The following is a 67,003-nucleotide window of genomic DNA, read 5'->3' as shown; positions in this document are numbered from 1 at the left end:
ACATATATTTTTGAAATTTTGTTTTTTTTTAATATAAAAATGAAAGAAGCGCTAATTCCAACGGGCTGGCGAGGCCGAGCCCAGATATGAACGCACACATGCCGGCCGGTGCGGCGGCCTGGTGTTCTCAATTTCTGTACCTTTGGTAGTTTGGGGCAATCAAACATGAGTTAAGACGAACAACACCACACATTTTCTGCATTGAAGCCCGTACTTTGAACTTATGGGCCTTGTAGAGCCCAACTCTTCTCGGCTGCAAGCAAATGGCTACATCACGAGAAAAAGTCTCAACCCCCCAAGGCCCAAACACGCTCTCCAGTCTCTAAAAGTCTGAAGTTCTCAAGTCTGAACCCAACCCAAAGTCAAGGAAAATATTTCCCTGGAGGTGGGTTGGTTAGTCACTTAGTACCTTCGAGATTAGATATGGTGCGCAATATAATACGGTAGCACTAGCACTAACATTAACACTACTCGTTGGAGAATCCGGTCGTTTAGAAGCACCAGGATTTATCGCGGGGAGGGGGAGTGCAGGAATCAGATCAGATCTCCCCCTTTGCCCTTTGGGGTCAGCAAGATCTCCCACTTTCTGTCCAGCACAGGAAAGTAAAATTCTCAAAAGGACAAGTACAGTGATGGAACAGCGCCAATCCTCTCTTTGTTTTCACAAAAAAGAAAAAGTGTGGGAATGTGTAGTGTAGGAATACCAACCAATCCCTAGAGGGAAAACATTATATTCTAATTGTAAAAAAAAAGAGAAAATATTATATTCTGATATTCTCCCTCCCGTGTAAAGCAATCCGGCACAAATTCACACCGTACCCCCTCGGAGAAATATTCTTTTTGCAGAGGGAGAAAGAGGCCTTTGGTTTTTTCTAGAGAAATATTCTTTTTGCAGAGGGAGAAAGAGGCCTTTGGTTTTTTTTCTAGAGGTGGAACTGTTCATGACTTTGACCACTAATTAGGGGTATTAAATAAAGTCAGTTTACAAAACCAACTCTAGAATCTTTGCACTATGAACTTTGACGAATTTAATGAGATCTTTGACCACATAATTAGAGATTGATTACCGTAGCATCAGTGTAGCCAAACATCGATTAATTACCGTCACAAGATTCGTTGCGAAAAAGTTATACCTCATTCATAAAGAGCTAGTATTTCATACATACAATATACTTTCTAAAGGTCCCTAGAGAGCAAAACCAAACAGGGGCTCAGAAGAGATTCAAGGCGTAAAGGTGAGAGAGGTGCACGTGCCTAGGATCTTACTATTTCCCGTCAAAAAGAGCACGGGAAGGAGTGGCCCGGAAACACCCACGCCGCAGCAGCCTCGGCAGGAGAGGCCAAGGGGAGAAAGCAGAGGTCAGCCAAGCCTCTACAGGTCGGAGCATCTGCGCGGCGCACTGATGGGCGAGCAACTGGACATCCGGGTATGGCCACGCCCACAGTAGCGCGCGGAGCCCGGGGAGCATGAGCATCGATGGCGATGGCATCCTGGCCCAGCTCAAGCGTCTGCACGCAGCAGAGAGGAGCAGGGCCCTTGCACCGTGGCGTGGCCCACACGCACGGGTCTGTCAGCCAGCCAGTCAGGCTTGGGTGTCGCCCGCACGCCGGAACAGAACCGAACCCTCAAAAGCCTCATAAAGGCAACACGCACACACGCGCCCCCAATGATGGAGGCCACAGCCGAGGGCCCGGGGCCGGTGGCCAATGGGGGTCGCCTCGCGTCGCGTGCCGCTTACTTTAGGCCTGTTTAGTTCCCTTTATTTGTAAACGCAAAAAAATTTTGCGACGGTATCTTAATAATTTGAAGTACTAAATGAAGTCTATTTACAAAAAAATTTACACAGATGGGTTGTAAATCGCGAGACGAATCTAATGATACTAATTAATCTATTATTAAATAATAATCAGCGGATGGTTACTGTAGCATTTCTGTTGCAAATCATGGATTAAGTAGGCTCATTAGATTCGTCTCGTGATTTACAGCCTATCCATGCAAAAAATTTATAAATAGAGTTCATTTAGTACTTCAAATTAGTTAGATTCCTTCACAAAATTTTGTGTTTTTGCGTTTACAGGGTGAGAATAAACAGGGCCTTAAGATCCGGCGAACTCCCCCACCCCACCCCAACCTCCGGCGATCAGACCAGCAGCTCCCGGTGGCGATGACGACGACGATTAGTCAACCTTAAACCGGACGACGGAGGCGATTGATGCCACGATAATTAAAGGCAAGGCTAGAAACAAGGCGGCCCGGCGCTAATGATGCTGCCCCGCGACTACGCGCCAACTATCTGGGGTCGCTTTTGTCCCCTGCCGCTGTGCCAGTGCCTCTCATCGCTTTGGCCGTTTGTTTAGTCGGGGTGCCTAGGATATTTTGCGTGCTAGACCCTTTTCGGTATTAGTTGAGCGCTTTTGACTTTGTTAATTGCCCGGGTTGCAGGGGCGGCTTTTTGTTACTCGATCTATACCCGATCTTAAGAATAGTGTCATAAGAGTGTCGTGTGCATTAAATGTCATGTCACATCAGCAAATTTGCTGACATGGCAAAGTTATTTATGACGAGAGAGAATATGGAGTTCTATGTGATGAAAGACGAGTGTCATCACCATACCACTCCTTCCCCTCCCCAGCATAGTTACTAAGTTCCCAATCTTAGTAATTACATATACGATGACACTCACCACTGAGATTGGTCTAATTTCAGCTAAGCTAAGTGCTCGTGATGCGTGGGGACAATCAGTGGATTAGGTGCTCGAGTCCCTCCCTTTCTCCGCTCCCTCCTGTGCATATATATACAAATGCTTCTTCATAGGTTAAGTTCCATCCCCCTTTCGCGGATCCATGAATCATGCGATCACGAGCACCGTGTCCGTGGAGAGAGCCACCGTTAATTCTCTCTTCATCGCGAAAGGGTATACAAGACACTTGGTAGCACCTCTAAGTTGAACTGTATAATCTTTTTTAAAAAAATCTATCTTCATCTTCATCTTCTTGTTGTCAAATTAAACAAGATCTAGGCTGCTACTACGCCAGTATCTTGGCACGCTGGTGCTCGAAAAGTGAGCTACAGTATTTTCGATCGGTCCCAAACTAATACCGACCATTTTGTTTCTACGTGGCATGCGTGGTTTTTTTATGGATGCTACTGTAGACCGATCGAGGATCGTGATAGGCCAGTTACGTTCAACTTCGATCGTGCTGTAATGTTGGACTACTCACAACTGTACGTAGTTAAGCCAAGCGCGTGGGACGTTGGGTTCGCCAATTTTTGCGCCCAAGTTTGCTGCAGGGTGGTCCTGCACCGTACCGTCGGATCACGTATGAAAATGGCAGCACATTATATTGCTGGATGCAGCATAAACAAAAGCACACTGCCTATATAACTAATGTGATCGATGTTGTTGCTTTAGGGGCAACTAATCAAGGTGCGAGTTTAGTGCCCGGTTAGCATCATCTTTTTGAAAGCAGCATCATCTTTCTGAAAGCACAAGACTAGCTAGCTTCCGGCAGTCGTGCTGCCCTCCATGTAGTCATCACCAGCCACTGCACCTGCTTTTCCTTTGGTCGTCGTTGGACGACTCTTTTCTTTTCTATTTCTCCGCCCAGAAACAGGCTGGAGCTGGAGCTGGAGCTGGAGCTTATCCACACTCGACACCACGCATTGGCTGGAACATGCATGCTTCGTCTAACTAACCTACCTAGCTAACTACTTCTACCGTCTCATCGAATTAACAATTAACAGTGGGCCGGGCTATACAATTAAAGAGCATGCATGTCACTGTCACCCTGTGGGGGACTCATCGATCGCATGCAAGATAAAAAAAAAAGTGGATATGGTGGTGGTAAAAAATTAATCAACTAATTACCTCCTCCCGTTGTAATCTAGCGGTTGCAATTCCTCCAGTTGCAATCTAGCACGCGATCGCTCGTGTGTTGTTTTGCTGTCGCGGGCTTAATTTAATTTGTTTGCTTGCTGTTGGTGCTTGCACCTTGCATGCAGTCCCATCAGCTTGACGATGATACGGATGGTTCCCAATTTTTAAACATTTTTAAAATCGGTCCCTCTTGTTGTTGTTAGGAGAAACTGTGACCGGGATAAAAGAGAGATGCTCCAGTCCACTAGCGTATGCAGGGCCTTCTTTGTTAACAGTCACTGGATCGGAGAGTTCTTTTTTTTTTTTGCATAAGGATCGGGGAGGTTGTTTTCACAGAGGAAACCAGGGAGCCAGCCACGGTTTTACGCTGTGCGCCACACGAGCAAAAGTATTCCCCTTGTCCACTGCCTGAGTGCCTGTACGTGCCTTTTTAACTTTGACATGCCATGGGAAAAGAAGCTTTGGTGTCAAGTGACGTGACGTGTGGCGTCGAATGCTGTGGCCGGCGTCGGTCGTTAGTTTTCCATGCATGGTTTTTGCAGGAAAAAACATCGAGATCAGCGAAAGACGATGAAGAGGCAACGGCACCCTGGACGTGCCCGGCGAGGTCGTGTCGTGGCTGGTGCTCGTCTCTCCGCTGCTTTCGTGTTGTGTTGATTGCTTATTGCTGCCTTCCCGGTGGCATGCATGACGACACACAGCATGCTGGCCTGTTCTACACGCTATATACTGACGGCTCTTCTCTCCTCCACGGACAGATAATCGCCCGGTCGTGGCACGGGATGACGCGAAATAACAGGGATTAGACCCTGTTTGACTAAACTGCAATCCTATTTAAAGTTAGGTAGTTAAACTTTAGTCACTGGTTTCATAAGAAAACTTTAATTAGTCACTGTGCAGGAACTATACTATTTAATTTACAACATTCTAACATAATTTATTTGTAAAAATTAGGACATAAACGTGCCAAGCGTGATTACCTGGATTATTTTCACATCATTCCGTAGCAGCAAGTATATATTATTATTATATATAGATAAATAAATACATAAACAAGTTACAAGTGCCCCTGGCTATATGTAGATTAGACAGGGGCCCCACTTACAATGCATATGGCCTGGTAATGAGTACACTTAGGGTAAGGAACGATACCGCAACTACTTCAGCAGACAACTGACAGGGCGACACGTATGTACGGCCCCGCTACCGGGTCTCTGCAAGTGGCTTCAACCGCATGCCACCGAGATCAATGTCAGGCGCAAGTTGCCCGCCCAACTTGCAGCGGCGCGTGGTCATGCATTCCATAACAAAGGGAGGCCGGTAACTAACGAGATTTAATCATTCCATAACATGCCTGGACTGGAGTAGTGCCACCAGCAGAACAGAGCAAGTGACAAAACACCACTTCTGCACAGTTCACACTACTCAGCAGAAGATGCATCGTCTCTTTCCTTTCCAGCTTAAAAATAGTAGCTAGCACCATAACATGAGACTTAACAATAAGAGATGTAAAATCACAAGCACAATAATTAGCTGTATATAAAAATAAAATAACCTTTTTCTTTAAGACATATGAAAAAGAGAGAGGGAGACAGAGATTGTATGTGAAAAAGAAGGTACATGAGAAAAGATTGCATGCAGCATCAGCGCCTTGATTTGATGGAACGAGTGGTAGGATTTGGTTTCTTTTCCACGAGGTTTGGGAGATGCAGATCATGCCGCGTACGTATGTCCGAATTTCGCGTCTTCTCTTTTATTTCTCTTTGGCCCCTTTGAAAAGTACAATGGTGGGGACGGCGGGCGTGTGGTGCTCCCCACTGGGGAATTTTGTGTCGCGCTCAACGGTTGGCTTTGCCCATCAAGCCCCTTTCTTCTCCTCTTTACTCCATTTTTTTTTCTCTCTTTAGTTTAGGTCCTCTTGCTTCGCTACTTACGCTAGTACTACATGGCGGCATCCCTCGTCATAAATACAAGCGAGCTAGACGAGCTCTAGCTCGTGATTCGTCAACATTCAACAAGGGCGGAAGAAGAAACTGCCGAGTTTTATCTCTCTGTTCTTTGAAGTCATCAACTTGTGCACTCTATATAAACCTGAAACTTATACACTATAAGGAATATGCATGACAATGAGTACAACAACAGTTATAAAATGCTACTTGACAAAGCAAACTATACTCTGTTTTAAATTAAGATCATTTGAAAATGTGTCAGTCCATACGTGATACTCCAGATGTTGAAGCCCATCTGGTGTATTGTCTCCAAACAACCAAACAAAGAATTGCACGAATAAATTATTATGACATGCAAACTGCGGCATCTTTTTTGATTGATTGGTGTGGAGTGGTGTGGAGTCCAATGATTATCCAAAACTAGGCAACCTGCTATTGTACGTTTCGGTTTCGGTTTCAGTGTCGGGTACCACAATCAGGGACACCCTAACGCAATGACCAAATCGCCTTAAAAACGCAAAATTCAATCAGGCCCACGGTGCCTACCACCTTGCCAGGCTCTACAACCACAGCAAGCCTAGACCTACCGTCTTCCTCTGATCCGAAGGGAAAGAAGGATTACTCAACGGCTCCAACTCTCCTACAACACCCAAAGTCTTTTCCAGGACCCAAAGAGGCCTAGTCCTCACTCAGCCTACGGCCCACCTCCGCGGTACGGCCCATCTGAGGTCTCCCTCTAACTCACGAAGCGACCTCCGCCTCGCTCGAGGCCTCCCCGCCGAGGCCCTCGACAGCGCATCGCACCTCCGCCTCGCTCGAGGCCACCTCTCGGCTGACGGAACTAGTAACCCATCTGCTCACCTACCCGTCGGACAAGGGCATTAAATGCCAACCACTCCACCGCAGAGCGCGGGTCGGACGGCGTCAGGCCACCATGCCGCACAGCGGCTGTGACTGGGGTCCCGTCCGCCAACTCCGGTCACTGCTCCACCATCCCTAGCACTGCAGCGGCACTGTGGAAACCTGCGACGCTCTGTGCAGACGTGCCCGGCACTGCTCCTGCCACTGTGCTGCCGCGTACTTTCTCCGCTGCGGAACCCTCGATCGGCATGTGCACGACCCTCGAACGCGGTTCAGACCTTGACCGAAGCAAGACCCCCACCTGCAGGACCCTTGACGCTCTGCCACACCACGCCTGGAGGACGGTACCCTCCACAACAACCGCCACGGCGCCCACTGGAGCCACAAGGGCGCCGGCGCGATCTCCGCGAGGTCAGGACGCCGCCCAGAACAACAGTCACGCTCGGCGCCATAATCTCTAGTGCCGAACAGTGTACTTTCTATAGTAGACATCCACTGCATACCTCTAATTCGGGGAGGAGACGACGACTTTAGATCTCCCCGTACGTGTACTCCGCCCCCCTTGTGTCTATAAAATGGGGAGACAGACACCATCTTCTCCACGATCTCACCACACGACGCACAACTCACCCCGCTCTCCAGAGCACGATATTGGCACTCGCCTCAATCACTTAGCAGAGACCTGGGAGCCTCACTCCCTCTCTCGACTCACTTGTACCCCCTACTACAAGCACCCCGGTGCAAGATAATACAGCGCTCTCGCGCACCCCTGCTGGACGTACGGCTCCGCGGCCGGAACCAGGATAAACCCGCGCGTTACTGTGTTGCCTCTTGCACCAACCATCTAGGATTAGGGATCACGCAGCATCTTCACTGGTTGGTGCCGGACCGTCAGGTCAGGACACCGACATTCAGATACCTCCATTTCTTCATCTTTAATTAGGCAAGGTACTGCTAATAAATTTTATAAAAGAGTAAGGCAATATACGCTAAAACTACGAGGCTTGTGGTTGCTATTTTTTTAGATTTGCCATTCATGCATGATCCCACGAATCCGCACTTTAAGAGATGGTTATTCCTAACTTAAAGGTAAAGGTATATATTATTGTGATAAGTGCTTCACCTTTATGTGTCGGGTTGCAAGATTCAAAAAAAAAAATCTAGAGCTAATTCAATGGCAATAAATTACATCATTATTTTCATCATATAATCACCCAACAAATGCTTAGTTTTTTTATGTACCTATTTGTACACTAGTATAGCCAACACGAAATATATAATAATCACTCTAAAGCTGTAATCCCATGTCTTTTCTCTACGCATACTGATTACAGGTGTCTTGTACTCAAATCTATTGGGTTTCTTGTTCTTTCCAAAGAGCACAAAAACCATCAAAAAGCCGCTAGTGATTTTTCACCGAGCAGTCTTGTCTTGGGCACCAGGAGAATTTAGCTGTCCTTCAAGCTGCGCGGCGCCCACCACGAGCGGACTAGTTTCACTGTCGCGCTGTTGCTTCCTTTTAAGAGCTCTAGCACCGACAGATGAGGCCCACCTCTCCAAACTTTAATATGGTCCCACCTGTAAATGGCCTATCGAGAAAGGCCTTGGCACGAGTGCTGGTGCTGCGGACCTGCGGCTATTGTTGGCGATTCCATGAACGACAGCCAGATTCGAGATTCCCTTTGGGCCCACCTGCCGCGGCGGCCCCTCACGCCCGGTCCAAACTCCAGTCCCGCCCGCAGCCGTCCGATCCACCCTCTCCACAGCATCTCCGCCGCCCCCGCGCCAGCGGCCAGGATGCGCGCATCGCCTGCCCGATGCGTTTCGTAGGCCGACACTTTGCCCACGAAAATGGCAGCTGGAGTAATTAGAGCATCTCCAGCCATGGCCTCTAAATCAGGGCCCCTACATGCTCTTTAGGGGCCGGCCCTCATTCTCAAAGCACCTAAAAATCATCTCCAACTCCAGCAGTAACCCCTATTTAACAGCCCCTACTACATTATTCTTCTATTTTCTAAAGAAAAAAAAATCTAAAACAAAAATCACCACACTACCTCCTCCTTCCGCCTCCTCCCTCTACTACCACTCGACGCTCCTCCCTCTCTCACCGCCGCCACCTCCTCCCTCCGCCGCCGCCTCCTCCCTTCGCTGTCGCCGTCGGCTTCTTTCTCCTCTGCTGGCGCCGCCTCTTCCTCCCTCCTCCACCACCGCGGAGGAGCCGAGCCGCCGAGCAGCGGATCTGGCTGGGTGGAGGAGCCGAGCTGTCGAGCGGCGGATCTGGCCGGGCAGAGGAGTTGAGCATGGCCGCAGGCGGCGACGGGGATGGCCGGAAGCGGCGACAGGGGGAGGTGGTGGCTGGATGCGACGACATCGGTGGTAGCCGGAGCCAGGACGAAGGCGGTGGTGGTGGCCGCCGACGTTGGTAGAGGTGGTGGTGGCTGCCGACGCAGGAAGGAGCGGAGTCCGCCGGCGAGCAGAGAGAGTTGGGGGCGCGCGGGAGAGAAGAGAGAGGGTGGTTGGAGGTGGGCCCCACTGGATGAGGGCTGGGGGGAGAGCCCCAGGGCTGGGGGCTGTGGGTGGGGGGGGGGGATTTGGGTGTCTACCTAAAATGGGGACTGCTGTAGGAGTTTTATTGGAGTTGAATTTTTGCCCTCCAGCCCTCAAAACAGGGTAGGGGCCCTATTTAAAGGTACTGCTGGAGATGCTTTTTAACACCCAACGCCGTGCGCGGTTGCGCCGCGCCCTATAAAACAAAGGCATGGGCGCGATGAAGCCTAGCGGTAGGAGCCTAGCGGTAGGGTGTTTAAGAACAAAGACTCGAAACCAAAACCCGAAGCGAATTTTTTAGATCAAACGGGCCGTAGAAAAAGGTGGGGTTTTATTCCCAGCTGATCTATTTAGCACGCGACGGGAGCATCTCGCTCGATTCGCACCTTCTGAATCGCCCACCCCCGCGGCCGTGCAACTGGTGGCGGAGCTCGAATTCGAATTGGATTTCCGGCTGCTCCGGTGGGGCTGGAACCTCCCCGTGGGGCGAGGTGAGGAGAGGCGGCGGCGGCGGTCGCGGGAGAGCTTGTCCTCGCACGCCACCATTGGGCCGGGCGCCGGGCGGGGCGGAGCGGTGGGCGGCCGCTGGCCGCCGTTGTTGGAGGCAGCTCAGGCAGGTGAGTCGGCCGGATTCCGCGGGTGTTCGTGGGGATTTGGTTGGTTTCGTCGCGGTGGTTGCTTCGGTGGTTAGGGGCCGCTTAGTTGTGGTGAGCTGGGGGCTCTGGGGGTCTCCTGGTCGCCGCCCGCTCGCCCAGGGACTTCGATCGGATCCTCCTCGGGACTCGGAAATGCGAGGCTTCTGCAGGAGTTGAGCTTGCCGCTTGCACGCCTCCCGAGGCGGAGTCCCTCGGTGTTCGTGCTGGGTGGGTTCGTGGGATTCGGCCTTCGGGGGGCTTCTCAGCTGCTGAAAAGCTTGTTACGCTCCGTTGTGTGATTCTTGGGGGGTTCAATTTGTTCAGGTTCATCCAAATTTGAGCGCCTCTGATTCGTGGACGATTTGGGGGCGCGTTTATGGCCGGCTAGATCGGGAATTTTTCAGCTGCTCTGGGTGTGATGGCAGCTGATTCCAGCATGGGGTTTCACCAAGGGATCACCGCCTCGCTGTACAACCACCACCACATGCTGTCCTTCCAGTCCAGCAGCGACGTTGGCATCGGCGGCGACGCTGCCAGTCGTGGTATGGTCATGGCCCCGAGGAGCGTCACTGGGAGCAGTAGCAACGCCGGGCTGTTCCTCTCCCCAAATCCTGGCGTCATCGGCAACGCGTCGGGGGTTGGCCCATCAAGGAGCTCGTCGGGGGATGTGTTCCGAGGTACGGGTTCGCCCAAGTACAAGTTTGTCACTGGTTCGCCTTCGGATTGGACTGACCGTGAGCTGGACATACTGAAGGAAGGGCTTGCGAGGTAAATTCATTGCCCTTTTGCTTCCTGAATTGCATGTGCGTGTACTGTACTGGTGCGAATTGTTGTCTATGCTGATGGAAGGAACTTGGTTATGCGGTTAGCTTTCTTTTCGCACCTTTGATGTGTTCCAAGGTAGTGGAGCATCAATTATAACTCTAAAGCAATAATTATGCAATCGGACCTTTTACTTCGTCAGTTTTGAGCAAAATCAAACTCTCTATTGTGCTTTTCTTGCTATTCAGATTACTGTGGAACAGCACTTAGTTTGATCCATGACCACTTCTTAATAGCCACACTTGAGTGCTTTATGGCCAATTCTTTTTGGCATTATCAATCTGGCCACAAAACTTTAGCCTATTAATTGTCGACAAGCGCTGCCATCTGCTTGATAAATTTTATCTGAGAAACTATTCATTTCCTTTGAACATCTAATTCCTTCATTGTCATTGGCAGATATGCTCGTGAACCTAATATCATGAGGTACATTAAGATAGCAGGTATGCTGCCTAACAGGACCATCAGGGATGTTGCGTTGCGATGCTGGTGGGGTACAGTTAAGTCATTTCTTTCAAATGTTTTGATACTTTTATCATGTTTGTTTGATTCCAATGTTGGTTCTGTCCTTATTCTGCACTCCATTTCCGTAGTTTGGCCCAAAAGAAATTTACGAGGTTACATACACTTGACATTTAGTAATATAATACCCTTCCCTTGGCTCCTCTTTGCCCTTTGGAGGGGTGCTTTAGTTTTTCATTAGTTTATTTTTCTATGTGCTTCATTTCCTTGCGGCAGTTATTTAGACACTTACTACTCATGCTAACTTGCTAATCTGTCATCATATACTGTACCAAAGAATCTGGCTCGGAGGAGGAACTTATATACTGCACTTGAAGTTATACTAGGTTACCAATTAACAGGTTAGATAAAAGTACAACATATAAGGGCCTAATATTGCTTTCCCTGACTAGTAGTTTATATAATGCTCATGAATATAGTATCAAACATGTTGAGATGATGAGATCTAGTGCTGGGGATTTCTATTGGGGTTTAGCAGCACATGGAAGTAAGCCACTATGGTCTGCTGACTTGATTCAGTTATTGCAGGGTAAAGACAGAAGGAAGAAACCTGACGGATTCTATATAGGCAAAAAAATTAGAGACATGAAGGTAGATCTCAGTTTTTGTAGATCATTGAAAGCATTGTCCCTCTTGGTTGCTGAATCTTTTGACTTGCCTAGTCTTTTCTTCATTTCTTTTCCTGATGTCAATCATGTTCGTTCTGACAAAGTTTCTCAACAGCCAACCCAGGATAAAATGGTTGCATCAGTCCCAATGGCTAATTTTCAAATGGCGCATACAAACAGTGTAACCCCTTTTTCGATATCAATGCAACATCCAAATCAACAAAGTCAGGTTCCCAAAGAAGGTTAGCCTCCGTCCATCTCTTTTCTTGTTAAGCTGTTCTTAGCACCATCTTCACTTCACCTAACAAGTCTAAAGGTTTGAGTTGCTGTTTGGTGAAAATTGTCACTCAGTAATTTCATATGATTGTGAATGGAGACAACTATCAGAAATCAGCTGGCTTCATCGTTATTCTCTGTTGTTTCTTAATTTATAGTGGCATGTACATGGTTTACTTGTCATCTGTATGGAACTAAACATAAATTTCCCACTGGTTGGCTATTGGCTATTTCTCTCATATTCATACTGTGATAATTAGAAGTTGGTGATTTCTATGATTAAAAAGCAAACTTCATTTGCCTGTGTTCTTAATCCTGCTCTGCATTTCCTAGACCCAATACAAGCATGAGAATGAATTAGGACAAAACACAAGTAGCAAAGTTTCCATCCTAAACATTTTTTTTATGTAGGATTGTAGATCCCTTAACACATGTCTCTAGAACCTGTTAATGTTGAATTACATTGACAAGGTGGGAATGGTTTGCTGTACTGTTATTTCATGATGACTTATAATGCCATCTGATGTTGCTTCAAGGATCACTTTGTTCGGTTGAACAGAGCTATGAAAGGGTCACTCACATATCATATGCCAAGTAGGCAAATAATCTGCTAGACTGCTACCTTGTCCACACCCACATTCCTTTTGCTGTTGCTCTTCAGCTTCTCATTGGGCTTCAATGTAATCTTCAAGGAAGATGATGCAGTATTAAATTTTGGGGTTTATTAACGTTCGGTACATAATTATGTCATGTAGGTCTTGTTTTTATTTTCTGTCCAGATTGATTATTCTGAGGAACTCCTTGATAGTAACAGAAAAGTAGACTTTCCTCATGAACTGCATCCTTGTATCCAATGTTATTGTTATGTTCCATCAAAATACATTTCTAATTCATTCATTCTGCTGGAGTATAATATTGGTAATGTTAAAGTGGACTTTCCTTGTGTACCTGCATTTATGTATCTTATGTTGATCTTACTTCTAATAATGTTCATTTGGTTGCATTCTGAAGCAGCTGCTGTTGTTGACAGTGCAACCCAGCATCTCCTGGAGGAAAATAATCAGTTGCTCAACCAGATTGCTGCAAATATTGAAACATGCAAGGTCTGTATATATTTAGGCTTCTCATGTCTGCAGCCATTTCTACTCAGTCACAGGGTACATGGTGCTTGGAAACCTTCAAATTTAATTATGGCTGTTAGTAATGCAGCTCATACCTATTAAAAATGTGTCACTATCTTCGTTCACCATATAGTGGTATTAGTTGGATCTGGGATGAAACTCAAGAGAGAGAGAAAAATCAATCAACAAATAGCAGATGCCTTGCATATTTAATGCTTGCATGGACCTGAAATATAAGGGTAGAAGAAGTGCCTTTGGCTTCTGTTTGCACTGTCTGTGATACACTGATACTATAACCATAAATCTCCCAAAAGTTCCGTTATTTTCAAGGTTTCATTTCACCCTTAAAGGAAGTATGATTTTAGTCATATTCTTTGAAGTTGGGGTTGACATTTGTTGCATCGGAACATTAATAGCTGGGGAAATCATGTGAAATAAATCTGTCTTCCATCATACAATTGATAGGGGCAAATGTTTGGTTTGTGGGAACATGTCACTCTCATTGGCTTGATGAAGGATAACAGTAGCTTTCGTCGGTTTTTAGAAAATGGGATAATTGTGGGAACACATTGATCATATCTGTTTTCATGCCTGAGTTTCTTGCAGACAGTGGAGAACATGGATCTATTTCTCCAGACGAGTAGCAACATCAAAACGATTTTAAGCAGGTAAATCATTGTGATAAATTAACATAAGTTGAGGCCTGAGGAATTGGTAAACCTCACACTACTGATATTACTTGCATTGTCCTGTACTGTTTTGCAGAATGAGTGAAACGCCTGGTATCATGAGTCAGATGGCTTCATTGCCGTTATCTATAAATGAAGACCATCTATGCTCGCTTATTCAACTGAACAGAATGGTAAGAACACACGACCTGTAAGCAATAGGAGAGATGAATGGTGTTTGCCTAAGATGTCAACTGGGGACTCTCAACTATGTCTGACCGCCATTGTCTTGTCATGAAAGGTTGCATCATATGGCGAACCAAGCATGTCTCATCATACGAAGCAAGAGCCACGAAGCTAATGTACCATATACTGAGGGGAAAATGAGATGAAACGATGGCCGGAGCTTCCCCAATTCTTTTATGTGCTGCGAGGAAGCCTTGCAAGTTGTTATACTGACCAAGCACCAAGGACAGTCAGTGCTTTCCAGAGTGTTTTTTGCAGTGATCTGATTGTTTCCAACCAGTCTGCCTGCCTGCCCAACAATTCTTGAAGCTTTTGGAAGAAGTCTGCAGTTATGGTACGAGAGCCTCAAGGTATTTGCTGCTGTTTCTGTTGTATGCACTATCCGACATATATACCCGAGTACCAGACACTTGGTCCGGGACTCGGCAAGTGACTGTAAATATCGGGACGGCTGGAGGCGTTCCATGTTTTGTTTCTCTGATTGCTCATGAATGTATTTCTATTTTTTGTCCCCTGAAAGGGCACTGCACTGCTGATTGCTCCCAGTATGTACAATAGCCATTGTACTAGAATGGTAGGCGTAGACCGACTCCATTTTCTGACGAATTGGATACTGGAACCCACACCTGTGTTGTCCTGACGATCCTCATTCCTTTTCCACCTCAGAAATGGCTTTGTCCGAACATTTACAACAGCAGCATATGCAGGCAATTGCTACAAATTCTACCTGAATCATCGTTGTACCATCCATATACTACAAGCATTTTTTCTGTCAAGTCGGTGAGGTTGAGAAGTCAATATCAGGACTGCTTATATGTACAGCTTGGGCAAAATAGTCTATCTCATCCTCAAACTATTGCACGTGGGTCAACTTGGTCCTCAAACTTTCACGAAGTCCAAATCAGTCCCTCAACTTATACTTTCCGGACTAACTCCGTCCTTGAGCCAAGCTGGACAGCCACGTCGGCTTACCACCCCGCCACGCCATCCCTCATCTTACAGGAAATATCCTATATGCCCTTCTTTCATTTGGTTTACCACAGCCGCCGGGCGAGCCCCGCCGCGGCCGCCCGCGCCTTCCACCCGCCGGGTGAGCCCTCGCGGCGGCGCGGCAAGCTCTACCGAGCCATGCGCCAACGGCCTCACCTTCCACCCGCCGGGTGAGCCCTCGCGGCGGCGCGGCAAGCTCTACCGAGCCATGCGCCAACGGCCTCACCTTCCACCCGCCGGGTGAGCCCTCGCGGCGGCGCGGCAAGCTCTACCGAGCCATGCGCCAACGGCCTCATCACTAGCCACTGCTTGCCTCTGTCCCTTTGCCTCAAACTCCGCGAGCTCCTACCCCCTCAGCCTCCGCCAACCTCTGCGGCTCCCTAACGCCGGTGGCCTCCGCGGGACCCTGCGTCGGCAGCCTCCACGGGCCCTGTGCCGCGACATTCGCGAGCCCCTGCGCTGGTAGCCTCTGCAGCACCCTGCTCCGCCGCCTCCACCTCCTCACTGCCATGTGAGTCCTGCTGTGGCAGTGGCACCCTGCTCTTAGGGTGTGTTCTTCGAGCAGCCGTTGGAGCTGGCAACAGCAAGTGATTTTGGTATGAAACGAAGTACAGGAAGTAACCAATTTCAACGCCAATCAAACTCACAAATTTCCAGCTTGGGGGAAAAAAATCAATGCCTAACCTCCGTATCTGCATGCATGTAGTCTGATTCCTCGACGCCATGTGTTCTTCCTTCCATTCTAGCACAAATCCATTCCTCCGACGGCCACCACGAGCCATCAGAACTCTCGATTGGCACTACTGTGGAGGCGGAAGGAAACTGAGAGGAGAACAGAAAGGAAAGGCGTCTGCACGGGAGCATCCAGAAAATGAGAAGCGCCTGCCGTGGTGGACCCATAGAGCTAAAGGGCAATATTGACTTTTAACACGCGTATCAGGCTCTCCGCACTCGTCACTCTCTAAATTCACTCTCTAAAAGGAATATTCTTGTCTAGTCATCGAGATTCTCCTCTCTATATTCAGTTTTGCTGCACCCGTTCACTCTCTATATCTCCACTCTATACCAACTACCAGCACACGGGCCCACACGTCAGATAATTTTTTACCGCCGTCGGCGTCCTCTCTCCCTCCCCGCTCTCTCTCGTTCTCCTCCCCTGCTCCCCCCACCGGCACGCCGCCCCCTCTCCTACGGCCTCCCGCCGGCGCGCCGCCCCCTCTCCTACGGCCTCCCGCCGGCGCGCCGCCCCCTCTCCTACGGCCTCCCGCCGGCACACCGCCCCCTCTACTCCCTTCTCCTCCCTCCCTTCCACTCGACTCCGCGCCCCTCTCCGCGCGGCAGGAGCCCGCGCCGGCCAGATCCCACGGCGGGGCGGGGCGGCGGCCTCCGGCCTCCCCTGCGCCGCGTCCCGCGCGGCGGGGGCGGTGCTCGGCGCGGCCCCAGGCGACGCCGCGGGCGGAGCGCGCACCCGTGAGCAGGCGAGCGGGCACGAGGACCTAGCTGCAGCGGCGTGTCGCTGGCAGCCATCCCGGCGGAGGCGCACGGCCTTGTCGGCGCGCGGCCACCCGCGTCGTGTCCCAGCGCCTGGCGCTGCCCGTGTGGGGCAAGCGGCAGCTTATCGTCATGGACGACTACACCAGCTCGTTGCGAAGGTATTGGCTGGAGGAGGAGGAGGAAGACGATGATATGGATTTCTTGTTTGATGAAGATGAAGAGGAGGCCATGACATACAACCATCTGCTGCAAGCAGAGAGCTCTCGCAGGCGCCGTCGATCCGATGCGCCACCAAAGGTCATTCGGCAGAGAGACCTTCCTTCTGGTCACAGGAGGATTAAAGCTGACTACTTCGTTGCAGATCCTGTTTACAATGATAAGCAGTTTCGTCGAAGGTAAACTTGAGCATATTTCGGACACCGATGGCTCTATGTATGCAGTAGCTCATATGATAAGTGGTCTTGCAGGTTTCGGATGTGTAGGCATTTATTCAAACACATCAAAGAGGCGGTAAAAAATTATGATAACTACTTCAGAAAAAGGTGTGATGCCACTGGCAAGGTTGGACTATCGGCTCTTCAGAAGTGTGTCGCGTCTATGCGCATTCTCGCTTACGGTGTGCCGGCAGATGCCGTTGACGAGTACGTGCGTATTGGTGAGTCCACTGCGCGAGAAGCTTTGCAGCATTTCTGTCGGGCTGTTATTCAAGTTTTTGGCAAGCACTATCTCCGGGCACCCAACTCTATCGATGTAGCAAGGCTTCTTGAAGAAGGACAGAATCGTGGGTTCCCGGGGATGCTAGGGAGCATTGACTGCATGCACTGGGAGTGGAGGAACTGCCCCACAGCGTGGAAGGGTCAGTTCACGGGCCGAGGGAAACATCCGACTATGATCTTAGAGGCGGTTGCATCGCATGATCTATGGATTTGGCATGCATACTTTGGGATGCCTGGGAGTAACAATGACATTAACGTTCTTCATAGATCCCCTATATTCTCCTCTTACCTGAGGGGTCGTTCTGCCCCTGTGGAATTTGTAGTCAATGGGACGAACTATAACATGGGATATTACCTAGCCGATGGGATTTACCCAGAGTGGGCAGGGTTTGTTAAGAGTATTCGGCACCCCATGGAGCAAAAGACGCGACACTTTGCACAGCAACAGGAGAGTGCAAGAAAGGATATAGAACGTGCATTTGGTGTGCTGCAAACTCGGTTTGCAGTGATCCGAGGACCCGCATATGGTTGGCACCGTGACCAGATTAATGATATAATGATGACTTGTATTATTTTGCATAACATGATAGTTGAGGATGAACAAGAGAATGCCCATAACACTGATTTCTTGGACATCGGCCAACTAGCTGTTCCATATCCGAACAATCCAGATAGGCAGGCCTTTGTTGCAGCAAGCCATAGGCTGCATGACCGAACCATGCACTTTCAGCTACAAAGTGATCTCATAGAGCACCAGTGGTTTAGGCTGGGATCTCTTCATCAGTAGATTGTTCAGTTTTATTAGTGTGTGGTCATGTAATATTATTCAGGACTTGTTATATCATTCAGGACTTGTTATATCATTCAGGACTTGTTATATCATTCAGGACTTGTTATATTATTCATGAGTTCAGAAGAATGTTTCTTGCTAGATGCCATGGGGTGAGGCAACAGGTTTACATAGCATTGCTGGTCTGCAAAACTGTTAACCCACCGAAAGGCCTCATGTGGAGAAGTGGATATGAACTTCAAATCCTTTTGGGTTCTTCTAGGCTTCATAAAGCAGGAGAGTCCACTGGATCTTTTTTCAAGAGGACATGAGTGCACCGTGAAATACCGGAGACCAGAATGATACGATACCTGTAAGGTCATTTTATATATCTTAAATTGATCCCAGATGTTGCAGACTAACAGAACTGAAAAAAATATGCGTGCAAGTACATGGATAAGGGCTTCAGTGCTGAGCCTAGCATCAAAGCAATTGCCACCAGACCCTGAGATGTTACATCCAGTACATGGATAACATCCGGAGATGTTACATGTTAAGAAAAAGCATAGAGCTTAGAATTCTAGCTCATACAATTTTAGAAGTCATGAACAAATTATACACAAACAATATAAACTACAGGTAGTGCATGAGGCAAATCGACTATGGTTCAGTTGTCCACTCATCTAACAAATAAATAAGGTCCGACATGCAGACTCAACATACTCTCATCTAACAGTCCCGATTACAACAAATAAATAAGGTTACACGTGCAATATGCATGAAAGCTGGTTGCCTCTTGCTGGATCTTCATGGCGCCTGTGTATTACTGCGCCGAGCTTTAATCTTTGCCACAATTTCCTCCTGACGAACTTGATAATACTCCCGCTGATACGGTAGGCAGGCATTAAGATCAATCGCAAGGATCCTTTCCTCCTCTTCCTTCTCCTCCTTTAGCTTGTCCCGTTCATGGTTCTCAACCATGATGCGAGTCTTCTCTTGCTCACACTGTAACAGTGATCTATTGTGGCTTCGCATTTCCTCATAACGCTTCTCATCTATACATGCAAGCTGCTGGAAACGATCACTCTTACGGACTGATTCTTCTTGCATGAAAGAAATCCTCTGCAAGGTTAGATCTTCCATTCTCGCAGACCACTCCGAAGATGATGCTGAACCCGCATCCGAATTTGCTTTCTTCTTGGATACTTTCGACCTATCCCTGCCTGGAGGCCTCTCCTCGGCTGCACCACCTGGGTTACCGTTGTCCTCATCAAGGTTGATTGTGGCATCATTGTCACCTCCACCAGATGCTGCACCTGACTTTTCAAATGTTCTGTGCTTTGGATCCTGCCACTTGGGCTCATGCTTCATAATGTTCCAGCAGTGCATGAATGCAAAGTTGTGCTTCCATATAGAAGCAAAATTGGAGGCTGCAAGAGTAGTCTGCAACATGAAACAATTTTTGTCATATTCAGAAACATGGCTGCTACACAATTAGAGAGCTATATATCACCAACTACAATCAGTGATCAAAGTGTGCAAACTATATTCAGAGACAATGTATTAAATGAGTACCTTATCGCTATCCGACATCCCGCTAGGATTCTCTCGAATGGCATCAGCATAGACTGATGCAAACTTCCCGACTTCAGTCTTGATAGTGTCCCAGCGGCACTGTAGAGACCGTTCACTCCTTTCTGGGTTTCTTCCCCTCTTCAAGTCGTATCTATCCATAATTCTATCCCACATACGACCTTTTTTTTGTCCAGTACTTGTAATTGGGTCATTGCTTATTTCAAGCCATGATTTCACAAGGTATTCATCTTCTTTTGGGTTGAAGTTGGCCAACTTGATACGACTGACGCATTTCTTTGTGCTCTTTCGTTTTCCTGTATGCTCGGGGGAGAGCTCTGGTTCCTCCTCATCTACTTCCAAAGATGGCTCTGCGTTTTCAGCCGGAGGATACACTTGTTGCCCACTGCCACCTGGCTGCCCCATTGCAGCATAGGGTGGAACCAGCTGTCTACCTTGGGGAAACCAGGATGGAGGAGCTTGGTACATGTACATGTACGGGTTGCAGGCACCCGGGTAGGGAGGAATGTCGCCACCAGGAAAACCTCCCTGTGACCCATCATTGGATTGGTTAGGGTCCATCCTGAAATCACAGTCGAAAGACATATATCAGTGATCATTTAAATTCAATCTTGCATATTCTGGCATAATTGCACATAAGGCATATACTTGGTTCATTGTAAACATGGTGACATTTGGGTTACGTTTCCTTTGTGTTGGACCTGCAACTAAATTCCTTACACTATTCTGAACAACTATAACATAAGACTAAACATTTGGGTTGACAGTAAACAAGTTCAGTTCTGCGTCCTCTATAATTTCATATTGCAATGGAAGTACTACATCATACTGAACTAAATTGCATCCATCTTCAGTTAGTTTCAATCAGCAACTAGTGATTGAAATTGCATTGCTTTCTACTCACTGCAGATAGCAAATGCTAAACAATATGTACAAGTAACAAATTGCATTGCTTTACACTCAAATGCTGATAGTGCATATTGGCCATCGCAGGGCTACAAAGGGAGATACCTGAGTTTTCTAGGACGCCAGCTCGAGCGCCCGGTCGAGCTCTCCTCGGATGTGGCCGACCGAACTGGTGAACTCCGCCGCCGCCGCTTCCGCCCACGGCGCGACACGCTCCCCTTCCCCAGGATGGCCTTGCGGGATACGACGGGAGGCGGGCCACCCCCGCGCAGATCCGGTCTTCCCAGGACCGGATCCGGCGCGGATGCCGGCGGATCCGCCGCGGCAGGCCGCGATTTCCCGGCGGCGCCGCACTTCCTCAACCCACGACCGGCGCCGGTGCAAGGAAAGGGCGACGGCGGCGATTCACTTCACATCTGGAGCCCGCGGCCTCCTCTTCCTCGACCTCGAGCCCGCGGCGCTCCTCTTCCTCGACCTCGAGCCCGCGGCGCTCCTCTTCCTCGACCTCGAGCCCGCGGCGCTCCTCTTCCTCGACCTCGAGCCCGCGGCGGCAGCGCCTTGCGCTTGCGGAAGTCGCGGGGCCAGGCCGTCGAAGGTGGACGAGGGGGTGGGGGGGTGGGGGCGGGGGGGGGGGGGGGGGCGGCAGGAAGGGCCGCGCGTGGGCGAGGGGTTGGGGGGGGGGGGGCGGTGGCTCCGACGGTTGGGGACGACGGGCGCGAGGACGAGATACAGAGTGAACTGGAGGCGCGCTGGGAGTACAGAGCGGAGGATGCGGCGGAATCTTACCGCGCGGGATAGAGAGCCCCGCTGCGGGCTTTTTCTCTGTAAAGTCACACTGTAAATCATGTAGCGTTTGTTTTAGAGAGCCCACTGCGGGCAGCCTCAATACCCTGACATACAGCTGGATGACGTGGAACGCCGATGTGGCTGTCCAGCTCAGCTCGAGGATGAAATTGATCCCAAAAATAGAAGTTTAAGGATTAATTTAAACTTTGCGAAAGTTGGAGGACCAAATTGACCCGCAGACAAAAGTTAGAGGACGAGATCGACTATTTTGCCTATAACTTGGGAGTCGTAATTTTGACACTAAACATGATGACAGCAACATATCCCAAGCTTGAGCGACTCCCCACCAGGGTTTACCTTTTCGGCGAAATTTCGCCGAAATTTCGGTGAAAATTTCGTTTCCGCTAGTAGCCGGGAAGTGAAATTTCGGTATTTTTCGTCATTTTCCGTTTTGAAATTTAAAAATTCAAAAATATTTATAAAAAATTCGGAAAAAATATGATAAAAAACTAGGTGTTCTTCTGAGCAAATAGGACTAGAACACACTCAAATCTAAGATCATTTGCTAGGCTAAAATTGTATTTTAGTTGAAAAACAAGGTTATTTAGTCTAATGAGGTAGAATTTGAGTTGGCATGAGAGTTAACGAAGTAGGAAAGCACACCTTTCAGAATGCTTTAACAATTCTCTATACAAATTGAATCCAAAAAAAAATTCAAACACTGTCACATGAATTGATAACCAATTCAAATCATGTTTATCCTGGATTTAAAACAACTTTCAATTGGATCAACCAATGTCTCTGAAATTTTATAGGCATATCCGCAATAACAAGAATAATAAAAGTCTAGTTGAAGCCTAAGAGAGAAAATGGAAGTTGTCACATGAAATGACAAGACTTTAAATTGGTGGTTTTTGAAATAATTAAATAACTTTCAAACCATTGTTTAAATGAAAAAGTTCCTGAAACAAAAGTTGTAGATCTCGAAAAACTGAACAAAGTTGGTATTCAAAAGTTTTTCATTTGACCTCCAAAACAGTAGGAAAATCACAACTGACACCATTTTCCGGTGGAAAATCACCGGATTTCGGTCGAAATCACCGAAATTTCGGTCGGAATTCACCGAAATTTCGTTTTTTGAATTTGAATTCTCTTTCCATTCGGAATTAGCGAAATTTGGCAAAATTTCGGCCGAAATTTCGTTTCCGGCAGTTGGCGGGATTCGGTAAAAAAAACGAAAAGACAAACCCTGCTCCCCACCCAAATAGTAGAGGAGCAGAGCAGCAGGTTGTTAGTTGATGCATTGAGGAACAAAGGCCCTGTTCGGCTGCAATTAAATCCAGCCGCAGCTGGCTGATTCCGTTTGGGCCGCAGACAGACAGGACGGAAGAAGAGGACAGCACGGCAACACACGGCAATTGGATTGGCAACCCCGCGGGCTCTGTCGTTGGGCCCCGCCGGAAGAAGAGGATAGCTCGAGTTCGAGCCCGAACGGAACCAGCCAGCCGCGGCTGCGTTTAAGTGCAGCCGAAAAGAAATCAGTTTCTCTGTTCAAAAAAAAAACAAAGAAATCAGTTTTATATTGAAAATGAAAATAATGTCGAATGCCTTTCAAATACTATACACAAATAAACAAATGGGTGAAAGAAATGAACATCCCATCATCATTCAGGCCCATCTGCTGGGACAAGATGCCAGCAAGTGGGCATCGTCCTGGTACCCTAGGGGCTTAGTAAACCACGATGAAACCACCAAGAGCTACCAGTTGCTACACACCAATTATGCACGAAGTGTGGTACTCTATATGCTACATGGTAGTTACAAAAATTTGGACAACCCGACACAAATCCGATGCAATACTTCACACACGCAAATCTACAGGAAATGAAAAGTTCAACTGGCAGGTTGGTCACTGTTCGCCTTCTCCCCTGAATCCTCTGCAGAGAGTTCTTCAACAGCTGGTAGGCTGCTTGCAACAGGGCTTACAGCACCCGAGCTTGCAAGACTTGCACCAGCTTGGCCAATGATTATGTCGGATTGAGAACTAGGACTCTCCTTGCCAGAATTAGGTACCAAGTCATGGTCCTCATTTTGCCGGGAACTGTTGAGGGCATTGCAGTGAGGACAATAGTATGTGATGAACGCAAAGTCCTCTTTCCTTGCAAGACCTGGCAGAAGGAAAGAGGTTAATAGAGAACTTGTAGAAGTTGGTTGACATAAATATACAGTTTTTGTCACCTACCATTATGCATATGGCAGTTGCCACATATTAGAGCATAGCACTGCGTTGGATCCTCCCCTACAAGAAGAGCAGCCACTCGTGCAAGCCATCCCCCGTCATTACCAGCTGGACCTCTGAAGTGCTCAACAGTCCTCTGATTTGGAGTGCCGGGGCTACCTTCTTCATTACCATCATACGCATTTGAACCGTCAAATGGCTCAGGCGAATGGGTCCTTCCAGTTCCATTGTTTAAGTGAGCTGGTTTTCTTTGCCTAAGTCCGGTAGTTTGTCCAGGATTATTATTATTACTTTTACCCAGTGCGGCTAACCTGCTTGATTCATCTCCCAAAAAGACTCTCAATCCAGAATCTGCACCCAACTTCGATGCCAAAACAGTAGCTGCTGCAGCCTTTGCAGCAGGGTCAAGATCGTATCTCTGGTTAACCAACATAAAGAGTTAGTTGTATGTAGACACCGACAAGAACAACAACAAAGCCTTTAAATCCCAAGAAAAGTTGGGCTAGGCTGTATGTAGTTTGTATGCACAACAAAATAAAGAACAAAATAGTGCAGCAAATGAACCTGTATAAGTTGCTGGGTAGTGTAGTAATTTGTTCTCTCCTTCAATTCATCAATCTTAGCTTGTCTTTCAGTTCGGAGCTTTTCAAGAGTATGTTGGTCTCTATTATCAACTGCACATGAGGTAGGGCAGTACTAATAAGTCATGATTATCTGTACCAATAATACAAATTTATTCTGTGCTCATTGGTCAGATATGATGCACTAAAAAGCTTTTGGGAAACATGTAAATCGCACATTTTTAGTCCCTTGTTTTTCTTCAACTAGAAATACCAGAATGTGCAGCTCTCCTAGGATGTGCACACATGTGGGCGACACCAGAGCATGTAAACAAAGATGAGCGTATACTTACGCATTTTGGTGAGGCGTGTAATGGTTGAATAGATTAAAGCAGCTAGAGCAGGAACCAGAAACATTGGCAGCACCCGGACTGCCCTCATCTGCCAGCTGAGGTCCGGTGATCTCGTAGTCATGATAGCATATCCAACTGCAACAACCTGATCCAAAACGAAATAGCATAAAACCATATCAAAACACAATTCATGCTGATCCAAACTAGCACTCGTGAACTCATCCCAACAAAATGCAATTCCACTCAACATCAGTTCTAATAACTGCTGGCTGAACTGAAGCAATGCATGGAAGTCGTTAAGATTAAACATGAAGTCATGAACATCTGAACAAATGACAGAATAGGCGTAGTTGCGACAACACATATTGCAGAGCAATGTAAGGGACATGCGGTTCGAATGATCAAACAATCCTTGATTCAACCATAAGAAATCGTAACGATCCCTGAGAAAAGGGCGATTTGTATTCCTCTACTGCGCACAATCACGGCTAATTGAACGGCAGATACTTGCTTCAAACGAAACGAAACGAATGGAATCACCTCAAGGGCGGCGGCGAGGGCGAGGATGTTGTGCGCGGAGTTGCGGGAGGCGCGGGCGCGGCGACGGAGGCGGGCCCGCACGGCCTCCTCCTCCTTGGACAGCGCCTGCAGCAGCTTCTCGACGTCCTCGCGGCCGCCGAAGATGCCCTTCCACACCCGCGACACGAGCCCCCGCTGCCGCCGCTTCAGCGTCGACGGCGTCTCCGGCGGCATGGGCGACCGCGGGGACGCCGTGACCACCGCCGGCGCCGCGGCGGGCGCGTCGCCTTCGGCCATGCTCGGGGTCAACCGGCTCCGGAGATCGGAGTCTCGTAGGATCCGATCCGATCAAGGGTACCCTCCGATCAAACGCCTCGAGCTCGACGGGCAGATGCCCGACGGGAAAGGCCGGTGCCTGCCGGGACGCCGCGGACTCTCCGTGCGGTTCCTTGGTGCGCTCCTCGATTGCTACGCGAACGAGGAATGGAGGATTGCTTCGTGGAGGCGCGCTTTTGGGGCGGGCCGGAAAGGCGAAGGCCAAAGGCGAGGCAGGAAAGGAAGGAGACGGAAGGAAAAGGCGTGGCGCCGCGAGGTCGGTGGTACGTGTCACCCTTTTTCCAAGTTTTTTTTAACCAGACGGCGCGCGATCGTGCTGCAGTTCTTCATTGGCCAGGTAGAGATAGAGCCTTTTCGGCTGATCGCATAAATAATATAGGACTGATAGAATAAATAGTATTTTGTGAGAGTAAATAAGTCGAGACAAACTGAGACAAGTCAAGTCTAGATAAGCCGAACATCCTCATAGTCTATGGAATAATGTAGCGGCAGTTTGTTGCAAGCTTGGGATTCATATTGTGGACTTGGTGTACGGAGGATTGGACGCCTTCAGATGCAGTCGGCTATGAGGTCGCCTGCATCTGCATTCGTGTTCAATCACGGCGAAATCTGTCAACATTTTCCAGCTCCCAAGCCCTGACATGTTGAACACGGGGCACCCACAAGAAATGACCCGAACAAGATTCTAGGATTTCCTCCTCGTCTAGGCAAACAGTTCCATCCAGAAGAGTAGCACGCCTCGGTTAAGAGTCACGACCATAGGAATTTGGATCTGATTGGTTGATGCCCAAACATTTATTAGCATTTGCCTCCATGCCACGCCTTAAAGTTTTCTTTACTCCCATATGCGGACATGCCACTCTTATGAAGTTGTTGCAACATGTCACTTGCCAGGCTAAGATGTTTGGAGCCTTAGGACAAATAAAAAGAACAGTCTTGGCAGCCTTAGGACAAAGATGCTCTTAATTTATTTTTACAAAAAAAAAATTCACACAAACCAATCCAATTTTCAGCTGATTTCAGCATGTATCTCTCCCACATCCCGAATGAAGCCCCCGAAGTGAACACTGAACACAAACAACAGAATGATCGGCACTCGGCAGCTGCTTCCTTCAGGTCAACTCTGAAGCTACATAAACTAATGATGGTCGATTATAGGAAGAAAATGACTCCTGTATTATTCATTTTACAGTATCAGTAAGGTGGATCTAATAAATTTAGCGTTCACATTATATACAGCACACTCATCAACTGTGAACCAATCGAAAGAACAGACACCACTTGCCAGTTGCCACACGAAAGGAGATCCACTGGATGCCTGCCTGATTTGACATCTAATTGGAAGGATCTACTGCCAATTTGGAGTCATAAAATTGCATGACGCCAAATAGCTTCAAATAATGTGCTGCTAAAACCAGCACATTTATGGTACGGAGAATCCTTCATTTGTGGCCCAGCTTCATGAGAAGAACTGCTCAAGACTTGGAGAATTGAATATGTTGGCTGCAAGCTGTCCTCCTTCCATCGAGGAAATAAATAGTTGACATCGGATGAACCGCTGATAGCAAATGAAAACACAACATGTAGACCATGAATTTAAAGGCAACCCTGTTCCAAGGAGAAGTAAAGAACTAAAGATACAACACAAGATAACGTACCGATAGTTGAGAAACTATATCAAGGCTCGTATCAATGTGAAAATCTGCCTCCAATTGTCGCACAAATGAAGTTCTTCCAACCTCCGTGCTGCAGAAGAGCACCTGAGAAAGTAGACATTTTTTTTCACTTAGACAAATACAGGAGAGAGAAACAGATAAGTAAACAATCATTCACAGGTATCCAAATCTGGTCTAGTGGTCGGAGTGTCTAACTGTAATCAAAGGGGAACTGTTATTAACCAAAACTTGAAGTGAATATTCTCAGAGTCAAGGACGCAATGTGTGAGCCATCTTATTGTGATACACATCCAAATCCGACAATAACTCCAGCAGGAAAATATGGTTCAAGTTCTGTGATGAGGACAATAAACGAGATATTATACATTAACAAATCTAAAGCGAACTTATCACCTTCTCTTTCATCAAGCCACCTGTCCTGAAAAGTCCAGCACTCTCCAGTGCCATGAGAGCATTCTCCTAAAGTTATTGATTACTCAGTCATGATTCAGAACTATCAACGTAACCATTTCAAAGACGATACGTTGTATATCATGAAATTAATACCTCACTCTTGTCATCAAGTACAGTCTCCATCAGGTAGAGATCACAATGTCTGGATATTTCCAGAAGTAGCTCTACCACTGAAGGTCTAACTGTGGCATGTTTCTGCACCAAGAATGGATAGCAGAAAGTTTAGATGTGGTAATAGGAGAGAGATATATAGATACCCGATGAGCATTGCTAATCGCACCTGAAGCTCCTCAGGAGTTTTCTCCTCAAAAACAACACCTAGAAGTTGGCAGGTAACCTGCACGAACAATATGTATTGAGATTTTATAAATTCTTAGAATATACAATACTTTATTAAACCGAAGCACTGTCATTATTTATGAAGATTGTGTCAAATTTGATCAGAGCACTTTTCTAGTGTAGATATTCTTTTGTCTAGTCTCTTAAAGAAAATTCCTTAAACTGTTTCATCATCCGAACACAACACTATCTGCATCGTCAAGCAGATAAATTCCTCGTAATGTGCGGTTTTTTTCCTATTTAAACAACAAATAACTTTTAAATTTTAATACTACCAAGTTGCATGCACATACACTATTCCGAACACAACCCTAGGCACAAACAGGCCACTAGGTGCAATGGGAGGAAGAAGCCGCACCTTTCTGCACCCGCTCAGCCGTTTCGCCACAATTTGCCGCGTTACCAGCTGTCAAACACAATTCTTATCACAAATCGAGCCTCACGCACCCAACAGTACGACGGAGTCATCGTTCCAGCAAAGCCTACCTTGCCTGAGTCACCAGCAGGCTCGGCCGCATCTGAAACAACCGAATCGGGCGTCCCTGCAGGGGTAGCCGGGGGTCGCTTGGGAGCAGGCCTGCGGGGGCGGCCCTGCGAGGGGCGCAGGAACCTCCACGCAAACACGACGGCGATGGCAAACCCCGCGACGGCGCCGAGCGATCCAGCGCTCTGAGGAACAAAGCGGAGCGAAGCACCCACCGCACAGGGTCAGTTAGGGTTAGGGATCGGGGGCGAGGGAGCCGGCTTTACCTTATGGTTGAGGAGCAGGGCCACGATGTCGGTGACGCGGCGGTTGAGGGCGCGGGCGACGCGGCGCACCAGCGAGACGGCGTCCTGCTCCGTGGCGAGGCCCGTCATTGCGAGGGCGGGAGAGAGGAGCGGAATCCAAGTTCGATCTCCCTTGCGGAGTCCGGGGCGAGGAGGGGCGGTCAGGTGGATGTGGGGAGCTTGATTGCCTTGCCGGATTGGGAGGCCGAGGCGGTGGAGGCCGGAAAAAGGCAGGGAGTCGCCGGCCCCGGGAGGAAACCAGGGAAGGGAAGAAAGGGCAGGGTCGCAGGGAGGCGCGATGACTGACAGCAGGGGAGAGCACTTGTGCTTATCTTCTTGACCAGGGAGAAGAGGTAACCCAAGTTATCGTTTCCTCTTTGAAACCTCAAATAAATGAGTTCAAATCAAATTGAAAAGTTGAATTCCGAAACCGTTCAAACGAACTCAGTGACCGCTATTTCACTCACGAACCTCATGGAACCCAGTATTTGTTCTCTTTTTTATTCAAATATAAGATGTTTATATTTTTCTAGTATACTACATGAGTTGGGCTCTGTGTGTTTCAGTAGAGGCTGGAAAATTTTCAAGTATCCACCTTGATGTAATATTACATGAATTAAAAAAAACATTTTCGAAAAAAATGAGCAGAAACTCAATCTCTACATCCAATGAAGCTTTTCCATATTTTGTATTTAACAGCGCTCAAGCTTGAGAATCAATCAGTCGATTGTCAAAACTCGAATCAAGAGAAATGTGTGGCACTGTTCAGATTTGGAGAGACAGTCACAACTCACAAGCAGCAATATAAGAGCTCGTGAAACGAATGTGAGGGACCGAAACTGGCGACTAGAGGAGGGTGACAGTCACAACTCACCGTATTTTGAAATAGTTTGACTCTCCAAGATTGTTAAAATGACTTATAATTTGGAACGGAGGGAGTATATAACAGTGTTATACATAGGAATTTTCATATTTATCGGGTCCGACGATCCCGATGAGTACATGTAGCTTCGCCACTGGTACCTACACTACTTGTAGCATCATTGATCTATACCTGATTACACGGAACGAATCCAACAAAATCACAGAAGCACCAGCAGAGATCAAACTTTGAAAAATTGTTGCAACATGTCCAGCTGAATATTCCTTCAGTTTTAGAACTCTGAACTGAATGTGACTAGTGCAATGCGGCCGTGAGCGGTAGTCCCGTTCATGCTCTCTGTGAAGCGGTCGTTCAAAACTACAAAAGCAAGAGGATGATGAAGCCGCCGGCAGAAGCGCGCGGCGCGGGCGTCGGGCGAGGGGGACGGCGCGCCCTGGGGTGGACGGTGAATGCAATACCGTCCAACCCGTGGGGGTATCTTACGCCCGTTGGATCGGATCTGGGCGGCCGCAGTTAACCCAATCCAAGCCCCGCCTCCACCCCAGGGCGCGCCGATGCATGTTATGTTGAGTTGTTGACGCGGTCGGCGAGGCAGGGAGCGCGGAGGATGCGGACATGCGGTTGCTGGAGAGGTTCGCCGTCGCTCAGGCGCCGCCGCCCAGGCCACGGCGTGGTTCTCCTTGCCCTTGCTTGTCTGGGAATGAGATCGCATGAGCGACGAGCTCTGAAACTTTTGAATTTGAAATGACCACGCCTTTGCTCGCGGTGGCGTCGCACCCTTGATAACGAGCGGTTTACGGCGCGTGCCGCTCCATGTCGTCGCGCCTCGGCTTCTGCACCCTCGAGCCGGCGCTCGCCGCGGCGGCCGAGGCGCTGTTCCGCTCCGGCTCCCCGCCGCGCGCCGTCCTCCGGCGCGCGCGCGCGCTGCACGCGCTCCTCGTCGTCTCCTCCCTGCCCTCCGCGCCCCGCCCGGCGACCTTCCTCGCCAACCAGCTGCTTGCCCTCTACTGCCGCCACTCCGCCGTCCCCGACGCCCTCGCCCTCCTCCGCTCCACGCCGTGCCCCACCGTCGTGTCGTACAACACCGTCCTCTCCGCGCTCTCGCGCACCCCGAGGCACGCGCCGAACGCTTTCGGGCTATTCCGCGGCCTGTACGCGTCGGGTCTCCGTCCCACCGCCCCCAGCCTCTGCGCAGTCCTCCGCGCCGCCGGTGCGCTCCGCGACGGTCACGCGGGCGCCGCGGTGCACGCGCAGGCCGCGGCGCTCGGCTTCCTCGCTAGCGACATTGTTCCGACTGCGCTCCTACAGATGTATTCTGGGTGCGGGTCGCCGAGGGACGCCAACCAGGTGTTCGACGAAATGACAATGCGGGACGTGGTGGCGTGGAACTGCGTGATGCACTGCAACGTACGGTATGGCTACCTGGAGCGTGCACTGAGGAAGTTCTGTCAGATGGTAAGCTTTGGGCTGGCTCCTACAGAAAGTACGCTTTCTTCAGTGCTGAGTGGGTGCGGGCGCTCTAGGGACTCGCACCATGGGCGTGCACTCCATGGATTTGTGGTGAAATCAGAGGAGCTTGATCTTGATTTGCCACTGCAGAATGCACTGCTTGATATGTACTGCTGCTGCCGTGATCTGGACACTGCGCTGCAAGTGTTTCAGAGGATCGAGACACCAGACTTGGTGTCATGGAACACCATAATTGCTGGATTTTCTGGCGTCGGGGATGGATGGAGTGCTGTGCAGGCCTTTGTGCAGCTCAAGGCTGTGTCCTGTGAACAGCTTGCTCCTGATGAGTATACACTTGCAGCTGTGGTGTCTGCTGCCGCTGCATTACCAGCAATGTGTAGTGGCAAGCCGCTTCATGCTGACATAATCAAAACTGGGTTGGAGAGCAGTGTCTTTGTTGCGAATACACTAATCAATATGTATTTCACAAATGAGGAGCCAGGTTCTGCTCAGATTTTGTTTGATTCCATTATGGTGAAAGATGTAATCATGTGGACTGAAATGGTTGCCGGCCATTCAGCACTAGGTGAAGGAGAATTGGCCCTGAAGTATTTTATTAGGATGCTGGAGGAAGGGCACAAGGTTGATAACTTCTCACTTAGCAGTGCTTTGAACTCCTCAGCAGATCTTGCAGGCCTTAAGCAAGGGGAAATGCTCCACGCCCAAGTGGTAAAATGTGGTTATGAAAAAAATATCTGTGTCTCTGGAAGCCTTGTAGACATGTATGCAAAAAACGGTGCTCTTGGAGATGCCTATTCAGTTTTCTGTACCATACATAAGGCAGATTTGAAGTGCTGGAATTCTATGATAGGAGGATATGGCAATCATGGGGATTATGAAATGGCATTCAAACTATTTGGTGACATGATTCACGGTGGGCTGCTGCCTGACCATGTAACCTACATCTCTCTCCTTTCTGCTTGTAGCCATTGTGGACTGGTTGAGAAAGGAAAACTTTATTGGTCCTGGATGATCACTGATGGCATTGTGCCAGGGTTCAAACACTACACTAGCATGGTGAGTTTGTTGAGTAGGGCAGGTTTATTGGAGGAAGCAGTTGATTTAATTAACAAAGCCCCTTCTGCCAAGAGATATCCTGAGCTATGGAGAATTCTACTGAGCTCTTGTGTGACATTTAAAGATTTGTCCATTGGTGTTCATGCTGCTGACCAGGCATTAGAGCAGGATCCAGATGATATCTCAACACATATACTGCTTTCAAACCTCTATGCCTCTATAGGGAAATGGGACGATGTGTCTGCAATTAGGAGAAGGATCAGAGGGCTGTTGATTGAAAAGGAGCCTGGGCTTAGCTGGATTGAGATTAAGAAAACGGTCCATGTGTTCTCTGCAGACGATGAATGCCATACTCATATAGATGATTGTCGTGATGAGTTGCTTAGAATAAAGGGAAACATGGGATTGTTGGATAGTTGTGAAAATGAATTAGTGTCAAATGGCTAAGTTGCCATGAACTGATTTCAGTTAAACAGGAGTTGTCATGCTTTCCCTCATGACACTAAGAAAGATGATGTGTATAATTAAACATTTGAGTGTAACAAATAATGAAAAGTTGCATATCAGCACTTGATCGGCTACCCAACAATTGTTCAGGTATGCTTACAGACAAGCAAGTTTGATCGGCTACCCAACAATTCGTCTACTGCATCAATGTGAACTTTTGCTTCTGTTTCTGCTTCTTTGTCAGCAGAATTTCTACATAGCTTTTCTTATACTGGCTAAACTAAATGCTCTATTCTACTTGTTGAGTTATGTTTTAACAAGCAATTCTTGAGTTTACAGGTTCAAAATTTTTCTGGCTTAACACTTTCCTCTGTCAAAGACATTAACTAAATACATACTGAATATACAGGGCAAAGCATCCCAGATTTATCCTGAAAGGTTTGGTCTTAAACGAGGATTCATGTAACTTCGGAAGAGGCACCAAAGCAGCTTGTCCCATGCCAAACCTTCGTATGATGTAAGGTGCCTGAAATCTGAACCACCCTTCCTTGGTATATAGTACATCTGATCCCAAATAAAATGTCCTTTTGGGATTGTCCTAGGTCCGCCTAGTCGTCGCCGGCCAGCACCTCCACGGCGCAGCCGACCAGACCAGGCTGGCCACCTCCGGCCGCGTCGCCTTGGCGCCGCCGGCACACCCACCGCGCCGGCCCCCCACGCTCCGCCGCAGCAGAGCAGACGAAGGAGCCCGGCCGCACCTCCTCCCGGAGTCAGTCGACGCCGTCGCGGACCGCGCCTCCCCCACGGATCCACCACCGCGGCCACCGGATCCGGCCATGAAGGCCCCGGATCCGGCCTCGCCGGAGCCGCCGGCGCCGTCACCGCCCGCCCGGCGGCGAGCCCCCAGCACCCCTTGCGGCCGCGGCCGCCAGGTGAAGAGGAGGAGAAGAGCTGCCCCGCCGCCGCCCTCCTCGCGGGCCGCACGGACTTCCGGTAGCCGGCTCCGGCGGCGGCGCGGCGAGGTGGGATGGGGAAGGGGCTGGCAGCGGCGGGAGGCTGCGTCCGCCCGAGTCGCCGCCCTACGCGGGGGCAGGGTCAATAATCCCGACCGGTCCGGTCAAACCGCCGCCCTCCGGTAGCGGTTTACCGGACCGGTTTGACCGGAAACCGGTGGAAACCGGTTGAATTCAAATCCAAATTCAAAATCGCATGTGTAATCGGTTTGGACCGGTATACCGGTCGGTTTGAATTCAAATACAAATTCAAAACCGCATGTGCAACCGGTTTGGACCGGTATACCGGCCGGTTTGACCGGTTTACCAAGTGAGTCTTAATGGGCCGTCCCATTTTTTTCCTTTTCTTTTTTGGTTTAACTTCAAATGCCCGAAAAGTATATTAAACGAACGAATTTTTGAGAAAATTTGACACCATTATATTCGTCGCACCTTGAAGTATTTTTAGGATTTTTTTGGGATTTTTTCATTTTTTTGAATTCAAATTTGAATTTTGAATTTGGGCCGGTTTGATACCGGCCCAAACCGAAACAGGGCCGGACCGGTTCCCACCGGTTTGGTTAACCCTGCGCGGGGGCCGTCCGGTGTCCCAAAAGCAATATAGATTGACAACAGGAATTTGATGTTAATAGATTGATGATGAAAAACTGTTCCTGTATCCTCAAATGCAAATATACAATTCTTTCAATTTATGGTGATATCATTCTATTGATATTGCTAGTCAAAGTGTGATATTGGAGACCGTATAGATATTTCTAGTAATATTTATGTTTGGTTTATCAGTTCAATTTAAGACATCACACAATCGCAAACTTTTAATTTAATAAGTTCCTATAATCTAAACTTGTTGATCTATGTAATGCTCTTTTAATACTATATTTTTTTTCCTGCTCACCTCAGACCAAGTAAGATATGAATTGTAACAAATCTGAGTATATAATGATCCGCCCTTACTCTCAGGACATTATAGATATCCACAGTTTGCTTATGCTCATTTTATCCCAAGGAATCATACTTCCATTAGAAAAAACGAACAGAACTGTACTATGTTTAATGTCCTATACATATATGTTTTTTTTTGCTGTTGAATTACACTGCCAAATTTTTCCTCAAAACTGAGTGCAAGTGCACCAATTGAAGATTCCCTGAATCTCTGATTCTTAAGCTCCAAACTCAGTTCCAAGAGGAGCTATTTTTTTCTGCTTTCCCTATTTTCCCAATTAATGTTGCCTTTGTCACACCACTTCTCAAGCTCTCATCATGTCTTCATTTTATCAGGTTTTGTGGATATATTTTTTAAATGAACTATGCAGAAAGCCTGTCGATTATATTAAAAAAAAACAGGCATTTTATCAGATTTTGTGGGCATGGTCCAGATGAAATGGCTGGGTTAGTCTAGTCTGCTTGTTGCTTGTTTCTTTGCTACATGGCACTGGAAGTCTGGAACCTATTTTGGGAGCCACGCATGTGAGACCGACAATCACACATTTACACTGCCCTCAGTATTTCTTGGGGCATTATGAAGTTGATGTTCCTGAGCGGAGTCTTCTACCTTCAATCATCAGTAGAAAATGCTTCTTGAGGAATTCAATAATAGCAATTTGAAGAAGGATGGTCGGACGTCCTGGTCCTTCTGGTTAGGGTCTACATTGTACTGCTCAAGTGTGTTTGGCTTTGAACCGGCTACACAAGTTGTGATCTGTGTGCAGCGTCACGCGCCGACAGAATAGCTGGATTTTGGCACCAGGATGTTGTAGATACCAAGCGTGAATCCAGACCAGTGACCAGATCGGAAACGAGCGCGGACACTAAACGAGATGGCAGAGCGAAGATACCAGTCTGGCTAATTTTAGAATCCAGGAAACAACACGCATATGCTTCCTCCAAAGTCCAGAACCAAAGGTTGGCATGGCTACTAGCAATATTTTTTTTTGGATCGGCAATATTATTGAACGAGTCAACGACACTTTATGTAGGTCTTCCGTCAATTCCAATGCTCAGTTTTTATTTTGAGAGGATTCCGATGTTCAGTTTACAGTGGGTTTGATTGCCCACAGACCTACGAGTCAGTGGATAAGAGCAGCGCAACAAGTTCATCTACAGAGAGAAATTTCAGTATTTGACACCTAATTCACGAGTCTTACAGAATTTAACACCTAATTCGCATTGCTTACAGAATTTGACAATATATCTCCTTCCCGGCAAACCGTTTTGGCGAACTTTCCAGGAACCACCGCTTCAGCCTTCAACTAACGTGTCAAAAAAAAAAGAATGAGGTCACCGGTAAAGGTCAACTATGGCTGGCAGCCTGGCACTAAGATGATGCAACAACTCCTCTTGGCCGACAGCACCTCACCGGAGATGGGATCATGGGAGGTTGCTACTGTTTCCTCCGCTTCTTGATCGCCTTCGTACTGCTCCACTTCCACGGCGCCGCCAGTCAGTCCCTGAACCAGACTTGCCACCCCGCCGACCTGCAGGCGCTCCTTGACTTCTCCAATGGCTTGGACAGCAAGGCCGCCGGGCTCGTCGGGTGGGGTCCCGGCGACGCCGCCTGCTGTTCCTGGACCGGCGTCGCCTGCGATTTTGGGAGGGTGGTCGGCCTGGATCTCTCCAACAAGAGCCTCCGCGGCGACCTCTCCTCCTCGGTCGCCTCCCTCGACGGCCTCGTCACGCTCAACCTCTCCTGGAACTCGCTCCGCGGCGCGGCGCCGGCGGTGCTCGGCCGGCTGGCGAGGCTGCGCGTGCTCGACCTCAGCATGAACGGGCTCTCCGGCCCATTTCCGGCGAGCGACAGCGGCTTCTCGGCGATCGAGGTGGTCAACATCTCCTCCAACAGCTTCGACGGGCCGCACCCAGCGTTCCCGGGCGCGGCGAACCTGACGGTTCTTGATATCTCCGGCAACAGCTTCTCCGGCGGCATCAACTCGTCCACGCTCTGCCTTGCGCCGGTTGAGGTCCTGCGGTTCACGATGAATGGCTTCTCCGGCAAGGTCCCTAGCGGCCTGAGCCGATGCAAGGCGCTCGCGGAGCTCTCTCTAGGCGGCAATGACTTATTTGGGAACATCCCTAGCGACCTGTATACGTTGCCCAAGTTGAGGAGGCTGAACTTACAGGAAAACCAGCTCACCGGCAACCTCCACAATGACCTTGGTAACCTATCTCAGCTTGTGCAGCTTGACTTGTCCTATAACATGTTCACAGGCTTCATTCCTGATGTGTTCGGAAGTATGAGGTGGCTTGAATCCGTAAACTTGGCCTCCAATAGGTTCGATGGTGAATTACCTGCTTCCCTGTCAAGTTGTCGAATGCTGAGGGTAATCAGCTTAAGGAACAACTATCTGTCTGGTGAAATTGCTATCAATTTCAAATTGCTGCATAAACTGAACACTTTTGATACTGGAACCAACAATCTGAGCGGTCCTATACCTTCTGGCATCGCCGTGTGCACCGAGTTGAGGACGTTGAACCTTGGAAGGAACAAGCTTATGGGGGAGATACCGGAGAGCTTCAAGGATTTGAGATCTCTGTCGTACCTCTCCCTGACAGGAAATGACTTCATGAACCTGTCATCGGCATTGCAAGTGTTGCAACACCTGCCCAACCTGACCAATTTAGTTGTCACCAGGAATTTCCGTGGTGGTGAGACAATGCCAGTGGATGGAATCAATGGGTTCAAGAGCATGCAGGTGCTTGTCCTGGCAAACTGTTTACTCACTGGCATAATTCCGCCATGGCTGCAGGGCTTAGAAAGTCTCAATGTCCTGGACATTTCATGGAACAAGTTAAACGGGAACATCCCGCCATGGCTAGGGAAGCTGAACAATCTCTTCTACGTCGACCTGTCAAACAATTCGTTCACTGGGGAGCTTCCTATGAGCTTCACACAGATGAGGAGTTTGATTTCAAGTAATGGCTCGAGTGGGCAGTCACCAACAGAGGACCTGCCATTATTCATCAAGAAGAATTCAACTGGCAGAGGTTTGCAGTACAACCAAGTCAGCAGCTTTCCACCTTCTCTTATACTCTCAAACAACTTGCTTGTTGGTCCAATCTGGTCAAGCTTTGGTCATCTTGTGAAGCTTCATGTGCTGGACTTGAGCTGGAACATCTTCTCAGGACCAATTCCTGATGAATTGTCAAATATGTCGAGCTTGGAAATGCTGAATTTGGGCCACAACAATCTCAATGGGACAATACCCTCATCTCTAACGAAGCTGAATTTTCTCTCCAAGTTTGATGTGTCATACAACAATTTGACTGGACATATCCCTACTGGTGGGCAATTCTCCACATTCACAAATGAGGATTTTGAAGGCAACTCTGCACTCTGCCTTCTTCGGAGTTCTTCATGCTCCGAAAAGGCTTATTTTTCGGAGGAAATTCATGACACGGACATTGCAATGCATATTACATACACCATTGTTGGAGCAGGATTTGTTTTTGGGCTTCTGGTGGTCTCGACTACTCTGTTGTTTGCAAAGGCTTGGAGGGCTGCGTATTTTCTGATGATTGATAGGTTCTTTAGTACGCTGTATGTTTTGACAATGGTGAACGTGAACAGACTCAGAAGGACATGGGAGAATGAAGTTCATCCTTAAAGAACTTCCGGTGCTGGTTTTCACAGGTTCTAGCTTGGTGCTACTGTATAGATGTTTAACTGTACCATATAGTATTACAGTTGTCTATTGGAATGTTTGATCGTAGTAGCGTCATGAATGGATTTATCATTTTATGGCATCATATTCAAGTTGAAGAGTCCTCGAACGGGTCGATGGATGTACGCATTTCCTCGCTCAGGTCCTTGCTACCACTGATCTACGAATATGTTTCTTGCCATATGGAAATGGTGTTTACATATTTGTGTTACAAATACTATATAATTTTATATTTTTTGTTAGCGCTCTTTTTACGGTGCACAGTACTATCATATACTACAGCGTGAAAAGCATAATAATCAGTCAAAATTTAATTTGGATACTCAATTTGAAAAATATGAAGTTTCCTTTAAGTTATATTAGTCACTTAAGTGCTTGGGCTGCCAAAAACAACACAGTTTTGGGATGTGCTCCCTTCATTCCAAATTGTAGGTCGTTTTGCGAAAGGGCATGTAGACTAGTGGTTACAAGAGTTTCAGTAGCATCTCAGGTCCTGGGTTCTATCCCCTGTGGGAGCAAATTTTTTAGGATTTAACGGCATTGTGCTTTCAGTGGTAGGCGACGTTCCCATCGACAGCAAGACATCTGTGGTGACTTCGTCAATCTCGAGTATTTATTCGCTCAATCTTCAAAGATGCTCATAGGGGTAGGATTTGCGTGCGTACGTTCATATGGGTGAGTGTGCGTGTATTATGAGGGTCTGAGTTGTACTGTGTAATCTTAAAAAATATTATAGATCGTTTTGACAAATCTAGATACATAGTTTTTTCTATGTATATATACATAGTATATATCTATATATATATTAAAAATCATGTATTTAGATTTGCGAATATAAAAAAGGATCACACACATTCCATTATATATCTAGATACAAAGTGTTTGGAATGACTGGCATGTGCAGATTTGTCTTGAACTCTTGATGCATATTCTCTCCATATCGTAGTTTTATTACACACAGAAAGATCTTTGAAAGCTACGTTCCTGCAAAGACCGTTTGCTGTCCTGTACGGACAACGGCGCTTGTGATCGCCCAACAGGCTAAAGCTTCACCAACTTGCCGAGCAGCTCTGCCATACAGGCTTAATTAACTACGGGCAGGGCAGAGCGGCCCAGCTGTGGTTAACGCTAATTTATAGATTAGCCTTGTACTTGAGCTCAGCTTCAGTGTGATGTGTGATCAGAGGGACGCAACAGGCAGCAAACCAGACAAGGAACGCAGTTAAGCAGGAGAACATGCAGTGGGCAGAGAGCTTGGACCAATGCTGCTGCATTTCGCCATCGCTAACCAGGAATGCGTCCCGTCCACGTCCAGGGCGCAGCCGGGCGGCGCCTCCGCCGGAATTTTCGGGCTCACATGGTCGAAGAGCATACTTGACTGACCGCGACGACACCGATACGTACGCTGTACTTGTGAGCAAGCGTCCATGCGTGGCGCCAGTCTGATGAACATGAACTGCAGTCTTCAGAGGCAGCCAAAACGGCGGCAGGCAACCCGTGAGTGGGAGAGTACTGCTGCTCCATGATGATTCAATCAGATTTCAGACACAAATGGATTAGATCCCGGTTGAATCCAAGTACTAATAGGTTAAAATGCTAAATTTAAGTACCAATGTATCCAAATAGAAGTGCTAACAGGATAGATTAAAAGTTGGATAGGATTTAAAAATTTTAGCAAAAATATGAATACTAAGGTCAGTCTTGATGGTGAGTATCATCGCATAGTTACCAAGACTCTAAACTAAGTAACCAAGCCGGAGAAGTATTATAACTCTTACATCCAATGACCCCCTTCTCTCTTTTGCCATACCAGCAAATTTAATTCTCATAACACATCTATAGAGATTGACTTAACAAATGTTAAAGTTTAGCACTCAACTTCCCCTCCCACAAAGTCTTAGGTCCCACTTGACTGGCAGGTCCGCTTTGTGACAGTTTCAATTTGCACTGAACCATCATCGTTTTGGATCTGAATCGTCCCAATTCGAACAAAAAGCCAAGAGTACACCAATGCTGTTGTGATCTCTGTTCGGCGTCACGCGCTGACAGAGCAGATGGATTTCGACACGTTGGACGAAGGCCGCAGGATGCCACACATACCAAGCGTGCATCCAGACCAGAAGTTGTGATCTGAACATAGCTGCAGCTACCAAGCAAACCCCAACTGCCCCTCGATCGCAACACGGGCCGTGTGTAGCGAAATGGCTTCGCATGCCATATTTCAATATAATGTTTCGGTGATTGATATAGACAACACAATACTTGGACTAATATGATTGTTAAAATAATCATTCTCAGTCTTTTAGGTTCAAGTGATGACAAAGAGAAGATAGACGTAGCTAGGCCCAAAGGACCGCACCTACGGTGGTTCCGCTAACCGATTAGCGGACGGGGGTCGAGGGGGAACCGCCCCTCGCGGGTCTCAAGGCAGCGCCCTGAAACCTCTTCGGTCCAAAAGACAAGAATTGAAGAGACCGTGAAGAAATCCAAGTCAAAGAAATCAAGACAGGGATACTTTAGCATCACCGGTTGAACCGACGCTGAGAAAATCACATACGTCGGTGCATTGATTTGGAGCACACCAGGAATTTTGGTTACACCGGTTGAACCGACGTTAGTGAAGTTGAATACGTCGGTGCAATGGACCCAGAAGCTGAGGCAAGGTCTATACACCGAATGAATCGACGATTGGGTCTTGGTGAACATCGGTGCAGTTGTCCAGAGAGTTGTTTTCAGAGTTCACAGGACAACTACACTCACCAGTTAAACCGACACAACATCGGTTAATTGCCCGTACATATAACAGCTAGTTTTTGAGGCAGTTTAGTATCACCGGTTGAACCGACGATGGCTATTGGAGGTGCGTCGGATTAACCGGTGTTAAATATTTTTCTGGCAGCTTTTCTCCAACGGTTATATATGCTTGTGCTGCCTATATATACCCCCAAGGCCGGGTCTTTTGAGGTCGTTGGAGACTCTGAAAGTTCTATTGAAGATCAACATCAACTCCATCCACCATATTGAGCTTAGTGCCACATTAAGCTTAGAATAGCTTAGTGCAAGTGTGAGCTTAAAAAGCTTAGTGCTTGGGAGGACTTGATCTTGCGAGATCAACCTTGAGCAAAGTCTTGCTGCAGCAAGCAATCGTGTACTCGTCGTGTGACCCTCCGACTTTGTGTGGAGAGGCAACGACACTTTATGCGGGGAAGGAGACCCCTCTTGGTGAGAAACTCCAATAGTGAAGACGGTGTCATTGGTGACGCTTTGAGAGAGACGGTGGCGGTGGCCTTGTCTTGGTGACTTGGCGCCACTTAGCCTTTGCTTGCCGGAAGCCTTAGTGGCGAACGCAAGACGGTGATCAAGCGAAGAGACTTGGCATCACACTTGTTCGTGTTGGACAAGTGGCCGTGGACGTAGGGAGGGACTTGGTGTCCTAACCGAACCACGTTAAATCGTGTGTCTTGGTGTCTTCACGGGAGTTTGCATATTCTCTCCCTTACCTCTTTACTTACCGCATTACGTTTCCACGGTAAGTAAAGAGGTAAGGGAGAGAATATGCAAACTCCCGTGAAGACACCAAGACACACGATTTAACGTGGTTCGGTTAAGACACCAAGTCCCTCCCTACGTCCACGGCTACTTGTCCAACACGAACAAGTGTGATGCCAAGTCTCTTCGCTTGATCACCGTCTTGCGTTCACCACCAAGGCTCCCGGCAAGCAAAGGCTAAGTGACCCCAAGTCACCAAGACAAGGCCACCGCCACCGTCTCTCTCGAAGCGTCACCAACGGTACCGTCTTCAATATTGGAGCTTCTCACCAAGAGGGGTCTCCTTCCCCGCACAAAGTGTCGTTGCCTCTCCACACCAAGTCGGAGGGTCACACGACGAGTACACAAGATGCTTGCCGCAGCAAAACTTTCTCTCAAGCTAGTTCTCTCAAGAACTAAGACTAATCAAACACTAAGCATTCTCACAAGTGTGGTCAAGCCTATATGATGTACAATGAAGCTCTAAGATGATTGAAGATAATCTTTAACTCTTTTATGCTTCCATAGTCTCCAGCAACCTCAAATAATCCGGCCTTGGGGGTATATATAGGCCACACACCCCAAAAGAGCCGTTGGGAGAGGCTGACAAAATTCCTTATCGCCGGTTAAACCGACGCTCCAGTTTTGTCAACACCGGTTCAACCGGTGAGTGTACTTTCCCTTCTTCTAGCCGTTACAGTCTTCCAACGGCTACTTGATCAATCGACCGACACTCTTGAAATCACCGTTGGTTTAACCGGTGAGTGCAAGCTCAGAAACCCCCAAAAAATGGAGTCTCTGGACAACTACACCGACGCTCAATTTTGAGCATCATCGGTTTAACCGGTGCTAAACCCTAGCCTCAGCTTCTGGGTCCATTGCACCGACGCCTTCATTTTTCCCGTCGTCGGTTCAACCGGTGCCTTCTGCTGACTTGGTCTCCACTGAGCCCATTGCACCGGTGAGTGTAATTTGCCTCATATCGGTTTAACCGGTGAGTACAATTTACCTCTGTCTTGGTCCTTTCGACTTGATTTCTTCGGGGTTTTGTATCTTTTCATCCCTTGGACCTATAAGGCTGATAATGATCATCTTAACACATATATTAGTCCAAGTGTTGTGTGTGTCATCAAACACCAAAATATTATATTAAAATATGGCATGAGAGGCCATTTTCGTTACACACCCCCTCCCCCTCTAGGGTCGGACACCCGGTGATCCTTACACCGTGTTTGGATGTTTTCATGAATTTTTTTTACAAAAAGACAAATGCATGCATGGAGTACTAAACGAAGTTTATTTGCGAAACCTTTTCACGGATGTGTGTAATTTTTTGAGACGAATCTAATGAGCCAAGTTCCACCATAATTGGCTACAGTGATACTACAGTAACCGCGTCTAGCCATCCTCTAATCGTACGGTTAAATGCCACAATATCTACAGTAACTGCTACAGTGCCATAGTTGCGGAGGTAGTTTTGTAATTAGACCTCATTTAGTACCCTTAATTATTGGTTAAAAAGCCAAAAAGTTTTCATGAAATTTTTTTCACAGCTTACCAAACACGGCCACAGATTTTAGAATCCAGGAAACAACACGCATGCTTCCAAACCCCCATGGTTGGCACGGCTAACCACTACACATGTGCGTACATGTGAGGCGTCGGCGTTGCTTCATGATCCTCGTTCCCAAATTCATCCTCGGAGTCGGAGCTGGAGCCCTGCCATGATATCCAAATAGCTACATGCCAAAGGTTGCCGTTCGATGGGAGGAGGAGGAGGAGACGGCCGGCCGGGCGCCGCCGCGGTGGTTGGCATGGCACCGCCGGCCGGCCGGCGGCTCGTCACTCACTTGATGGGCGGTGCGCGTAGCTAGGGCGGCTGGATCGGGCGGGTTGGTGGGGCGCAGCGCTGGGCATCCCGTGCTCCCGTGAGGCCGTGATTGAACGCGAGATCCGGCCGCGGCGCCTTTCACGCCAGCTCTGTCGCGTTGCCTCTCCATCCGAACGTCGGTCACGTCGTCGGTCGGCGGCGATCCCCGCCCGCGTCGGCGGCCGCGCGGCACGACACGAGGCCTGGCCTGCAGAGATGTTCCTCCGGCGCCGGGCGTGGGCGTTGCTACTTGCTACAGCCTACAGCCTGCTGCGGCATGGCAACACAGCGGCCGGTCGTCCGGTAGCGGGCGGGCCCGGGAGTCTCCTCGTCGAGGACGCGCACGCAGCCAAAACAGCCACGCTCCCGGCCGTCCAGTAACCGCCGCCTCGGTCGCCGCGCCCGGGCTGGGGCTTCTAGCCCCACCTGGCAGGCCCTCCCAGACCACCACCACCACCGCTAGGGGTAGCTGCACCCGGTGCATGAACCGGCGAGCCCTCTCCGGCTCTGCTTCCGCGGCGCCGTTTGGGCTCCAGGTCCATGGACCGGGTCTGCGCGGGCGTGGCCTGCGAGCGGGACCGGGGCGAGAGCGCAGCGCCTCGTGAGCTAGCCCAAACCGCCTTCTCGTGTGCTCCCCTTCCTCCTCCCCACTCCGCTTCTTCCACCTCCCGACTCCTCAGTCCCCCGCCCCTCTGTCTGCCTCTGTTCGCTCCTCTCCGATCCGTCGATAAAATTGCGCCATTGGACCGACGGGAGGTAGAACCCACGCTCAGCCCCTTCCCCACCCGCCCTCGACGCCGGGCACGCCTCCACCTTCCTGACTCAGGCATACACCACAGCTCTGCCTCTTCCAGTCTTCCTACTTCCCTCGTCGTCCCCCTGGACTTCGCGTGCAGCGAACATCCATCCGGACTCGGGTTGACTTGTTCCTTCGCTGCGTTGCTGGTAAGAAAGCCACTGCTTTCTTTGATGGGTTGCTCGTCTTGTTCTGCGTGATCTTTTCTTTGCTTACAGCCCTCGAAATTACAAAAAAATTCTTTCTCGTAAGTGTACTGCAGTCCATCCGGTTTGCTGCAGATTTTATTTCTGCATACCGGCTTAGCAATTTATTTTCCTTCTTTTCTGCATTTCCAGTAAGAAAGGGCTGCTAGTTAACTTCTGGGTCTACGTCTTCAGGTTTGGAAAAATAAGAAGACTGCTGCCAGCCGAGAAGAGGAGAAAACTCACGGTTCATATCTACTTCGAGAGTTTGAGGGAGCCCGGTGGGAGAAAAGGGACTGGACAGGTACCTTTAAGATCTGACCCATTTCTTGTCTCCGCTTTTCAAAATTCTCATTGGTTGCAATGACCCAAGAAACGACTAGCCAAAAGCAAAAGAACAAACTTGCGCAGCTTTTGTTCTAGCATCCATACCTGCAGTTTACTTGAGAGCATGTGTCCAATACAGAGTGTTATGTTCACACTTGTTAATTCTGCAATTCACTTGTGACATTTTGCTCGTCACATTGCGTAAATGGGATCATAAATAGACGGTTGTAAAAGCTGCAGTTTTTTTTTCAAAAAAAAAAACTCTAGCTGCTGGTTGTTTGTGCAGGATAAGACCAAATCAGGTCCATCCTTTGATTTCTCGCTTCATTTTTCGGTTGTAGTGGGTGCATTGCTTTCTTCATTATTCTCCGTTTGGTAAACTTATTATGAAGGACGTGGCCCACATAGACATAGGGGAATTTGTTATGCTTATTGGAAGGACGAGCATTTTGGTACTGGCCACAATTTTCTAGAAAAGGAGGCCCTAATAAGGGCTAATTATTTGGTCTATCACGTGGCTGCTAGATGTGAAATCACTATGAAAAATCATGATATCCATTGTACCACTGGTCTGGTACCTCGATTAAATGTATGCCTTCTGTTTAGTGCGCTATGAGATGGTGCAATAATTTACTAACCGCACAAGCTGGTGATGGCCATGCCCTATCGCTAAGGGAAGAAGATAATTGTACTTCTCACTGAATTGATCAGATTGTGTTGCAGGTCCAGATCACAAGCATGGACAAAACTGCCAGTGTTGTATTGGATATTGAGGGCCTGCCTCAATCACCTGATAAATGCTGCTCTGGAAGTCCAAAAATGACTGTATGTCCTCGTACTCACAAATAAATTTCAAGAGATGATAGTTATTTGAGTTTCTTAAGCCTCATTTTCCTTTACCTGCAGAGAGCCCTGTCGCGTAAGGGTTCAAATCGCATGGAGAGGAGGGGTGGTAACGAGCAGGAGCAAGAGGATATGGCAAAAAAACTTATCATCAAAGGTAACAAGGAGGCAATGTTTCTTACTTTTTACTGCTTGAGCCTTATTGATACCTATGGAAACCACTTATGTTGTTTAACCATGCATTGGTGCATTAGCTAGTCATATGTGCCTTCAGATCCAGTAGGCTCATGTGTGGATCAGAGATTTCTATAAAAATAAAAAACAAACTGTTGACATTTACTGCTGATGTTGGTTTTTTTTCACAAAAAAATGTTGTACTAGATAAGATCAACCCTATATTTTACAGTACATTTTTTAATATATTTATCTTATTACGTCGAATTGATACCTACCAATTTTTTCCTATGGCTTTACACCAAGCTAGTATAATGTTGTCATGGTTTTCCTAAGCTAAAACAAGCTGGACTTCTATCTTATCGCTATAGTTTTGTTTGCTTTTTTTCTCCTACTGTACTGCAGACAGTACTTAGCAGCCATAACTACTGGTATTTATGTTTTTGTTGAATCTGATTCTCTGCAGTTGTGCCATCTCAACTGGAGCAGCCCCTGGTTCAGAACAAGCCTCTGGTTGCTCCGCACTGTACTCCCTGCACACCTATTCTTATCGATTCGGGTGAAGGAAGGAACAAAAGATTTAACCGGTTCACAGCTATCAACCCTCGGAAAATTCTTCTCTTCTTTGCAACGCTGTAAGTATCGAGTTCTTGTCTTCTTTGCAATGTTATAACTGGCTTTTCTTTTGTAATGTCAACCTGTTCTGTCGGCTGGATCTTCTTCCTTGTTTGTTCTGAGATTAGTTGCATGCCACAATAGTCTCTTTCATGGAATGAATAAATTTATAAATGGGTTTAATATACACAGAGAAAATGCTGAACATCATGTCTGATATCTGGCTCCCACTTGTCCATGCTCTGACATTGTTTCTGTACCGATCAATTGCACTGGACAAATGCGGTGTGTTTTCTCATCATTAGTTATTATTATAGCTCGTAACCACCACAACATTTTGTGTATGACTTATTTTTCACATTTGCTTTCCTGACCACCTGGGCTCTAGGTAGAATGCATATGGTCCGGCATAAAAAGCTAAATGTACCGAGAGATTGTCTGTCTATATATCGGCATCTTTGTTACGTTTTCTTTGGGGGTGGGAAATGTTCATCTCACAGCAACATTGTAGCTGTACTAGTGAATATTAATGGAATTGAAGAAGGCTACGGAAGGACATTTACCTTCATGACCAGTCTCAGGTGGCTGCCTTCAGACGTCTGACTGGACATGGTTTCTCCTGTCGTAAACAGGTCGAGCTTGGGGACGACGATACTGATATACTTCACGCTGGGGATCAACAGCAAAGCGGAGGCGTAGTCGTTAGCAGATACCGTTTACTTTGGCGGCAGGAGTACATTCCAAGCTTTGAGTTTGCTTATGTTTTGTTTGGGGAGAGGACCACATGTTGACAGCAGCAACGAGATGCAGATGCATTGCTTATGTTTTGTTTGGGGAGAGGACCACATGTTGACAGCAGCAACGAGATGCAGATGCAACCAGCCAGGTTCTTATCTATGAGTAAGAGACGGTGCTCAACCCTTGGGGGGTGTTCGTTGTACCTCCAGCAGCCCCTTGCCTCCCAAATTTGCTTCTTCTTCTTCATCTGTATGTATAGAGATTGGTTTTGTTGTGGCCTGTGAGTCTATGGAGATAGAGGAGCCATTGGTGTTTGGTGATGCAGTGGGTGTGCTGTGCTGCGCGTGGTTGCAGTGAGCAGGGGCATGGTGATCTTTCTTCTGGTCAGTGATCCCCTTTTCCTGCCGGTGCCCAGCGCCCCCAGCTGTAAAAGGTTAGAGGAAATTATTGCGCGTTGTGGAGTCTGCGTTGGCGATCCTTGAATGGCCCGGCGCCTCGCGTCCAGCTCGGCCTCTGCTTCATTGCGCTGCAACGGCCGCCGCCTGCTCCCCACCCCATTTACGCCACGACGTGCAGCTGCAGAGGCAGAGCCGTTGCCCTGCCGCAGGCTCGTCCAAGAATAGCTCGGCAAAGTGCCCGCCTTGTCTCTGAGATTTGGCTGTCCAAGTTGAACTGCACCATGGCAATTAGCGAACATTTATTTATTTGGTCACTGTGCGCCAGCGGTTAGCAAAGATGCAATCAGTCGAGCAGCAGCATACGAGCCTAGTAACCAGCCGAACCGTCCAGCAGGCAGCAGCAAGCAGCGATCAGCATTCTTTTTTTTTTTCAAGCCAGCAGCGATCAGCATTCAGCAACAACATGGTCGTCTTCGTCTCCGGCCCATTACCAAGCTCCAGTACTACCATGCGCACGCAGCCCATCATCATCCTCGGAGCTCCCGTTTTCTTCTCAGCCCAACGCACGCGCAGCGCGGGCCTAAGATGACGTACGGCCCATCCGCATCCCAGGCCCAACCGGAGCGGACCCAGTAACCCTAGCGGCGCGCGGCGCGAGGCGGTGCAGTCACGCGCAACGGCAGGCAGAGGCACGCCTTCCTCCCCCGGCCGTCGGCGAGGTCCCGCTTCCGCCGCAAGAAACGGGAGTTGCCTTTGCCCTTGCCCTCGCTGTAAGTTTGCCCCTCTAGCCGAGACGCTCGTCCCTATCCAACTTTGGCTGTGTTTAATTGGAAAAAAAAATGCGAAAACTATTTGCGAAAAATATTGTATTACTTTTCGTTTGTACGTGATAAATATTGTCTTACCATAAACTAACTAGGCTCAAAAAAATTCGTCACTTTTCGTTTGTATGTGGTAAATATTGTCTTACCATAGACTAACTAGGCTCAAAAGATTCGTCTCGCAACATACATCGAACCTATGAAATTATTTTTTTTATTTATCTATATTAAAACTATGCTCTATGCATGGGTCATTTGATATATTTAATGTTTCGATATAATTTCGATGTGATGGAAAGGTTGGAAAAATTGGGGTAACTAAACACAGCCCTTGTAGTTGTAGACCCCACCGCTTTCCCATCCCATCCTCCGGTCGACCCCTCCCCACCGCCGCAGCCACACCGCCTCACCGGAGCCTTGCCTGCCGCCGCCGCCCACTCCCGGTCTCATCGCGGCACCCCCAGTCCCGACGCGGCCGTAGAAGCAGTGGGGGCGTGAGAGAGGAGCCACCGCTGGTTTCCTTTCGGTGCAACCCTCGTGACCTCCTCCCGCTTCTACCTCGCCCCGGCCGATCGCAATGGGGATCTAGAGAGACCCCAAACTCCCTTCGTAGGCACCTCTTCCACGATCCCTTCTTCTCCCATGCGTTTTGCGACTGTCTTCTTTTACCTCGTGAAATATTTTGTTTGATGCTACTGTATAGGCAATTCGGTGTAGATGTTTCGATTGAACTTGATTCCTTACGAGGATTTGTTGCTCTGAGAGTTCTGTTTCGATTAGCTTTACTGGATGCTTGTATGATTCTCGATTCTGTTCTGAAGGTAGTTCCTAATTTTTTTCCCCCTTCAGACTTGTAGATGGAGGAATTTATGCTTCCTGTTTCGTGTTGATCTGTGTTCTTTTGCTACTGTTTTTCTAGTTGAAATGGCATGTTCTGTGGACTGTGGAGTGTGAACAATTGAATATGGTTTGCCGATCTCTGGGAATAGGTTGACTATTGCAGGGGACCCGGTATTTGACCATCTCTGTTCACTAGATTGTGCTGGTCAAGTGGCATTTCCTTGGGAATTTCATGATAATTGTCTGCTCAAAGATGAGTGTTTAAGTGTTTGGATGCTTGCGTGCTGAATAAATTCGACTGGAACGATGTTTTTTCTGTGCTTGGGCGTAAATTTTAAAAGAATGCTGCTGTATTTGTTGCTCTGTAAGTTTAATGTCCTATGCTTTGTTGTTTCTGTCAATTCAATTTCTCAGCTGCTCTACTTGATGTTTTACTTGTTAAGCGGATTGCACATGCTGCACTGCTGCAGTACTGTCAGTGTGAACTTAAATCAGATTGGGTGGATGGTTGGTACTGTAAACCTTCTGGAAATAGGATTTCTTGCGCCACAAGTTGTTGACTAGGGGACATTAGATAAATTGATATAGCAACCCTTACATATTTTTTCAGCTTGTTATTGTACCAGAGAGATTGAGTCAAAGTCAAGGATGTCTTACTAGTAGCTACAGTGGAGTGTTTCTTGGTTTCCAAGCAACAAGCTTGATTGCCGGTCCTATTATTCGGTATTAGCAGAGGTGTAATTTCCTTCAATTTTTTGCATGCGACTTCTTTGTACATAGATGAGATTTTTAGAGTATACATTCTATCTTGGCATCTTGCAATGAATGCACAGACGAACTGCCAGATTTGTTTCTTTGTAATTTGTAATGCTGAGTTACTGTTGTTTCTGCATGTTGTTTATACTAATTCCAATTTCGGTTACTTGTTCCACGTGACGAGTTCACATCACATGCTGTGAGCAATTCTATCTTTTCTTTTTTTTCTGGCGGGGGTGGTGGGTGGGGTCGATCACGTGCTTATGCCGAACACAGGAAATGGTTTTCTTGGTCCATAAGTAGTTATATATATGGCATTTCACATTAAAAAAATTAATTATGTCTTGGTGTCGAAGAAGAAATGAGTCAGGACTCAGGAATATGTGATGATACTTATAGAAATGGATTTCTTGGTTCATTAGTAATTCTTCTTGAAACTAATATGCAAGTAATCCCTTACATTGACATGCCATGTATTGAAATTATTTAGAAAGCTTTTAATTGCGATGCCTTAATTTATCATAATGGATCGACTCAAATTCATTTTATCTACACCTGCACAGTGAACACTTATTGATATTTTGTTGTCCTCTTGCACTCTCAAATGCCAAAACGTGAGTCATGCCTACCCGGGTTCGAACCTAGGGGTGCTCGCAGCTTGTGTGGGCAATCCTCTCTGTTCAGACAGCCGGAGGAACATCTTCTCACTGTGGTTGAGTTTTTTTTTCCTTTTCTGAAATTCTTGTTTTGTGTTGTCTATATGAGTCATTCATTCATTACCTTTTACAGGGTTATTCTCTACCACTGAGAGTTAAATGGAGGGTGATCTGTAAATCTTGTATCATAATAGGGTTTGCTTTTATTTTTCTTTCCCTGTTTGCTTTGGTGGAAATAAAGCCTTCCATGGCATCTCCGAGAGAATCGAACTCCCGGTGCTTGAAGCGCAAACTTGTCGAAGATTCCCTGTCGAAAGAGTGTAAATTTCGTCGCGTCAAAGCAGCGAATGGCCCCTCATTTGATTTATCTTCCAAGCGCTGCAACTGCTGCTGCATTCGACCTAACCTTGCCAATGATTGTGTCAATTTCCTGAAGAGTGGAGTCCCAAAGTGTATCATGTATTACAAACAAGGTTCTTGGCACAATTTTCCTGAGCAAATAATGAAGTTCCTGGTTGAAGAATTCAGTGGCAACAAATCAAGTGTTGTTTCTGTGATGGATGATGATCCTGTTCTAATTGATTTCTTGTCAATGACCATGGTAAATCTAACATCCAGAAAGCAGAAGTCTGTTGCCTGGATTGATGATACTAGCAAATGCTTTTCTCCTTCTCTCATCTTTGATGAGGAAATTGATGATATGGTCAAAGCGGATGCTGCTAATGCTCAGGGTACTGTACATGGAATTATGTTGGATAAGGCTGTGAATTCTCCACCTGAAGTGGTGAAGCAGGTTGTTGTTGAATCTAGCCTTCCAGCTTCTGAGAGACCTTCCAATGCAGACATATTACGCAAGAAGATCATATCTGTGGAAAGAGGCAGCAAAGACTTTCTATTTGTCCAGGACCTTTTCCTCTCTGGTATGGCCCCATTTGCAACACCAAAAAATCTACTTCATGTCTACCGCTACTCTCCGAATGATATAACTGCACAGTGTAGACTTCAAGCTTTTGAAAAACAGATAGTGTCCACCAAAGAAAAACGTGGTGACGCAAATGTAAGATATGGATGGCTAGGATCAAGGAAGAATGACATAGTCAGAATTCTAATTAATGGTTTGGGTATCACTGGAAAACCTGCTGAAAAGTCAGATTTGAGTGCTGGTGTTTATCTTTCACCAGAAAACCGAACATTTACCAGGTGCTCTTTCCTAACTCAATTGTCGTGACTATTCTGTTTCACAATATTTTAGTACATTAACCTAACTTGATCCTTTACCAGCGTCGGTCTTTGTGATGTTGACGAAAAAGGTGTGCAGTATATATTGCTGTGCCAAGTGATATTGGGCAACACAGAAGCTGTGGATCCTGGATCTCAGGAATTTTTTCCAAGCAGCGATGTATATGATTCTGGTGTCGATGATTGTCTCAACCCAAAGTGTTATGTGATGTGGCCATCACATCTAAGCACTCACATGCGTTTAGAATATCTTGTTAGTTTCAAGCTTTCCCCAGACATTCGAAGTAAGATTATCAATAAGAGTTAAGACCTTTATCATGTCATATGAGATAGGTGGGGTTAATCTTCTTTCTGATGCACTTATTTTCAGATTATTTGCTTCACTTGAAAGGATTGTGGTTTCGCCCATCTCAAAAGGAAGTTGCAGCGGATATTTCTACTCTTCAACCTGTGAGGCAACCTGAATCTTGTAACTTGCTATTAGATTCATGTCTAGTTATCACAATGGGAAAACCTTGCTGCCCAATGATTCCTCTTCTCTGCTTCTTGAAATGACCAATAGTTTTACTTTGGTTTCTGTACGCAGGCTTCATGCGAAATAGGTGAAGGACCAACTACCCCATGGATATCATTCAAAGTCCTGTTCGGATTAGTTCAAGACAATATATCATACATAGCAAGGGAACTGCTCTTCCATCATTATGAAGAGCTGAAGGTACTATCTGCTCAACAAGTTATGTTACGTCGGTAATTATGACTGGAGTGTTGGGCGCTGATTTTTTTTTCTATTTTACAGGAAAGTATAATAACTCGTGAAGAAATGGTGAGGAAGATAATGATAATAGTTGGAAAGGAAATACTTTTGGAAGCATTGAATAAACTTCATTACTGTGTAAGTCTCTAGCAGTATGCATGTTCCTTGTTTTACAACGACATTAAGAAAATCCTACAGGTCCATGCTTGTTACTCACTGTATACAATCACAAGATTATATGGGAAGGATGCACCAACATATGATGCTTGCGCATTCACACATAAATAACATCGTATTGATTGCTATGCGTACTGCTAACAGCTCTTGCACATACAATATAGATCCCTGTCTTCAATGATTGGATGTAACATATAATAGAAAGCTGCCTTTTCCAGCTTATAAAGACCAACCCTTGTTATCTGTCCAGAAGGGAGAGCAGCTGATGTTCAACCCTTCTGATGAAATTTGATTTATGTTTCTTGAATATGTGTAGACATTTATGTTCAACCCTTGTATGTAAGTACAACTTCAATTAAACTGAGTCTATTCTGTGCTACTATCTACTTTGTTCTTTTTGTTGGTTGAACGATTTTCTCATTTATGGTAGGAAATCAAAATTATCAAGCAACAGCATGTCTCTTGAATGTAGGGTGTTAGTGATATATATGAAACCAATCGTGTGATACTATGCTACCTTTCTTTGCTGCCGTTTTTTTGTTCTTAGCATCACCTTTTTATTGGGGTCTATTGCAGCCATCACTATGGTACAAGTCTTCTGTTAAAGCTGTGTCTGGTGATCCTGCAGTGCCGCCGGCAGCAGAGCAGTTATCCTTGAAAGAGACAAGTAGGTATGCTCTTATTGGTAACCATGCTGATTCACATGCACCAAATTCTATGCCTGAACATTCTGGTGCTCTTAGCGCCAAAGGATGTGGTGCCCTTCCTACTGATATAGTGCCCAAAGGCCGTGACTGCCCAACACCATGTGCTGTGCCAAAAATATCTAGTTCTGCTGCTGCCAAATGCCCAGTTTCTCAAGGGGTGGAATCCAAAGGCAATCCTAGACAAGTAATATCACTGGGAAACTCTGCAACCCGATTTGCGAGGTATCAAGATCCTATTGTAACAAGAATGCCACCTATAAGTCGTGATGGCCTTTTGGAGATGACCTCTAAATTATCTGCATCTCCTGGTATGGAAGTTTGCAGTTCTGTTTCGCCAACCACAGGCCTTCCTGGTTGTGCTCCAGCACCAACTAATACTTCGAAGAGCCCTGGGATTTTGGCTCCAGTTTTTTCTCCTAGTCCTAAGGGCTGTGAATCTGTTGTGCCAACCTTGGCACTTGGTAACCCAAAAGGTGCAGGTTCCAAATGCCTCAATTCTGCACCAATGACACCTGGAGGTCAGGAATTTCTTTCATTGAGTTTTGCATTAGAACGCCCCATCCCTCATTCGGTGAAAGGTCCAGACAGTTCAACATCGGCTGCCAGACTTCCACTCTACGCACCTGGTAAGCCTTTGCACTATCAACTTATCAACTTCAACTCAAGCCCATGCATCATGGGTGGTACCGAAAGACGCTGTTGCCTACCAAATGTTGATAATGAAGGCTACTTGCAGGGCGTCGACATTCACCATCTGTGAGCACCAAACCCTGTGGTTCTCTCACACTGAGTATGACAGCAAAAGACCATGATCCGTCGGCATCGAGAGCAGAGACAAAGAGCCATGAATCTCCCACAGCTGCTACTAGGCCAGAAAGCCATCGCCCTCAAGCCATGGATGCAGCCACCAAGGTTCAAAATGCTCCCAAACAAAGTACGGTCCTAGAAAACCCACTTTGGAATATGCTGTAGTAATTAACTAGCGTGTTTTTTCAGATTTTCGCATGCACTAACACCAATGATTGTGTGTCGAACACTGCAGTAACCGGGGAACTGAAAGACCAGGCTGCACAGAATAAGCTACCTGGGCCGAGCCTTGAAGGTAGCAGCCATGCCTTTTGTGCAGCTGACACCCTCGTGGCCCTATCAACTCCACAGGAGTAGGGCGAGCGTTAGATTATGTGTCAAGTTGTGTACATTCCATGTTGGGTTCTGAAGCATATAGTGTCGCTCCTCCAGTGGGCTGTTTTTGGGGCACTGGTGTAAACCAGTGGGGATCGAGTGGGTTTATCTCCCTGGGTGAGAAGTCACCCCGTCAGCCCTGAAGTCTGATCATAAATGGCAAGTCCGTGGTAATAAACTGTCAACGAATATATCTCCTGTGCTGGTGCTGTGCTATGGGCCGGTCTGTGTTTTTTTTGCTATGGGCCGGCCTGTCTTTTGCTATGGGCCTGTACTTTGACGACCCAAGTTGTTCTCTCGAATTTCGATTCTCTCTCTTCCAAATCTGATGATCCAACGGTGCTTGGGTTCGACCTCGAAGACAAAGTAGCTGGCTAGCATGGAAATCGAGGGCCCTAGGCTACAAAGGGCATGGATGGGACGTTGAGCGCTTATCCTCTGGTGCTGCAGGCCACCTGGGACTATGATTGTCTACAAGAACAAAAGGCACCGGCGTAGGCCATGAGTGAGCTGCCCGCGACCCTGCGTCCCTGCCCACGGCCGCCTTTTCCTGGTCACCGTCTCGCCGGCGGCACCACGCGGCCACTTGCGCGTACGCGTGCCTGGCACTTGAGAGTGTCCCTCCGGCGTAGCTCAACGCCGGTGCCGGCCGCTCCGCCCTGTCAAAGCCAACATCAGACAGCACTCGCTTTCCCGTCACCAAAGCTTGTTCAACAAGGATGCGCCATTAACCTCCACCGCGGAAGTTGACCGCCTCCATTAGGCATTAGCAAGCACCCACTCGATTAGGCCCCTGCTTGGGCGGCGGCGGCGGAGGCGTTAACCACTTGCCTCCCAAGCTCCTCTGCACTCTGCTAGTGGTGTCGTGTCACGTCGCCTCCTCACCGTTGAAATTGGGCTTCACAAAAGCTTCTCCTTTCCTTTTTTTTCCCCAACCTTTTTTCTTAAAAAAAAAGAAGGGTAGAAGTTCTTGTTGGTTGAGTTGTATACGTGTAGGATAGGCCCCCGGCCTATATATGTAAACCCCTACCTGTACGTCATTAATCAATCTATTATTCCCTAACTATCCCAGCTTACATGGTATCACGAGAGATCGATCCTACGGCCTCTCCACCATCGCTTCCGCACCCTAAACCCTAGCGCCGCTGAGCTCCTCGGCCATCGCTGTCTCCTTGACGCCGGCCCTGCTCGCCGCTACTTCTCTGCGTCACTGATTCGCATCGCCTTTCGGCCGTGCCCATCGTCGCGAACCTTAGCGCCGCTGACCCACGGATTCGCAGTCTACGACGCATCCGTCGCTCGCCGCTACCCTCGTCGATCGCTGCTCCATCCTCGACGCCATGACGCCCGCTGAAATTGAGGAGCTCAATCGCCTCCGCACCGCCGAACTCGAGCGCCTCCGCAACGCCGAGGCCGCTCGCCTTTAGGCAGAGGCCGACGCTCGCCGTCTCGAAGAGGAGGCTGCTGAACGGGCTCGCCTCGACGAGGAACGGCGTCTCAAGGAGGCTGTTGATCTTGCGCTCGTCCTTGAGGAACAAGAGGCCACCGCAGCGTCTCTTCATGTACAAGTTGTCGTCGTCCTCAACATCCGTTCCCTCGTCCCCGTCACCCTCGACCTCGCCTCCAACAACTATGCCAAGTGGCGCCGCCTCATCCTCGTCGTCCTCCGCAAGTATGCTTTTGACGCACCATGTGCTCTCCGACGATCTCCAGTTGGACCGACCGTCCTGGGCCTCCATGGAGTCGACAGTCCTCACCTATCTCTACGGCACGGTCTCCGCCGGGCTCCTGGAGGACATCATGGCCTTCGACACCGCCCGCGCGGTGTGGCTCTTCCTTGAGGAGCAATTCCTCGGCGAAAAGGAGAGCCGCGCTCTGCACCTTGAGGCAGAGTTTCGCAAGTTCTCTCAAGAGGACCTCTCGGTCGTCGAGTTCTCGCGCCGCCTCAAGAGCATGGCCGACAACCTCGCCTCCCTCGACGACCCCCCTCACCGACCGCCAGCTCGCACTCGCGTTCCTCCGCGGCCTTAGCGAGCGGTTCGCTCACATGGGCCCTCTCATCTAGCAGCAGCGTCCGTTCCCCTCGTTCGACAAGATCCGTTCCATTCTGCTGCTGGAAGAACTCTCCATGACTGATCGCAAACAGATCCCATCTGCCCTGATGGCCTCTACACCGGCCACCAGCACTCAGGGCACCTCTGGTGCGAAGGGGTCTTCGAGCGGCAACACCAACAAGAACCGCCGCCGCGGCAAGGGCAACCAAGGTGGCAGCGGTGGCAGTGGCGGCGGCAACTCCGGCAGTGTCAACGGCGGTACCGGCAGCGGCGGCCAGTCCGGTAACGCCCAGGGTTCCGGCACACCCTCCTGGATGTATCCCTGGGCTGGCACGGTCCAAGTCTGGCCCCATCAGGCTCGTGGCCCAGGTGGCTTCCTCTTGGGCCCTCGACCCAATGCTCCTCCTCCGGCTCAGCAGTTTCAGCCGACCCGTCCTGGGCCGCCCGGCTCCTTTGGCGCTGGTGCTTACGGGCCGCCTGGATACGAGGCACTGTCTGCATATGGACCTCCCGGCTACTTCGGGCCCACGCAGCAGCAGGTGCCTGCTCAGCCGGCCTCTTGGGATCAGCAGCAGCTCGTCAACGCCTTCAACACTGTGACGCTCACTCCGCCGCCCTCTTCCGCTGAGTGGTGTTTCGACTCCGGCACTGGCTCTCACATGGCCAGCAACTCTGGTATACTCTCGTCGTCTTCTCCTTTGTCTTCCATTTCTTCCATCCCCTCTAGCATCATTGTTGGTAATGGGTCCATGCTTCCTGTCACCGCCAGTGGTACCCTTTCCTTTTCCTCCTCTCGTGGCCCTCCCGTTTTAAATAACATTCTAGTCACACCTAACCTCATCAAAAACCTTGTTTCTGTCCGTCAATTCACCACAGAAAATTCTTGCTCCGTTGAATTTGACCCATTTGGCTTTTCCTTTAAGGATCTTCGCACACGGACCGTGATAGCACGGTGCAATAGTTTCGACGAGCCCTACACTTTCCGGCCACCCACTACACATGCCCTCACCGCTGTCGCCTCTACTGACCTGTGGCATCGTCATCTTGGGCATCTCGGCCATGAAGCTCTCGCCAAGCTTATTAGCACTGCCGCCATTTCATGTAATAAGAACTCTAATAGTTCTCTTTGCCATGCTTGTCAGCTTGACCATCATGTCCGTTTGCCTTTTTCCCATTCAAACTCTAGAGCTAGTCGTAACTTTGATTTGGTGCATTGTGATCTTTGGACGTCACCTGTTGCTAGCGTCTCTGATTACAAATACTACCTCGTCATTTTGGATGATTGCTCTCATTTTCTTTGGACTGTCCCGCTTCGCTTCAAGTCTGAGACATTCTCTACTCTCTCTAACTTCTTTAGCTATGTCCGCACACAGTTCGGTACCACCATCAAAAGCGTCCAGTGTGACAACGGTCGTGAATTTGATAATTCCTCCGCTCGTCACTTCTTCCTCCTTCACGGTGTCACCCTACGCATGTCCTGCCCATATACTTCCCAGCAGAATGGCAAGGCCGAGCGCGGAATTCGCACGACGAATGATGTGCTCCGTACGCTTCTTTTTCAGGCCTCTATGCCCCCCTCGTACTGGGTTGAGGCTCTCCATGCTATGACATACCTCCTGAACCGTCTCCCTACTAAGACTCTAGCCTTTGCTACACCTTTCTGTGCTCTACATGGCTCCCATCCGTCCTACACCCATCTTCGTGTGTTTGGCTGTCGTTGCTACCCTAACCTCTCTTCCACCGCCGCGCACAAGTTGGCGCCTCGGTCCTCCCTCTGTGTTTTCCTAGGTTACTCTGCTGAACATAAAGGCTATCGCTGCCTTGATTTGTCCAGTAATCGTGTCCTCTCTCACCATGTGACTTTTGATGAGTCATGGTTTCCGTTCGCTGAGAGAACCGCACCCACCTCACCCTCCTCCGATGACTACGCTCTTTTAGACGAACGGGATGTCGCTGTCCTCCCCATCGGACCATCCCGCTCATCTCCTGTTGCAGGTCATTCTCCAGGTGCTTCAGCTCCTTCCCGCGTGCCACGCGCAGCCCTCGGAGCTCCTGTGTCATCCAGTCCTCATGTGGCTGTTGTTGATGCCTCCTGCATGCCACATGCGGCCCCCCGGCTACTCGGCGCCCTCGTCCTCCCGCGTGCCACACGCGGCCCCCGACGTGTCGTCCTCGTTTGCCGGCCCACGTGCGGCCGCCGATGATGCCTCCCGCATGCCACATGCGGCCCACGACATCACGACGCCCTCGTCTTCCCGTGCGCCACGCGCGGCTACTGACATCCTCCGTGCCTTGACATCGGCAGCGCGGCCTCCGTCCTCGAGCGCCGTCAGTCGCTCACTACTCGGGCTGTCGCCTGGGTTCCCTCGCCCGGCCCCGCGTCAGTCCGCCGATCCTGCTGGCCACACTGCGGCCACGGTACCGCCCGAATCTCCACTGGTTGTGCCACCAGGTCGTGGCGATCCTGTGCGTGCTCGGCCCTCTGGTTTCTCGCCTCCTGGTTGTCTTCCTGCCACAGCTGTTCCTGTTCCTCCAGTGGCCAATGATCATGCGATGCGCACTCGAGGGAAGATGGGCTTCCGCCAGCCCCGTCTCAACCTCCAGGCGATGGCTATCTCACCGATTCCGTCCTCTGTGCGGGCTGCACTCACTGATCCCAACTGGCGTGCGGCGATGATGGAGGAGTATGCAGCATTGCAATCCAACGATACTTGGAGCTTGGTCCCCCGACCGGCAGGTGTCAACATTGTCACCGGAAAGTGGATTTTTACTCACAAGTTTCGTTCTGATGGTACACTGGAAAGGTACAAAGCTCGGTGGGTGCTTCGGGGATTCACACAGCGTCCTGGACTTGATTATGATGAGACTTTCAGTCCGGTCGTCAAGCCCACGACTGTCCGCACGGTTCTTACTCTGGCTGTCTCTTACAAGTGGCCTATTCATCGACTGGATGTCAAGAACGCATTCCTCCATGGGACCCTCACTAAGACAGTCTACTGGTTTTGCTGATACATCCTCCCCAGATCATGTCTGCTGGCTGAAGAAGTCCTTGTATGGTCTGAAACAGGCTCCCCGGGCGTGGCACAGTCGATTTGCTGGTTTTCTGCTATCCATTGGGTTCACTGAGTCCAAGACTGATGCTTCTCTGTTCATCTACCGTTCTGGTTCTAAGATGGCGTACTTGCTCCTGTATGTTGATGATATTGTGCTCACTGCATCGTCTGACAGTCTGCTCCGACGGATCATTGCGTCTCTTCAGCATGAGTTCGCTATGAAGGATTTGGGACAGCTTCATCACTTCCTGGGCATGTTCGTTACTCACAGCTCGGCTGGTCTGTTCCTATCTCAGCGTCAATACATCCTTGACATCTTGGAACGTGCTGGGATGCAGGACTGCAAGCCGTGTTCGACTCCAGTGGACACATGCGCCAAGCTCTCCTATGACGGCCCTCCTGTGGATGACCCTAGTCAGTACCGCAGCCTTGTTGGCGCTCTTCCGTTGCTTACCTTCACTCGACCGGACATTGCCTTCGCCGTTCAGTAGGTCTGTTTGTTCATGCATGATCCTCGGGCACCTCACCTCCAGGCTGTCAAGCGCATCCTTCGCTACCTCAACGGCACCTTAGATCATGGTCTTCGACTTGGTCCCACCTCGCCGGCTTCTCTTGTGGTCTACACCGATGATGATTGGGTTGGTTGTCCCGACACGCGTCGATCCACCTCCGGGTATGCTGTGTTCCTCGGTAACAATCTGATATCCTGGTCTTCGAAACGACAACATACCGTGTCTCGATCGAGTGCTGAGGCAGAGTATCGGGTTGTCGCCAATGGTGTCGCTGAAGCTTGTTGGTTGCGCCAGTTATTGCAGGAACTCCATGCGCCTCTCCGGCGTGCGACTGTTGTCTATTGTGACAATGTTAGTGCGGTTTATCTCTCCACGAACCCGGTTCAGCATCAGCGTATGAAGCATATCGAGATTGATCTCCACTTCATTCGAGAGCGCGTCGCCCTCGGTGATGTACATGTTCTACACGTCCCCACCGCTCTCTAGTTTGCTGACATCTTCACGAAGGGTCTTCCTTCCATAGTGTTCCAAGATTTCCGCCGCAATCTGAACGTCGACGAGTCTGCGGCTGCGACGACGGGGGAGTGAGATGCTGGTTTCTTCGTCTTGCTCTTGAGTCTATACACCTTGTTCAGTTTGATGTGCTTCGACAGCACTTTGATCAACTTACAGGGTTATCCAGTCTGAATACGCTCTGCGAAGTGCTATGATCAGACTGCGGGGAGTGTTGGTTGAGTTGTATACGTGTAGGATAGGCCCTTGGCCTATATATGTAAACCTTACCTGTACATCATTAATCAATCTATTATTCCCTAACTATCCCAGCTTACAGTTCTCTGTGGGGGTTCAACGGTGAGCCACGCTTTCCACTGTCGTTTCAGTTTGTGCGCTGGGGAATTTTGCGTCGGGGCACCGCAAACTTGTTGCAGCCGGATTCTTCATTGTCTCATGCGATCGACTTGCAACGGGTGTGGATGGAATTTCGATGGGATCTTGAGAGAACGACGTCGTACTGACGTGCTATTCTGTAAAGAACAGTGGAGGAGGAACCGAATAATAATCTCTCTATCGTTTTGCAGCATCGAAAGTCAAATGTTCTCTAGCACCATCAGAACAAAAATATACTATTCGAAGCTAATAATGTCTAGTAAAAAAAGATTCGTTCTGCGTCGATCTTCCAGAAGAATCAAATCGTACTGGTACCAAACTGGAGATCAGAGTCATCTCTTTCGGTCTTTTCTGACGGTAATCAGAGTCATATACTAGCATACTAACCTTTGTTTTAGGTGTTCTCATGGAGCTATCCAACGAGGCAGCCAAAAAAAAAAGGAAAGGAAAATGCATGCAGCCTTGTTATTCCCTTTGTTTTAGGTGTTCTCATGCGCCGGGCATGCAGGGCCGCAGGTCAAATCCATGGAGCACACACAAGTAGTAGTAGGGTTAGTCGCCCTGGCCCAGAGGTTTCTCGTGCTCAAGTGGATTAGCACTCGCCAAAGCACGCCAACTTTGCAGAAAGGTGAAAGCCTGACCTCTAACTGCTAGGCCTGCGGGCACCGTAGCTAGCTAACAATCCAGGTGAAGGCAGCTAGGCAATGCAAGGAGCTTCCTCAATCCTCATCGTCGTTCGTCGTCGACCTTTAGTTTCTCGCTTGGTATACATCTCTTTCATTTCCCTTTCTTTTTATCGAATTCCATATCATAAAGAGAACCTATATATTATCTAGCGATTATGTTCAGTTCTTTTTTTTTTGCGAGGAATGTTCAGTTCGCTAACAATTGTATAGCAATCGAGATTTTTTATTTTTATCTTTTCTTGAAAGAGAACTCCTGCCTCAATCACAGTTGCTTCTGTAGCTAGGTCCAAAGATTTGAGTTCAATTTGCACTCTATTCTGTAGTACGTGCAAGACACGCACTGGGCCGTTTATTGTTTCCAAATGAAATTTTTTTGATGTACTGTTTAGCCAGATGTCGGGAGGGTTTTTCGGACACTAATTAAAAAATAATTTCAGAACTCACCTGGAAACCGCGAGACGAATCTTTTTGAGGCATTTGACCGCATCATTAGCACATGTGAGTTTACTATAGCACTTATGACTAATCATATGCTAATTAGGCTCAAAAGATTCATTTCGTCGTGTACATCCAAACTGTGCAATTAGTTTTTTGTTGTTTAACTACATTTAATATTCCATGCATGTGTTCAAAGAGGGAGGCAAAATATTTTGGCCAAAATATTTTGGAAACTAAACGCCCCTGACTGAAGCAATATTGAATTTAGAGTAATGTACACCGCACACCAATGATCCCTAAATTTGTTCTCATGTCTCATCTAGGTCCATAAACTCTTAAAATGCATTTTCAAATCCCTAAACTTATTCCAAGACAATTTTAGGGATCTAAAAATATATTTTGATAGTTTAAGAATCTAGATGACACCTCAAAAGTTCAAGAGCCGTCCATGTATTTTACTCTTGAATTTATTTGCAATAATAAGATGGTGGATGGGGTGGCCCCTGCACTGCACACATCAATCGGCGATGGATCGCCCACTCTACAGCGCGTGCATGCAGATCACAGGGACAGGCGCTTTCTGGCCAACTTTCCTTTGCAGCTTGCTGGGGTGGGTGTGCGTGGTCGTGACAGTGACCCACGCCGGCTGAAGTGTTTGTCCAAATGGGCTGGTCAGCAGATTCCAAGGTCCGGAGAGCTAGCGGCGGCTCCGGAACGCCGCGAGTGTGGTTGGTGACCAAACCGTCCACGTGCGTCTGCATGTGTTGACCCGTCCGAGATGGCAACATCTCCATGCACGCATGGACATCCTGTGTTCAGATTTCAGACTTCAGCCAGCACTGTCTTTACCCAGTTGCTGTTGCTGTGCTTGCTGCTTAGTCGTCCTTCCTTGCATTGCATAGTTGCATTATTCTAGATGGTAGTGCTCATGATGCCTACTGGAAACTCGTCTAACTTCTTGGAGTAAATCAAACTAATAAAATGGTTTTAAAAAAGAAGATCCACTTGATTTCTGCTAGACTTGTTCATAGAAAACAAGTGGATTTTCTCTTTGATATATAGGGAAATGAATAAGCTGTCTGAACCGAATCTTGTTTTGGTTTGACCATGGGTGGACTTGTACCTAACAAGTGGATTAAACAACCAACTTCAAATAGTTAATCCGGATGGATCATAAGCAGTTGTATTGTAACTGATCCATGACTTATTGTATTTTCTGCAAGTGTCTTTTTTTGTTCTGTCATCAGTACGAACGTCAGAAATCAAACAAAGGCCGTCTCTCCGATGAGCACATGGACTCGCATGTGCATGCATGCTATTATACACCGGCGGCTTAGGGATCCATGTACAATCATAGCTTAAGAGGCCTCAATGCAAAGTTGTGTTCATCTGACTGCTGATGCAATTGTTTTGTTCCTCTCGAAATGCTGGTGCTCGCTTGACGCGGAAGAGAGGAGACTTGGATTTTCCATAGCTAGTTTGCCGCGGGGATATTATTTTTATGCAAAGGATTCCTGCACATCCACACAAAGTGAAGCTGACTTCAAAACGGCTGAGCCAATACAACATCCCAGTTGTGACTGTGACCATGTCGACTGCAACTACTAGCGATTATAGGCCCTAGTTGCATCAAGTTGCTTCCTTTCCTTGTGTTCAGACTTCCCATGAAGATGGACGAGGGGCTGTTTATTATAGGGAATGACCCCTTCTGATTATTGAGCTTAGACGGTTAGACCACTAGTTCAGAACGAAACTCATTGTTGTCCGGTTCTGCAGGATTTAAACCTAAGACATCTTGCCTTGTGCACACCTTCCTTGCCACCCCATCTACGCAATGCATGTGACTTTACATGGTATGTCTTTCTTTTGAACTAAACCGTGGAGGACCCTTTAATGTTAGACCTGGTTGGTAGCACCAACCAAAACTAAAGGGTCACCCTTTAGTTCGGAGTTGGTGGCTCCAACCGGAACTAAAAAAATCCTTCCATCCCCTAGCCGTTGGACCTGGGGCTAATGCCTAGATTAGTCCGAGGCCCGATTGCGGCCAGGACAAACGGCAAGGAGCAAATTAAAGACATGTTTTTGTAGTAGTGGACTAAAAATTGTCATTCAAATCATTTTATTTTAGTTTATAAAACTTTAAATCTGACTTGGAGCTGAGATCTGGATATGCGCCAAACCAGCACAAGAATGTAGTATTGCTCTTCTTTGTAGCGCCTATTGTTTATTCAGACTTTCAGAGCCGCGCGCGTGTGTACCCACGCAACCGTACCCGCGCTAGCTATGCAACCCGTCAACCCAAGCTCCAACAGCAGCCAAGCAACTCAGCGTTCGAGACCTTTGACCTGGCGACGTCAACGAAAGCCTAACGACCCCGCAACGACTGCGACGGGATCGAGATTAGCCCTTTATAGAAAGCTGAAGGAACATGCTTGCCATCGAAGCAAGGCTCTCCCTTTCTGCCCAGGACAAGCGACGATGCAGCAGGGCGTGCATCAAGATCTCTGACTCGCATTCAGGCTAGCTTTTGGAAGGATCGAATAACCCCCAAACCCTTTTCTGCCGTTTAGTTCCTTCCCCAAAAATTTTTGGATGTCACGTCAGCACTTTGACCAGATGTCGGGAGGGTTTTTCGGACACTAATTAAAAAATTAATTTCAGAACTCAATTGGAAACCGCGAGCCGAATCTTTTGAGGTATTTGACCGCATCATTAACAAATGTGGGTTACTGTAGCACTTATGGCTAATCATGCACTAATTAGGCTTAAAAGATTCGTCTCGTCGTGTACATCCAAACTGTGTAATTAGTTTTGTTATTTAGTTACATCTAGTGCTTCATACATGTGTTTAAAGGGGAGGTGAAAATTTTTGGGAACTGAACGGCCGCTAACTACTCACCAGTACTGACACGTCAAGGCCATGAATTTTGCGCAACTGTAAACTCCAAGGCCATGAAGAAATCTGAAACGCCAGGTCACGTGATGACTTTGACTATCCATTTCTTGCATTTAAATTTTCAATAGATTTAAAAATGTACTGATACAAACCTAAAACTATTCGTGATGAGATGAGATGAGAATATATATTCCTCCCTCAACGTGCTCTACTGGTCTCTGTTCTGAAATTCTGATTATTGCAGCATTTGGGCGTGGCTTTCGATCGCGATCTGGTAGTGGTAGCACATACAGCAGCAGCACCGAGATCGGCGCGCTTCTGGTAGCTAGCTTGAGGGTGATGAAACGTAAAAACTTTTTGCGTTGAAATCTTACTAATTTGAAGTACTAAATGAAGTATATTTACAAAACTTTTTGCACAGATGGGTTGTAAATCGCGAGACGAATCTAATGATGCTAATTAATCCATGATTAATCAATAATTAGCAGATGATTCCTGTAGCACCACTGTTGCAAAATATGGATTAAGTAGGCCCATTAGATTCGTCTCGCGATTTACAGCCCATCTATATAAAAAATTTTATAAATAGACTTCATTTAGTACTCCATACATGTGTCGAAATATTCGATGTGATGATTTTTTTGTGTTTACGGAGTTTATGGGGTGGTAAAACAGTGCGTGAAGCGTGGCTTTGGATGCGTCTCCATTTAAGCAAGGGCACACAGCGCTCCGTTGCTTTGCCAGCCAAGTACAGTACAATCTCGCAGAGAACCAGCACCTAGGTTAGCAGGTAACTACGTACTCACCAGTACTGACACTACTGAGGCTGTGTTTAGTTCCAAAATTTCTCTCTCCAAATTTCACTATTCACATATCACATTAAATATCTTGCCTCATGTATGGAGCATTAAATATAGATAAATAAAAAAACTAATTGTATAATTTTGATGTACACGACGAGACGAATTTTTTGAGCCTAGTTAGGTCATGATAGGACAACAATTACCACAAACAAACGAAAAGTGCTACAGTGTCCGATGCGACTCTTTTTACCACTATTTTACGGATCTAAACACAGCCCGAAACTGAAGACTTATCACTGTATCTAGCCCCTATCTAGTACACAGTTGGAGTCAACCAAGAGATAGTGACTCTTTTTTCGGCTGTACTAAAAGAAGATATGCTACTCTTCCGTCCACAAATTTACATAAATAATCTAACGATATAATATTTTTTGTCTAAATTTGATCAAATTTGAAACTGTTTAATTTCTCGGGAAGCAAGACTTGCATTATTTTGTGGATGGAGTAAGGACCCTCTCAGTGCGTCGTCGACTTTCAGAAAGTGTGAACTAACCCTCCTCCTTCGCAATCCCACATCCACCGTACCAGTCTTCCGATGCCCGAGTGCCATCGCCTACTAGTTTTGTAATCTAATCCAGCTCTGCCAGATACCTACGCGTCGTTCGTCGTCTTGTAGCGAAGCGAGTAGGAGTAGTCCTGATCACATTCACACACTGATGAGGGAAGAAGACTGCATTGCATTTTCGTCCGAGGGAAGAAGACTAGGCGGGCGGCAAATTATGAAGGTACGGTGGCAGCTTGCAGTCTTGCACTTTGCTTGCGCGGCGGAGCGAGGAATATGTCCAAAAGTGTAGCGTAGCGGCGGTGCGGAAAGAGAGAGAAAGGAAGAGGATCGGAGAATGGCGTGAGG

General features: G+C 48.0%; 9 protein-coding genes, 1 long non-coding RNA gene and 1 pseudogene across 16 annotated transcripts; 7 read left to right on the top strand and 4 right to left on the bottom strand.

Annotated features, from left to right (window-relative positions):
- Window positions 1-9,455: 9,455 nt before the first annotated feature.
- LOC120680851 lies at window positions 9,456-14,773 on the top strand. 4 transcript variants are annotated; one of them, XR_005677821.1, is made up of 9 exons: window positions 9,456-9,852; window positions 10,195-10,638; window positions 11,092-11,191; window positions 11,743-11,805; window positions 11,938-12,064; window positions 13,129-13,201; window positions 13,826-13,887; window positions 13,985-14,081; window positions 14,189-14,773. XR_005677821.1 is itself a non-coding variant. In XM_039962428.1 (9 exons), exons 2-9 carry the CDS (start codon window positions 10,289-10,291, stop codon window positions 14,246-14,248), a joined length of 951 nt encoding a protein of 316 aa, XP_039818362.1. In that variant the 5' UTR covers window positions 9,457-9,852; window positions 10,195-10,288; the 3' UTR covers window positions 14,249-14,773. The 4 variants fall into 4 exon arrangements, 3 of the variants coding, with proteins under 3 accessions (XP_039818362.1, XP_039818363.1, XP_039818364.1); XM_039962428.1 differs by having other exon boundaries at window positions 9,457-9,852; window positions 13,110-13,201; XM_039962429.1 differs by having other exon boundaries at window positions 9,470-9,852; window positions 13,113-13,201; window positions 14,189-14,756.
- LOC120680852 lies at window positions 14,261-16,039 on the bottom strand. Its single transcript, XR_005677823.1, has 2 exons — window positions 15,808-16,039; window positions 14,261-15,697 (listed from the first exon to the last, which is right to left on the bottom strand). It is a non-coding gene; the product is annotated as an uncharacterized LOC120680852 (long non-coding RNA).
- A 347-nt stretch (window positions 16,040-16,386) lies between these two features.
- LOC120683894 lies at window positions 16,387-18,232 on the top strand. The gene is made up of 2 exons (XM_039965991.1): window positions 16,387-17,012; window positions 17,085-18,232. The coding sequence occupies exons 1-2, from the start codon at window positions 16,747-16,749 to the stop codon at window positions 18,118-18,120; spliced, it is 1,302 nt and encodes a 433-aa protein (XP_039821925.1). The 5' UTR covers window positions 16,387-16,746; the 3' UTR covers window positions 18,121-18,232.
- Window positions 18,233-18,784: 552 nt separating this feature from the next.
- Window positions 18,785-20,836, bottom strand: LOC120683893. The gene is made up of 3 exons (XM_039965990.1): window positions 20,707-20,836; window positions 19,678-20,257; window positions 18,785-19,545 (listed from the first exon to the last, which is right to left on the bottom strand). The coding sequence occupies exons 2-3, from the start codon at window positions 20,254-20,256 to the stop codon at window positions 18,910-18,912; spliced, it is 1,215 nt and encodes a 404-aa protein (XP_039821924.1). The 5' UTR covers window position 20,257; window positions 20,707-20,836; the 3' UTR covers window positions 18,785-18,909.
- Window positions 20,837-22,982: 2,146 nt separating this feature from the next.
- LOC120681557 (uncharacterized protein At2g24330-like) lies at window positions 22,983-25,647 on the bottom strand. The gene is made up of 5 exons (XM_039963077.1): window positions 25,080-25,647; window positions 24,540-24,684; window positions 24,191-24,300; window positions 23,630-24,044; window positions 22,983-23,555 (listed from the first exon to the last, which is right to left on the bottom strand). Exons 1-5 carry the CDS (start codon window positions 25,353-25,355, stop codon window positions 23,281-23,283), a joined length of 1,221 nt encoding a protein of 406 aa, XP_039819011.1. The 5' UTR covers window positions 25,356-25,647; the 3' UTR covers window positions 22,983-23,280.
- An 851-nt stretch (window positions 25,648-26,498) lies between these two features.
- LOC120681558 (peroxisome biogenesis protein 22-like) lies at window positions 26,499-28,965 on the bottom strand. The gene is made up of 8 exons (XM_039963078.1): window positions 28,613-28,965; window positions 28,349-28,531; window positions 28,221-28,268; window positions 27,804-27,860; window positions 27,617-27,718; window positions 27,464-27,529; window positions 27,053-27,154; window positions 26,499-26,952 (listed from the first exon to the last, which is right to left on the bottom strand). The coding sequence occupies exons 1-8, from the start codon at window positions 28,718-28,720 to the stop codon at window positions 26,854-26,856; spliced, it is 765 nt and encodes a 254-aa protein (XP_039819012.1). The 5' UTR covers window positions 28,721-28,965; the 3' UTR covers window positions 26,499-26,853.
- A 1,139-nt stretch (window positions 28,966-30,104) lies between these two features.
- Window positions 30,105-32,620, top strand: LOC120681555 (pentatricopeptide repeat-containing protein At3g50420-like). Its single transcript, XM_039963076.1, has one exon. It carries the CDS (start codon window positions 30,327-30,329, stop codon window positions 32,484-32,486), a length of 2,160 nt encoding a protein of 719 aa, XP_039819010.1. The 5' UTR covers window positions 30,105-30,326; the 3' UTR covers window positions 32,487-32,620.
- A 3,143-nt stretch (window positions 32,621-35,763) lies between these two features.
- On the top strand, window positions 35,764-38,324 carry LOC120683295 (phytosulfokine receptor 1-like). Its single transcript, XM_039965365.1, has one exon. It carries the CDS (start codon window positions 35,869-35,871, stop codon window positions 38,098-38,100), a length of 2,232 nt encoding a protein of 743 aa, XP_039821299.1. The 5' UTR covers window positions 35,764-35,868; the 3' UTR covers window positions 38,101-38,324.
- Window positions 38,325-44,195: 5,871 nt separating this feature from the next.
- On the top strand, window positions 44,196-47,553 carry LOC120683667. 3 transcript variants are annotated; one of them, XR_005678875.1, is made up of 7 exons: window positions 44,197-44,500; window positions 44,732-44,840; window positions 45,587-45,688; window positions 45,770-45,863; window positions 46,347-46,515; window positions 47,128-47,279; window positions 47,342-47,553. XR_005678875.1 is itself a non-coding variant. In XM_039965758.1 (6 exons), exons 3-6 carry the CDS (start codon window positions 45,602-45,604, stop codon window positions 47,192-47,194), a joined length of 417 nt encoding a protein of 138 aa, XP_039821692.1. In that variant the 5' UTR covers window positions 44,196-44,500; window positions 44,732-44,840; window positions 45,575-45,601; the 3' UTR covers window positions 47,195-47,553. The 3 variants fall into 3 exon arrangements, 2 of the variants coding, with proteins under 2 accessions (XP_039821692.1, XP_039821691.1); XM_039965758.1 differs by having other exon boundaries at window positions 44,196-44,500; window positions 45,575-45,688; window positions 47,128-47,553; XM_039965757.1 differs by having other exon boundaries at window positions 47,128-47,553.
- Window positions 47,554-48,806: 1,253 nt separating this feature from the next.
- On the top strand, window positions 48,807-54,961 carry LOC120682211 (inactive poly [ADP-ribose] polymerase RCD1-like). Of its 2 annotated transcripts, none has more exons than XR_005678289.1 (9): window positions 48,807-49,061; window positions 50,838-51,904; window positions 51,986-52,227; window positions 52,314-52,393; window positions 52,530-52,658; window positions 52,740-52,835; window positions 53,451-53,803; window positions 53,899-54,207; window positions 54,318-54,481. XR_005678289.1 is itself a non-coding variant. In XM_039964012.1 (9 exons), exons 2-9 carry the CDS (start codon window positions 50,952-50,954, stop codon window positions 54,743-54,745), a joined length of 2,577 nt encoding a protein of 858 aa, XP_039819946.1. In that variant the 5' UTR covers window positions 48,809-49,061; window positions 50,838-50,951; the 3' UTR covers window positions 54,746-54,961. The 2 variants fall into 2 exon arrangements, 1 of the variants encoding a protein (XP_039819946.1); XM_039964012.1 differs by adding an exon at window positions 54,624-54,961 and having other exon boundaries at window positions 48,809-49,061; window positions 53,451-54,207; window positions 54,318-54,515.
- A 1,142-nt stretch (window positions 54,962-56,103) lies between these two features.
- On the top strand, window positions 56,104-56,828 carry LOC120681387 (annotated as a pseudogene).
- The last annotated feature ends 10,175 nt before the right edge of the window (window positions 56,829-67,003 follow it).

Source organism: Panicum virgatum, chromosome 7N (genome assembly GCF_016808335.1).
Source record: "Panicum virgatum strain AP13 chromosome 7N, P.virgatum_v5, whole genome shotgun sequence".
Lineage (NCBI taxonomy): Eukaryota > Viridiplantae > Streptophyta > Magnoliopsida > Poales > Poaceae > Panicum > Panicum virgatum.
This window is presented reverse-complemented; position numbering and strand designations above follow the sequence as displayed.

Excerpts from the sequence above, each read along its gene's own strand:
- LOC120682211 (XM_039964012.1), top strand. The coding sequence starts at position 50,952 with ATGGCATCTCCGAGAGAATCGAACTCCCGGTGCTTGAAGCGCAAACTT. Across the intron at positions 51,905-51,985 it reads GAAAACCGAACATTTACCAG|CGTCGGTCTTTGTGATGTTG; the intron begins GTGCTCTTTCCT and ends ATCCTTTACCAG. Across the intron at positions 54,516-54,623 it reads TCAAAATGCTCCCAAACAAA|TAACCGGGGAACTGAAAGAC; the intron begins GTACGGTCCTAG and ends CGAACACTGCAG.
- LOC120683667 (XM_039965758.1), top strand. The coding sequence starts at position 45,602 with ATGGACAAAACTGCCAGTGTTGTATTGGATATTGAGGGCCTGCCTCAA. Across the intron at positions 45,689-45,769 it reads CTGGAAGTCCAAAAATGACT|AGAGCCCTGTCGCGTAAGGG; the intron begins GTATGTCCTCGT and ends CTTTACCTGCAG. Across the intron at positions 45,864-46,346 it reads AAAAAAACTTATCATCAAAG|TTGTGCCATCTCAACTGGAG; the intron begins GTAACAAGGAGG and ends GATTCTCTGCAG.
- LOC120681557 (XM_039963077.1), bottom strand. The coding sequence starts at position 25,355 with ATGGCCGAAGGCGACGCGCCCGCCGCGGCGCCGGCGGTGGTCACGGCG. Across the intron at positions 24,685-25,079 it reads CCCTCGCCGCCGCCCTTGAG|GTTGTTGCAGTTGGATATGC; the intron begins GTGATTCCATTC and ends GTTTTGGATCAG. Across the intron at positions 23,556-23,629 it reads CAACTGCCATATGCATAATG|GTCTTGCAAGGAAAGAGGAC; the intron begins GTAGGTGACAAA and ends TCCTTCTGCCAG.
- LOC120680851 (XM_039962428.1), top strand. The coding sequence starts at position 10,289 with ATGGCAGCTGATTCCAGCATGGGGTTTCACCAAGGGATCACCGCCTCG. Across the intron at positions 10,639-11,091 it reads CTGAAGGAAGGGCTTGCGAG|ATATGCTCGTGAACCTAATA; the intron begins GTAAATTCATTG and ends TGTCATTGGCAG. Across the intron at positions 11,806-11,937 it reads AAAAAATTAGAGACATGAAG|CCAACCCAGGATAAAATGGT; the intron begins GTAGATCTCAGT and ends GTTTCTCAACAG.
- LOC120683894 (XM_039965991.1), top strand. The coding sequence starts at position 16,747 with ATGGACGACTACACCAGCTCGTTGCGAAGGTATTGGCTGGAGGAGGAG. Across the intron at positions 17,013-17,084 it reads GATAAGCAGTTTCGTCGAAG|GTTTCGGATGTGTAGGCATT; the intron begins GTAAACTTGAGC and ends GTGGTCTTGCAG.
- LOC120683295 (XM_039965365.1), top strand. The coding sequence starts at position 35,869 with ATGGGAGGTTGCTACTGTTTCCTCCGCTTCTTGATCGCCTTCGTACTG.
- LOC120681555 (XM_039963076.1), top strand. The coding sequence starts at position 30,327 with ATGTCGTCGCGCCTCGGCTTCTGCACCCTCGAGCCGGCGCTCGCCGCG.
- LOC120681558 (XM_039963078.1), bottom strand. The coding sequence starts at position 28,720 with ATGACGGGCCTCGCCACGGAGCAGGACGCCGTCTCGCTGGTGCGCCGC. Across the intron at positions 27,861-28,220 it reads GGCTGAGCGGGTGCAGAAAG|GTTACCTGCCAACTTCTAGG; the intron begins GTGCGGCTTCTT and ends TTGTTCGTGCAG. Across the intron at positions 26,953-27,052 it reads ATATAGTTTCTCAACTATCG|CGGTTCATCCGATGTCAACT; the intron begins GTACGTTATCTT and ends ATTTGCTATCAG.
- LOC120683893 (XM_039965990.1), bottom strand. The coding sequence starts at position 20,256 with ATGGACCCTAACCAATCCAATGATGGGTCACAGGGAGGTTTTCCTGGT. Across the intron at positions 19,546-19,677 it reads GGATGTCGGATAGCGATAAG|ACTACTCTTGCAGCCTCCAA; the intron begins GTACTCATTTAA and ends TTCATGTTGCAG.